This window comes from Lynx canadensis, chromosome C1 (genome assembly GCF_007474595.2).
Source record: "Lynx canadensis isolate LIC74 chromosome C1, mLynCan4.pri.v2, whole genome shotgun sequence".
NCBI classification, from domain to species: domain Eukaryota; kingdom Metazoa; phylum Chordata; class Mammalia; order Carnivora; family Felidae; genus Lynx; species Lynx canadensis.
In genome coordinates this window covers 8,192,613-8,263,319 of record NC_044310.1, presented here as the reverse complement: position 1 = coordinate 8,263,319, position 70,707 = coordinate 8,192,613, and the positions used below count along the sequence as shown (strand labels likewise).

The window sequence follows — 70,707 nt, the reverse complement described above, 5'->3', positions numbered from 1 at the left end:
GTGTGTGTGTGTGTGTGTGTACGTGTGTGTCTCACCCCCAACTCGGCCCCCCCAATACACGATCCTGCCACCCTGATGATGAAGCAGCCAGTGAATTGTCTCCACCCCCACCAGGCACCGAGGCCCTGACGTCTCTCAGCCGTCCCTGTGGACCCTCAGGCTGTTGTCCCAGGAGACCAGGGTTTCCTTTCTGCTCGAATTGGCACCCCCAGATTTGTTGCCATCCTGCCTTTGTCTGGGCAGCAAACTGACAGACGAGGAAAATGCTCGCGAAGACGTCACGAGGCCTCCTTGTGAGCAGGCCCCGTGCCGCATCCTGAGTGTGGATCTGCTCACTGGATTTTCACAAGACACCTGAACGTTAAGTTCGGGGAGGGCACGGTTCCTGTCATCTCGCACGCAGGGAGCACTCCGTTAATAATTGTTGAATGAAAATGCAGGGCCCTGTGAAGCGGATACTCTTGTTATACCGTTCGATAGATAGATGAGAAAAACGGGCTCAGAGATAATGTGCCCGGGGTTGCACAGGTCAGACAAGGCAGAGGTGAGGCCTCTGAAGTACGACCCTGGCCGGACCTGCTGCTCCCTGGGGAAGAGGCCTAGAGTGAGGAGGGGCTGAACCTCGGCCCTCCTGCCCTGCCCCCCGTGGGGGGCAGCAGGGTGCTGAAGTCGGGGCCTCTGGGGACGTGTCTGGTCCAGTCTGTGTCTGACTGGATGGCTGAGCTGCCTGCCAAGCCACACTGGCCTCCCGCATCCATTCTCCCAGGCACTGTGTTTTGGGTCACGGGCGCCAAAAACTAGGTGTGCTGAGGAAGCGAGTCCGCGAGGACCTTCCTTTAGAGAGGAGTTCCTGCTGCCCACGTCTGGAACATTCTCCTACCCTCCCCTTGCTCACCCTGCCAATCAGCTGATTCCCACTCCCTCCAACCAGATTCCCCAGAACACCCCCGTATCCCTGCTGACATCTGATAGGCAGTTATCCTCACCAAAGCACAGGTCTAAGAACATGAAGTGCCAGCAGTGTCTCTTAGATTTGCACAGTGCACAGCCCGCACAGCTGTACGTGCTGAACTCAGTGCACCATATATTTGTTAATGGACCCGTGGTTGTAAATAAAATGTGCTTCAAATGCTCACATATGTAAACTAACTAATTTAAATAACAAACTGAGTGTCTGCTTAGGGCTGAAGAGACTCCAACCTTTGCAACACAGGGAAGAAAAGTGGGTCGGTGATGAATAGATAACCATGAAGGGGCTGTTTAGAAAGGCAAGGCCCAGAAGTGGGTCAGGGCTGGATCCTGTGCAAATTAGCAACTGTTTATTTAGCGACTTTCCCCCATTGTGTGTTGCTGCAGGGCTGGAGATTTAACTTATTTGGGGGATTTTGTTTCACGGTAGAATAACAAAATTCTCTTAAAAAATACCTTTCATTCTTAAAGTGAAACATTTTCCGCTGAGCTGAGGCTGGGGCTCAGCATAATTGGCACGCTGGTGTGGTGTGGGCAAGAAGGAGGACAGCAGAAACCTTTGTCTTGACTCGCTAATGACTTGGAGTTGCTTTTAAATGGGGCCCAGCACCCCGGGCACCTTCATCTGTTGGGGGGGGGAGGGGGTGGAGCTCTGGTGCCCCAGTGTGGAGGGCAGGCTGTGGCAGTCAAGGGTGTGTGTGCAGGGGTGAAGGTGGAGAGAGGCGGGAGAAGAAAGGGAGAGACTCTACCGAGCCTGGCTATGTTCGGGGCCTGAGTGCAGATGCTCTCGTTTCAGCCGCCCCCAGAGCGAGCATCGTTGCTGCTGTCATTGAACAGACCAGAATTCTCAGTCTCGGGTCGGCAAAGCTTTTCTGCAAAAAAGCCAGATGGCAAATGGTTTAGGCTTTGAGGGCACACAGTCTCCACCAAACCTGCCTTTGTAGCATGAAAGCAGCCGTGGGCGGCGTGTAAAGAAGTGGGTGTGACCGTGTTCTAGTAAAACTTTATTCACAACAATAAGATGACGCGTGAGGGCTCAGCACGACTAACCTGCCGCCTTGAGGTCTAACAAAGGGAACCATACGGTGGATCAGAACAAGGCCGGTGGTGGGGCGCCTGGGTGGCGCAGTCGGTTAAGCGTCCGACTTCAGCCAGGTCACGATCTCGCGGTCCGTGAGTTCGAGCCCCGCGTCGGGCTCTGGGCTGATGGCTCAGAGCCTGGAGCCTGCTTCCGATTCTGTGTCTCCCTCTCTCTCTGCCCCTCGCCCGTTCATGCTCTGTCTCTCTCTGTCCCAAAAATAAATAAACGTTGAAAAAAAAAAAATTTAACAAAAAAAAAAAAAGAACAAGGCCGGTGGCGCTTGGATTTGAATCCCATCTTCTCCACTCATCTGCTGACCTTGGCAAATTTCATGACCTCTTTGTGCCTCAGTTTTGTCATCCGTAGAATGGGGACGGTACCCATACAGAGCTACCACGCACGTAGCCGGTGCTCTCCAAGAGTGGATTCGAGCCCAGGGCAGTCCGACCATGAAGCCAGGGCATTTTCTCATGTAGGATCCCTCCCTCTCCACTGCCCTCCCCCCCCTCCCCCCCGCCCCGTGAAGAGACCCCTGGCTGCTCCTGGGGAGACCTCTCGGCCACTGGCTCCTGAAAGAAGCAGGAGGCAGGGGGGACCACAGCGGGAGACTCACCCCCAGCTTCCAGATCGCCCCCCTCCGCCTCCTCTCCCTCCTCCCCTAGGGACCTGCTCTCAGCAACTCCACGCACTTTCTCCAAAACCCTCCAGCTCAGCCCATTTCTCCTGGTGAGGATGGGGCATGAGAGTGGGGGCGGGTTTGTAATGAGAAGAATCTGGGGCCTTGCTCCCATGCCAGGGTTCTTTTCCCCCCACACCCGCTCCAGGTGACCCGCTCGGGAGGACCTCACGGGCTTTTTGAGAGGTGGGGTCGGCGCGAGGGGCAGCCCCCCCCCCCCCGTCCCCCGACCCCGTTGCCGCTGTGTCGATGCATCGTCGCGCCATTGGCAGATGGCTGTGCTCGGGGCAACTGTGAGCCAAGGATTTATGGGGTGAAGCGAGAGGGAGCCGTGCTGGCGGATTAGCTCCGCGCAGCGCTGTTCAGCATGGGGAGGAGAAAGAAACATAACGAATGAGATGCCGTCCCGGAGAGTCAGCTATCACAGCCCATATATTTCTGCCTAAAAGAGTTTTTATACAGCTCGGCACTTGCTCAGCAGGGCCGCTGTGTGTTTACAGACAGGGTTTTTAAAGGAATGTCTACTACCGGTCTATAAAGTCACAATTAGCCGAACCCTAATTTACGAGCATAATTTGCTGCTGCCATTAGAGCTGGTGCTGCCCTGGCTTGCTCGAAGCTGTGTCTGGGGTATGCTAACGGAGGGAGGTTGCACTCATGCTGGCCGTGGGGGGGGGGTGAGTGGGGGGATCCCTGAGAGCAGACAGGGTGCAGAGGGTATCCCCAACACGGGGAGGTTATCCAGTGCAAAGCTCCCTACTAGTTTTCAAATCCTAAAACGGCCCTGGGGGTAGTTCCTCATAGTCTATCCAACTTGCAAATGAGGAAACTGAAGCTCAGAGACATTCAGTAACTTGTGTGGGGTCACACAGCCTATACATGATAGAGCTAAAGCCTGAGTCTAGAGCTGGGGATCTGGACCGTTAGGGACTCAGGAGGACGGCAGCCTTCCTGCTCGGTGCTGTGTAACCTTAGGACAGTTGCGTAACCCCTCTGAGCCTCATTTTCCCTACCTGTCAGATGCGGAGGACGGAGGAGCTTATGTCATTAGACAAACGGTGGGTGTAAGGGGCTTCGCCATGTCTTACTTTCCCCAGGTTGCCCACACACATGACCACTAACTGGGAGGATTAAACAGTAGAAATTTCCTGTCTCGTAGTTCTGGAAGCCAGAAGTCCGAAATCAAGGTGTCGGCAGGCTGGTTGCTTCTGGAGGCTGGGCTTCTGAGGGTTGCCCACCGTCCATGGCGTCCCTCAGCTTGTAGACGCGTTACTTGGAACTCTGCCTCGGTCTCCACATCACCTTCATCTCTGTGTGTCTGTGTGTCTGTCTTCTGTTGTCATAGGGAACGGTGTCATTGGATGTAGGTCCCACCCAGTTAATCCAGGATAATCTCATCTCTAGATTATATATATATATATATAAACATTTATATATATATAAACATTTATTTAACATTATTATATATATATATAAACATTTATTAAAAAAATTTTTTTAACATTTATTTATTTTTGAGACAGAGAGAGACAGAGTACGAACGGGGGAGGGTCAGAGAGAGGGAGACACAGAATCTGAAACAGGCTCCAGGCTCTGAGCTGTCAGCACAGAGCCCGATGCGGGGCTCGAACCCACGGACTGTGAGATCATGACCTGAGCTGAAGTCGGCCGCCTAACCGACTGAGCCACCCAGGCACCCCTATTTTAACATTTATTTATTATTGAGAGAGAGAGAGAGAGAGAGAGAGAGAGAGCATGAGAGGGGCAGAGAGGGAGGGAGACACAGAATCCAAAGCAGGCTCCAGGCTCTGAGCTGTCAGCACAGAGCCCGACGCGGGGCTCAAACTCACGGACCGCGAGATCATGACCTGAGCCGAAGTCAGACGCTTAACTGACTGAGCGACCCAGGTGCCCCTCATCTCCAGATTCTTAAGTTAATTACACCCACAGAGACACCTTTTCCAAATAAACCCACATCCATATGTTACAGGTGGATGTATCTTGCGGGGGGCGGGCACCATTCAACCCACTTCGGCCTGTGAAAATGGCTCAGTAACGTTGCTTGTTATTATCATGACCAAGGGCTTCCTGAGAACATCTACAGTAACTTCTGGAACTGCCCCCCTACCCCTCACCCCCCACTTCCCCTGATGAAAACTCTTGAGTTCTGTTTCTTTTGTCTTTCCGTCTCTGGGTCTCAGGGGCTCAAGAGGCACAGATGTTCTGCTACCTTCAATTAGCCGCTGCAAATTACTCCAGCGGTGAGCGAGGGGTGTGGGCAGCTTGTCCCTGGGTGTGAGGGGCTGCCCAACTCACAGGAAGCCCCCTCCCTTGACCACAAAATGTGGCAGTGGGGACAGTTACCTGGGCATCTGCCTTGGGCTTCCAGGGAGAGTAACGGGCTCAGGGAAGCAGCTCAAGTCAGGAAACAAGGGTCTGGGCCCTAAGGAGGCTGGGCTTCGGGCCGGGAAAGCGGGGGTCTGTCCTCGCTCTGGGGACGTCAGGATCGGAACAAGTGCAGGTGGTGAGTTAAGTCTTTGCATTTCAAAAATAAAGAGCAATCGTGCTCAGTATGGAAAATGAGGGAAAGGCAGAATAGAAGGAAGTAGAGAAGGGGATCCCTCAGCATCCGGGGACCACATCCTCACCTTTTGGAGTATTTCCTTCCAGTTTTTTTTTCCCCTCTATGCACAATTTCAGTTCACAGGGTCGATGCTGTTCATACTGTTTTGCATCTTGATTTTCCTTGACTTAGTCTTTTTTTTTTTAAGTTTCTTTATTTTTGAGAGAGAGAGAGAGACAGAGAATCCGAAGCAGGCTCCGCGTCATCAGCACAGAGCTTGACGCGGGGCTTGGGCTCACAAACCATGAGATCATGCCCTGAGCTGAAGTCGGATGTTTAACTGATCCGCCCAGGTGTCCCTTCCCTCACTTCCTCTTACAGCCCCAAAGTAGTCTCCCATGTAGGGACGAGTTCCTTGCAAATACAATTTTTCACGGCCAGATAGTACGCCGTGGAGGGGCTGCGGCATCATTTCCCCAACCGACCCCCGCTTGCCAGGCATCGCGGCTGTTTCCGGGCTGTGAGTAGCCAAGGAAGCCAGCGGACTGGGCGGCGGGCAGGCTGGGAACCCCAGGTGTGAGGTCTCAGGTCAGCGGAGCTGTGCTCACCGGCCACCTGAAAGGCCAGGCGCCCGGCCCGAGATGCTGTCCTATTGTCAGACCGGTTCATCTGTGAGCAGCTTTATCTTCATTTCTGACGGATCTGCGCCGGGCCTGGGCCCTGACACTTCCTCTTTATGTCTCTCGCTCTTGGAGCCTCTCTGTCAAGTAGCTAATGAACTGTAAACAGACACTCCGGTGCTCTGGGAGGTGGGGGGGCCCTCGGAGGAGCTCACGGCTCGCAGCTGTACAACGAAGAAGGCTTCGGGGAGGCAGGTAAGGCCCAGCCCTGGACGGGCTCCTCTCGGGGGCTGGACGGCGAGTGTCTCCGCCTGTGCTCTCCCTGCGGCTGGGCCGTGGAGGTGCTCCCCCCCCCCCGCCCCGCCCCGGACAGCCTGGGCCCTCAGCTCCTCTCCCTGTTGCTCTGGAAGCCTCAGAGGGTCCCTGCCCCAACCCCTTCCTCTCCTTCCCCTCCAGCTCAGCCATTTGGGAATCGGGTTCGTGACTAGTCTTGCTTGCCAGGAGAGCTTTTGGAAACCGCCGATCGCCAGGCTCTCCAGGATGGGGACTCAGCGGGTCACGTGGAGCCCCGCTTGACTAGATTATCATGTCCCGTTGTGGGGGCGCCTGGGTGGCTCAGTCGGTTGGGCGTCCGACTTCGGCTCAGGTCATGATCTCGCAGTCCGTGGGTTCGAGCCCCACATCGGGCTCTGTGCTCAGAGCCTGGAGCCTGTTTCAGATCTGTGTCTCCCTCTCTCTCTGACCCTCCCCCATTCATGCTCTGTCTCTCTCTGTCTCAAAAATAAATAAACGTAAAAAAAAAAAAAAGATTATCATGTCCTGTTGGGAACTGCTGGGTTAGGCTGGGGACACCCCCAAAGCACTGCTCGGCACGGCCTCTCAGGTTGAGCTTGGTATCGTTCGTGCGAGCAAGGAGTCCAGAGGTCACTCCGCTCGGGGAGGGATGTGTCCTATAAGCTCTGTTTTTAAAATCACTGACCTGATGCAGTTCCTTCACTTTATATCTGAATGGGCTAATGGCAGGGGTGAGAAGGGACTCATTCTAGGTCACTATGGCAGGGCTGAACTAGAGCAAAGCTCGCCCATTCCCTGATTCATGGCCCTGCAGCCCCGGAGTCTCCTGGCCCTACTCTTCTTCCTCAGTTCTCTAGCCCTCGTTTGGCTGTGTTTAAGGATGAGGACAGAGTGGTCCCCCCTGCTCCTGCCTGCCTCTCGTAGTGTTTAGCTGACTCCTCGGGTCTCCTGCCCATCCCTGGCCAAGCTACTGCCATCCTGCAGTTTCCAAAGGTCGTTGGGTCCTGCTGGGTCCTCTGGCTGCTTCAGTTTCTAGTTGGTTCCACTAGGTGGTCCCACAAGGAGGGGGAAAAAGGCAAATGCCAAATCACCCTGCTGGTGGAGGGAGAAAATGAATAGCAGCTCCCTTATCTCTGAGGTCCTTTTCATGCTTGAAAATCCCCGATCTTGTCCTAGACCCGCCTTCAGGGACTCAAGACGTGCTCCCCCACCCCGTGCTGGTTTGCCGACACATCAGGTTTGTGGCAAGCACCAGGTCCCTTGGGGGAGGTGGGGGCACCGGGGTGGGGGCATGAGGGAGCAGGAGTGCCTTCCCTGGCAAGGGGGGGAATAGCTCTTCTTTTGGCCCATGGGAAGTGCTGGAAGGTGGGGGCTGGGCTCAGAAAGGGGCCCGAGTGCATCATAGAATGTAGGTGCTGTGGGGGATGGGGTGGACTTGGGGCAAATGGGCTGTCAGCTCAGGCCCTGCATGTCCCCTTTGGTCCGGGGCCTCCTCTGAGGCAGGGAGGCGTGAAACGGGCCAACTGAAGGAATGGACGGCAGCTGAGAATGCTGAATGCCTGAAATGAAATATGGATGAGCCTTTTCATCCCAGTAAATTGGTGGCCGGGGCTGTGGGCGGTGCTGGCTGGAGGCCATGGGGTTTGTCTAATCTGATAATGGCCATTTTCAGTGACACTCACTCCCTCACCTCTGGTCTCTCGTTTTGTGAATTTCCAGGGGGGAGGAGGGTGGGTAGGGATGGGTGCCTGGAGAGAACTGGTTCTCTGGAGCAGAGGCCCAAGGGGTTGAATAACTTTGGCTCTGAGACAGGGCCGGGTGGGGAGGGCCCTCATGTCAAACCCAGGAAGCTCATTCCGTCCCCATGAGGATGGGGACGGTTCCTGCCCTGATCGCCTGTATTTCAGTGCCTAGCACAGTGCCTGCGTATAGGCTCCACCAGTATTTCCCAAGTGGATGAATGAATAACCTCTGTACACAGTCCCTTCAAGAACTTACTCTCTTTACTCTCTGCCAGGTGTCGGTAACATGATTTAATGTAATCAATGCTGTCTTTTTATTTTTATTTATTTTTATTTAAAAAAATTTTTTTTCAACGTTTTTATTTATTTTTGGGACAGAGAGAGACAGAGCATGAACGGGGGAGGGGCAGAGAGAGAGGGAGACACAGAACCGGAAACAGGCTCCAGGCTCCGAGCCATCAGCCCAGAGCCTGACGCGGGGCTCGAACTCACGGACCACGAGATCGTGACCTGGCTGAAGTCGGACGCTTAACCGACTGCGCCACCCAGGCGCCCCTATTTTTATTTTTTAAAAACTTTTTTAAAATGGTTATTCATTTTTAAAAATTTTTTTTAACGTTTATTTATTTTTGAGAGAGAGAGAAACAGAGCATGAACTGGGGAGGGTCAGAGAGAGAGGGAGGCACAGAATCTGAAACAGGCTCCAGGCTCTGAGCAGTCAGCACAGAGCCTGACGCGGGGCTCGAACTCACGGACCGCAAGATCGTGACCTGAGCCAAAGTTGGACGCTTAACCAACTGAGCCACCCAGGTGCCCCTGGTTATTCATTTTTGAAAGACAGAGACAGAGCACAAGCAGGCGTGGGGCGGAGAGAGAGTGGGGGACACAGAATCTGAAGCAGGTTCCAGGCTCCGAGCTGTCAGCACAGAGCCCGATGCTGGGCTCAAACTCACGAACTGCGAGATCATAACCTGAGCCGAAGTTGGACCCTCAACCGACTGAGCCACCCAGGCGCTCTGATGCTCTTTTCTTAAAATTAAAGTTTATTTATTTTCAGAGAGAGAGAGAGAGAGAGAGCGCAAGCGAGAGAGATCAGGGGAGGGGCATAGAGAGAGGGAGAGAGGGAATCCCAAGTAGGCTCCACGCTATCAGTGCGGTGCCCCGTGTGGGGCTTGAACCCACAAACCGTGAGATCATGACCTGAGCCGAGATCAAGAGTCGGATGCTTAGCCGACCGAGCCACCCAGGAGCCCCTTAACCTATGCTCTTATATCAGCAGACACTCTTTTATTCATTCAATCCATATTTATTGAGCACCTACTACGTGTGAGACAAAGTGCCTGTGGTCGAGAAGCTCACACCCCAGTGCCAAAGGGTCCCTGCTTTCAGGGAATGTTTCAGAGGCAATTTCTTAAACTGAAGAATTAAGCTGAATGGTGGGTATGTCGGAAGCTGTGGTAGGTGGGTGGCAAGGAGATCTCTTGTTGAGGAAAGGGGAAGGGGGACTTCCAAAGTGCTACCTTGTTTGAGCCTCCCAGCAATCTGGGCCAGGCAGGGCAGGCAGGTGAGGCCCCAGTGGCTCATTCCAATTTACACTGGGATTTGGTAGCAGGGCCAGCATTCTGGCGGCGGATTGGGATTCGAAGCATCACCAGGCTGTTTCCCAATGTGCTGTGATTAGTTGGGGCTGAGAGAAGCAAAACTTTCTCCCCACGGCAGCAGCCCCAACTCTGTGATTTGCTGCAGTCCCTGGTGAACCAGAGTTGGAGAGATGTATTATAAATGTTAAGTAGGGAATACTGATGTTCCTGGGACGAAGAGAGATACTAGTCACGGAGGGTCCTTGTCACGCTTGCGGGAGTGTGGGAGGACAGAAAGGATTGACCTGGGGTGGTCCCAGCCTGTCCCTACCCCACACGATAAAGGGGGTTCTGGCATTGTCTACTGGTTCCTTCCACCCTGTGAGTCCCCCTCCCCACTCCAGGGAAGGCCCTCGTGTTATCAGACCAGCTCTTTGGCTTTTGGGATATGGGATCAGGGAGAATAGGACGGAACAGCTGGAAAATCTGTAGCTCAGGAGGTGGAGTCAGGACCGGGGTATTTGGCAGAAAGGAGTCACCAGGGGAGCCAAATACTGTATGGACATAGGTGACAGGAATAAGCAAATTGGGAAGTTTCTCCGACCACGTGTCCCCTTCAAAAGGTCTGAGTTATGCAGCTGAAGAATTGAAATGATTTTTTTTAATTTTTTTTGACGTTTATTTATTTTTGAGACAGAGAGAGACAGAGCATGAACGGGGGAGGGGCAGAGAGAGAGGGAGACACAGAATCGGAAACAGGCTCCAGGCTCTGAGCCATCAGCCCAGAGCCCGACGCGGGGCTCGAACTCACGGAGTGCGAGATCGTGACCTGAGCTGAAGTCAGATGCTCAACCGACTGAGCCACCCAGGCGCCCCTTGAAATGATTTTAAATAACTTTTTGATTGCTGGACTATGTGCCATCATGGCACTGACCATTTGCATTGTGGTTTTAGTAGGGTTACACGTCAGTAAGAACAAGGACAAAAATACTACCTACCATGTACTGAAGGTTATTATCCAATATGCCCACATTTCACTTAACAACACTATTCTGCTTTTTTCTCTTTTATATTTTGAGTTTTGACCCCCTCAAGACTGCTTTTTTTCCCCCTTCTGTGCTGACTAATAGAATTCCAATATTGGATCTTGAAACTGTAAGTCCTTATAGCTGCTGGCGAAAGAGATCTCAGCAAGATAAGATGTAAAAAAAAAAAAAGTCCCCACTTTCCCTGCAGCTACAGGAAAGCAGATTCTAGTCTGCATGAGAAATCCATCCTTGCAAATGTTATTTCTAACAAAAGAGCTTTATACGGGCACCCTGACTTCAGAGGTGGTTGCAGTCCTCCCTGGTAAACAGTTTTCACTCTTAAAGAAAACCCCCCATAATTCCAATTGATTGTCTTACTTAAAAATTTATCACCCTGGTGATAATATGTAAGTGGATATTTCTGTGTTCTGGAAGGTATTAAATACTTGTGAGCTGTCTTTGTGAAGCCAGAGGAGGGTGATGGGCACTGTCTCTTCTGCATGAATGAGCGTGAACAAACCTGGCCCTGTTGGAATTTGTATTTAAACAAGGAGTTGGAGAGGCCTTGTGTCATTTCAATTAATAGGAGCAAGGTGCAGTGTCCTCTACCTGGGTTGTCTTGTTTAATCCTCCCAGCAACCCCACAAGATGGGAGCTTCTGTCATCTCTCTTTTACAGACAAGACAATGAGACACAGTGAGGCTGACTAATGTGCTGGGGGACACACAGCGGGCAGGCAGCAGAGCCAGGAGTTAGAGCCAGGCTGGCTTGGAGATCACACTCTCAGCCTGGATGCTGTGTACCTGAGGGAAGGGGGTTTCATTTCTTCCTGTGGGTTGATGACTCTGGCAAGTAGTGGATGACGAAACTGGGACTGGTTGAGAATCCACGTGTTCAGAAAAGAGGAGAGTAGAACCTCAGAATCAGGGCAGCTTCACAGCACCTGGAAGGAATAAACACAGAAAAGAAAGAAAAGGAGGAGAATTGAGAGATTGTTCCAGAGTCAGAATCCAGGAGGCTGTAGTGAGAGCAGGGGGGTGGGAAGAGCCCAGGAATGGGCTGGAGGGGCTTGGAGAATGACTGGCCTGGGTTTGGCGGGTAAAAGGGACAGGGACCTCAAGGTCTATGTCACTGACATAATACAACTTGGGGCAGGGCACCATTTATAAGGAAAAAGAGGTGAGTGGTAAACCCTGGAATTGAACAACTGAGAGACCCCGCCTGGGGACACTTTGCTTAGAGGAGCTGCCAGCTCACCGCAAAGAAGAGGAGGGAATACACAGAAGAGCTTACTATGTGCTTTAACACTCTGCCCAAGCTCACTGGGCACTGTGAAGCCCAACACGGGAACAGACCCACGTGTACATTGTCTTTATCCTACAATCATTCCTGCCAGCGGTGAGAGTTGGTACGTTCAGAAGTGGTGGGCCCCATAGGCAATTCTTCAGGGGTTAGATATAGTGCCTGTTTGTCTCATGTGCTTATCTGTCTGCCTTCTAATTCCTATGGGAAACAATCTCTCTAACACCACACACACACACACACACACACACACACGCACAAAGTTCCAGTTATCTTTTGTCGCATAACCTATTACACCTAGACTTTGTGGCTTAAAACAACCATTTTATTATGATCACAGATTCTGTGGGTTAGGAATTGGGAAAGGACATAGCAGGGATGCATTGTCTTTGTTTAGAGGGTGTCTGGGGGCTTTACCAAGGAGGACTCGCTATTGGGGAGGAATCATCCTGATGCGATGTCACTCACATGTCTGGTAGTGATGTTGGTTGTCCACTTTAACCTCCACTGGGGCTGTTCTAACTGAACACCCATGCTTGGCCTTTCTACATGCCCTGGGCTTCCCACAACTTGGTGGCCTTGAACTTCTTAAATGGGGGCCCAGAGCTTCAGAGGTGAGTGTCTCAAGAGACAAAAAAAATAGAAGCTGCCAGTTTCCTTTCTCTTTTTATTTTTTTAAATGTTCATTTATTTTTGAGGGAGAGAGAGAGAGAGACAGCATGAGCGGGGAGGAACAGAGTGAGAGAGAGAGAGAGAGAGAGAGAGAGAGAGAGAGAGAGAGAATCTAAAGTGGCTCCAGGCTCTGAGCTGTCAGCACAGAGCCCGATGCAGGGCTTGAACTCATGGACTGTGGGATCATGACCTGAGCCGAAGTCAGACGTTTAACCGACTGAGCCACCCAGGCACCCCAAAGTTGCCAGTTTCTAAGGGCTAGACCTGGAAAAAGAGAAAGAATTACTTTTACCATATTCTAGTGCTCTAAGCAGCCACAAAGTCTACCCAGATTCAAGGGGAAGGGACCAACGTGACCATGAGATGAAAGGAGTGTCAGTGTTACGTTGTAAAAGAACATGGGAGATACTGGGGGGGGCCACGAATGGAAAAATACAATATACATATACTTAGTCTTGGTGTGTTCGTCAATAATGGTGTTATTCTTGTCTGGGAGTATGAAATCTCGGGCCCGTGATGACCCTTTTGGCTAACTGGTTGGGGCAGGCCCACCTGCAGAATGACTCCAAGCAGGCATAGGCAGAGCTGAGAGTTGGAAAGAGACAGAGTTCTAACAAATTGCTTAAGCCTCTGGGTAGAGCCATGCCCCCAGCCAGCTCTTGTCCAGGATTTTCATGTTTCTGGCACAACTGAAAGAATTCTTAACAATAAAGCGAGGGAGAGAGGGATGGTTGCACCACAAAAGTAGTAAAAGGGCCAAGATTTTGAGCCCCAAGTCTCATTCTGTGGGGGAGAAACTTCTTCTAGACGGAGGCAGAACATCTCCCAGGGGAGAGATAGTGGGAGACTGCTTTGGGGAGGTTCCACCTCTCACGGAGTATTATCACCTCCATTCCTTCCTGTCCTCTCACCATGGCCCTAAAGAACCCAAGAATCACGGAGATGATCTAGAAGTTGGGGAATTAAAGGTAGCTGCTTTCCATTCCTGTGATATTGAGCAAGTCACTTAAATCTCTCTTAGCTTCAGTCTTCTCATCTAAAATGTGGAGATTATGGGGTAATGTGAGGATTAAATGAGATGATACTCAGGAAATCCTGAGCACAGTGCTGGGTACACTGTAAGCTCCTGATGACTAGAAACTATTACATGAGCTCTTTGGGTAGTCAAGATTCTTCTGATGTTAACACAAAGATGGAGGTCTTCGCATCTCTGAAATAGCCTCAGGTCTGCCCAGCCTTCTCTCAGTGCAGCCTGTGGAACTATTAGAAATGACAGGAGGCTCTCTTGCAGATTTATATGTATGGGTGAGTGGTAATTTCCATAACAAACACAACCACACACAGGCGGGGCACAGATACCTCCAAGGCCCAGGAGCTGCAAAGGGAACACCTACTAAATCAGGACTGGTGAATAAAGCCCAGGGTGTCTTCCTCCCCTTCCCCATGCTAATGAGCTTGTATATTCCAAATTATGAGCCCAGTGGAAGGGCCTGGCCATGGTGGGATTTGCCAGTAGCCTTGAAACTGAAATAGTCATACATACCCACCAGAGGCTGCATGGAGTACAGGCATCTTCGTAGTACCAGCATACCTCCTGATGATGACCAGAGAGGTTGCAGAAGAGCCAGAGCCCAGCAGGGGCTTGAAGGAGCTGGGAGAAGGGGAAGGGGATGTCTGGAGTGAGGTGAGGAAGGCTGTGCAGAAGGCACTGCTCTGAGTTCCTTCTGGAAGAGTTAGGATTTACCTGAGTGAGTTGTAATTGCATCTATGTCCTCTCTCATTCAGTTGGTAGATATGTGAATGGTCCTTGTGATCTTGAGGCCTCGGTTTTCCCATCCTGAAAAATGGGCACAATGATACATACTTTCCATACTTTTGGGGGGAGGGATTTGGGGAGTACAAGAGGAGATACAAAAGAATGTGGGAAATTGAGGTCCTAGGGCCATTGCAGATTTAGAGACTTCTTGAGCTAGAAAATCATGAGGTTCAAATAAATCCCTTCATTTTGCATTTGAGAAAAACAAGGCCCAGGGAAAGGAAAGGATTCACCTGACATCTTCAAGTGAATTAGTGAATGAGATGAGACCAAGTGTCAGAGACCCTGATACTAAGCCATGTGATCTTTGTTTTTCCTCTCCTTGCTCAGTTTGCTCCCTTCCTGGTGGTCATATTGGATTCCAGTTCCCATATTGGATACTTATGGCTGGTGAACCTAGTTGTATAGAGCATGGACTCACATATTATGCATTTGTGGTCTCCCTAGGTCCTGTGGCTGGTCTGGGAAGTGATATCACTGTTACATTAATGCTTTAAATATCATATACATTCATGCTTTTGTTCACTGCATGATAGATAGTGTATAGTCTCCTCCATTGACATCCCATCAGCATGAGCCTACAATTCCCACTGACTTGGTAAAGCTTATTTCTCAGATGGTGAGCCATGAGGAGTGGATTCAGTGCTCTGCACATCCTTTCTCCCCAAGCAGCAACCCATGAATTGAGAGAGTGAGAAAAACTGGTGTAAAAGAGGTAATAGATTCTATTTCTAGATGAGACAGGTGGCTCTGAAGCCACCACTTATTCATTATTTCAGTTGAATGAGCCATAATATGTGACCATGTGCATGTTCTCTCATAATATCTCACAATAACCAGTGTGTGGCACTGATTATAAGAGGGACTGGAGAACGGGAACATGGATGACTCAGACAAGTGCATCCTTAATTTTGGAGACAAAATTGCAAACGGTGGGAGGTGAGAAGGGTTATCATAACCATTGTCTCTCAGTGGACCTTTGCAACAGTCCAACTTGGTCTGCTAGCTTCCTCTCCCACTTCCCCAGTCCACTCTCCCCATCGGGGCTAAAAAGCAGGTTGTTTTAAACATAAATCGGATCACTCCCATGCTTAGGATCCAAATGTCTTCTATGACCCACAAGACCCACGTGGACCAGTTCCTTCCTATTTCTCCAACCTTATTCCTCCAGGTCTTCCCCTCGTGCACTACACTCCATCCACATTGGGCTCCTTTCCACACTCTGAACATGCCACATTTGTTTCCACCTGAGCACCATTGCAGTTGTGGCACCCTTTTCTTGGATTGCATTTCTGCTAGCTCTTCATAAGTCTGACTCCTTTTCATTGTTCAAAACTCAACTCATTCATCATCTCTTCAGAGCAGCCTTCCTTGACTATCCTAGCCAGAGTAATTCTCACCCTGTCACCATAGCCCATTTCTCTGCTTATTTTCTTCATAGAACTTACAACGAACTGAAATTATCCTAGTTACTGATATATTTATGTAATTTTTGTCTTTTCCTCCCACTAGCCTGTACACCCCGTAAGAGCAGAGAATTTCTTTGGCTCATCACTATATGTCCAGTGCTTAGCACAAAGCCTGGCACACAGCAGGCTTTCAATAGTCAAGGAAAGATTTCTAAATAATAACCTCACTTTTCACTCTCTCAGAGAGGAGGTATTCTTGCATGTAGGTTTCAGAGGGAAAATAAGTTTGGTCCCAGGGGTTCTGCTCTTCTACCCATGTACTCCACTGACAACTTTAAAATATGAGAAACTCCATTTACCTGGGCATTCCCTGAAGTGCAGGTCCCTTGGGAAACACGTGGATTGGAGGAAGGAGGTGGAGGTGGAAGGGAGGTAAATGTTGGGTGTTTTCCAAACCAATCTTCTCATCACACATACATTTTTAATGCTGTCAGAATTTAATTTGTTATACAAAGCTGGAAGCAGTCGCGTTGTGTGTAAATAGCAAACTGTGGGAAGATTGCTCTCTGCAAATACGTTTTGCCAGCCCAGTCTATTTCCATACCCATTAAATGCACGAGCCACTGTCCCTGGTGCTGAAATAAGAGAACCAGCTGGGCACCAGGGCTTAGCGAGGGTCCTTCCCCTGTCCAAGGTGCTGAAACAACCTCTGGGAGCTACCCCTGGCGCATGGTCACCAAGCATAGCTGGATCACTGCAATGACAGCTGTTGGAAATCACAAGGCTGGACTATAATTCAATTCTAATTTAGTATGTCTTGAAATTAATCCAGGAGCTGCTGCGACAGCCATCCTATTCTGCTCTAGGGAGAGTGGCAGGGCTATGGGATGATGAGACCTTTTGGCAGCTCCAAGGGGCATGTCCAGCCTCAGGCGTTGTGCACCACATCAATAATGCCATGAGGAAGGACAGAGGTGTCACAGATTGTGGTTTACAGTCTCCACTCGCCATGACACCTGTCAGTCCAGCCTTACACTACGTGGTCTGTAGTGATGTCTCTGCTGGAAGATCCCATAGCTCATTATCCTCATCTGCACAATGAACAACTATGTTTCCATTTCCCTCAAGATGGAAAATAAAGAACAAAGGTTTGTAATTTTATAGCCCTTGAGAAGTGAATGACAGGTGATAATTTAAATTTTGGACTGAGGGAGTGGAGTGACCATTTGAAAACATTTATTAATCATTTTGAGGAATAACTTGTATAAAGTACACAAATCTTAAGTACACAGCTTAAAAGTGTGCATGTGTGTATAACCACTATCCAGATAAAATGCATAACATTTTCAGCACCACTGTCTTGTGATGCCTCCCACCAAGGGTAACTCCTTTTCTGACATCTGTCACCAAAGATTAGTTTTTCTTGTCCTTGAACTTCATATAAATGTATTCACTCTTCTATATCTGACTTCTTTCATTCAACATCATGTTTTGAGATTCATCCATGTCATTGCATATCAGTAGTTCATTCTTTTTTTATTTCTGTATAATACTCTTTTGTGTGAATAAACCACAGTCTATTGATCCATTCTACCATTGAGGGACATTTGAGTTGTTTCCAATTTGAGGCTGTTATGAATAAATCTGTGAACATTCTTGTGCATGCCTTTTGATGGACAAAGCACTCATTTATGTTGGGTACATACCCAGGAGTGAAATTGCTGATTATATGTATATTTGCATCAATTTACAGTCATTTTTTAAAAAAAGATGAATTTCTCCTTTGTGATTTTGCCTATCTTCATTCTTTTGGTCAACAGAGAAGATGTTCTAGGAAAAACTCTGTTTAAATAATGTGGCTTTAGATTTTTCTGGGACATTTTATTGATTAATATTGATTAGTCAACTATTCCCTACTAATCTTTTCCTAGAAACCAGAGACATTCTTCCCTGAGACTTTTCTTCTCTTTGGTTATCACCATGACTGACCCCTGTAATGGAATGTGAATGAGATGATGCAGAGCTTATAATGAATAATCTTCTCCTTCCTCTGCATCAAGGTACAACATGTCTGAGAGAAGAATCTGGCCAAGAAGAGCTAGGAGCATCATATTTACCTCCCCCCACCTCCCCGCCAGTGCAATGAAAGAATTTTGGGAGCTCCACACACTCAAAGGTCAATTAAAAATCTGCAAGGAGTTTTATGCTCCAAGAACGGAATGGGGATGGGTAGCAGGGAAAATAACAAGGTCCTTCTCCTTTGTTCTTCTCCATTCTTGTCTTTTGTCCAGATTTTATGAGATTTGGGAGCATTATATTCACTGCTAGTATACAATGTTTAGATAATTTTAGGGTTCAAATTTGGACTATATTATAGACAGCTCAACAATCTCAAGGGCACACATGGAGTATTTTACAGATTTTCCTAAACATTGATCCATTCATTAGGAGACCAAATGCCCAGTCTGCCTCACCTCCCTGGCTGTTCTCCCTGGCCTTGAGGTCACAAGATTTTCCATTACACATTTACTCCTCTGTAAAATTTCTCTCTCTCTGTTGCTCTATGCTCTTTTTTAAAAAAAAAAAAAAAAACACTAGGTCTGTCATTCTCCTCACTTCTTTCCTCTGGACTTCTCATTTTCCCTCTCTGCTTCCCTTCCCACTTCCTTCTGTCAGGCATACCCTTTGGACAAAAGATCTCTGGGCTCAGAGCAGCCAAAATGACTGACGAAGAATAAAATGAGACCCTGATGTTCTCTTGAGATGGAGATAAAGTTCTTACAGCCCCTTTGGAGGTAGCAGTAGAGACGGATAATGGCTTGTGCTTTATGAAATGGAAGCAATCAGAACTATGTCAACAAGAACCAAAGACCTTCCATCCTGCCTTTCTGAGTTGGGGTTAGAGAAGCTCTTGTCTGAGCTGAGGGTTAAAGGACTTGAAACTTAGGATAAGGAAGGAAAGTAGAACACACTTGTGGTATACCTTGGCTTGGATCCCTTTGGCCTAGGGAGTTGGGGGTCAGGAAGTCATGGTGGGACAAGAGAGGGTGCAGTGTTCACCCTGGGGCCCTGGGAATCTTGGAGGGTCACACATATCTTTGACATGCCTTTAGGGAGTCCCTGTAGGACTGGAATTAAGGGCTCTGCCTGCCTCAAGGTTATTTAACTTCCTCATCAGCCATCAAGGCTACCTGCAGGTCATACAAAAAGTGATCTCCAAATCTGCCATAGCTTCAGGATTCTCCCCTGGCCCACCCCACCTCTCTGGCCTGAAGGTGGTCACTGTCAGCACTTTCCCTCTCTATGTAGATCAATAGGGCCCTTGGATATGACCTCAAGTTCAATTATGGCTTCAATTATGGAATAAAGAGGCCGTTATTGCACACCTACCTCTTATTAAAAACACTGCACTGGGGGGCTGGCAGATACTGGACCTGGGGGGAGTCATTAGCCCACTAATTTGAAATCAATTTAAAGTGTATTTGCTTAATGGTATAAGCATAGTGAATTATCTATAAATTGTTAATTTAGTGGAATGTCACACCAGATTTTCGTTTTATAAATTGCGTTTTGGGGTTGGCAAGTGTATATGTCCTTTCTCTCCCCTCCACCCTTGCTTTCTCTCTTTTTTCTAAAACAAAGCTTGATAATCTGTCTTCTGGGATTCAACCCATAACAGGAGGGTTGAACACAATTCAGGCCATAATAGGAGGTCTTGTGCACTCCTGCTCATTCTTCAGGAACCATGATGCTGCCTTGTGAACAAGCCTGGTGAGTGACATACGGCCCTGTGACCCTTGTTCCCCCAGCTTGACAGCTAGCCAAGCCCCCAAAGCAAAACCACTCAGTTAACCCACAGCTGACTGCAGACGCATGAGAGAGTCTCTAGCATCAGAAGAACCACCCAGATTATCCCAGCGTAATATAATCATGAATCATGAGCTAAATAAGTGGCTATTGTTTTAAGCCACCAGTTTTTGAAGCAGTTTGTGAGGTGGCAATGGATAATTGGTATATTGAGACTCAGAGAGATCATGTGGCTTTCACAAGGTTGCACAGCTATAGGTGGAACCCATGCAGCCTGATGGTCTGATTATCACACGATGGGGAAAGGACCTGCCCCAAGGTATCAGATGTCCCAAAGTCCCCCTGGGTCAAGGGCCCCAGAGTCCCTTAGTGGCACCTCTGGAGCTCAGTGATTCAGGTGACAAAGATGGGAGGAGTCTTGCCTCAGCTCCGCCATTTGCTGTGAGATCTTGAGAGAAATCACTTCATCTTCCTGAGCCTCAATTTTCTCCTCTGTAAAGTGGGGTGCTAATAGGCCTGCTTTGCAAAGTTGTGTGAAACTGGCGAGACAGCCTCTTGTGGGTTGCATAGTGTTATACGCACTTTAGGGTGTCTCTATTTTTATTATAATAATGTCTTCTATGCTCTCTGTTCCCTTTGGTGCTACCTGCACCACTGAGCCACACCAAGTCACTGCTCAGGGTGGAGGCAGTTGCATGCAGTAGAAACTGACCTTGTAGTCAGCCAGCCTGGGTTAGAATCCCACCACTAGGTGAAGATAGGTGACTCACTTTCTTCTCTGAAAAATGGGGATACAATCTTCCTTTCAGGGAGGGTAGTAGGAATGACATGATTTCGAGGCATGTATAAGGGACTCAGTTATATCTCAGCTTCCCTCCACCCCTCCCTGTAGAATTCTGCTGTTCTCACCAAGGGAAGGCAGATCTGCCCTGAAGGCACTCTGGCAGGCAGAGTGGAGTGACTGTTGCGGCAGAGTCTGGTCAGAAGCCCTTCTCCTCTCCCCACACAAGCCAGATAAGTACAAGCAGCATCTCTGTCAGGTAGGCTTGTGCAGAACAAAGGCTCCACTGATCTGCCAAGAAACCCGTCCTTCACCTCGAGTCCCTTTGACAAGAGGTGGGGGAGGAGGCTGAAGGCAAGGAAGGATGCAGGGTTTCTGGAGAGTAGAAGGCACCTGTTAATTCATCCCCCTGTAGAGAAGCAAAGCAAGGGCATTCTTCTGCCCCAGTTCTGATGAAATAGTTCCCATTTTACAAGTAGGCAGATGGAGGCTTGAAAGGGGCAGGAAATTCATTCAGTCAGCAAATATGTATAATGAATATACTCTATGCCAGGAACTGGGGATATTCAGTCTTTTGCCTTCATGGAATATGCCCTCGTGGGGAGAGAGAGACAAGTAGAAGGTCACTAAAAATACGGGGCACAAGAAATACAAAGGGCTGTGGGGTCACATCCCAGTACAGCCAACTCAGACATGGGGCAGTAGTGAAGGCTTCCTGGAGGAAGCTGAGTCCCAAAGGGTAGGAAAGAGCTATCAAAGTGCAGTAGGGAGAGGAGTGTTCCAGGCAGGGAGAACACCCCACAGTGGAGGCTGGAGGCGAGTCAGAGCACTACATGCATCAGGACTGAAATAAATTTGGTTCAACTGAGGCCCAAGGCACAAAGTGGAGTCAGTAGTGTGAGATAAAAATGGGGAAGTTGTCAATGAGACCCTAAAAGAATTCGAAGACTACATGAAGGACCTTCAACTTTATTCTGGAAGTAATGGCCAATGCTTCAGTCAGCTATTGCTGCAATAATGCTGCAAAACAAATCTCCCCAAACCCAGTGGCATAAAACAACAATCACTTACAGTGTCAGCTGAGAGTCAGGTGATCTATGCTAGGACTAGCTTTGCTTGACTCTAGACTACAGCTTGGATCCAGTCTGTTCCACATATCTCTCAGCCTCCTAGAACAGGTGGGCTCCCTGGGACACATCTTTCTCTTGGAGAAGCAGAAGCTCAGAGGGCAAGTCCCCTCAGACAGACATATTTCAAGCCTTTGCTTGCTTCACGCCTGCCAGCATCCCAGTAGACAATGCAAAGTCATATGGCCAGACCCAGCATCAATGGGACAGGAAAAAACATTCCACTCACAGTTGGAGAAAAACTAATTGGGAAGCAAATAGTCCCTATTTATTGAACAGCTTTGCAACTTTAAGCACATAAATGCTACCCTGAGTTGGGAGAAATCTGTTATACAACAATGACGATGGTAGTGATGATGGTTTAGCAGATATCACTATGGCCAAGTCCTTGGCATTATAGTATCTCATTTAAAATACAACAAGCATGCACCATGGACTATTCTATTTAATGGATGAGCAAACAGGTTAAGATAGAGCAAGTAACTTGCTCAAATTCACACAGCTAATGGAGGCAGAATGAGGACACAAAACCCGATTTCTAGGACTGCACACCAGCCCAGACACATAGCCTGGCCCCGGCCTTTTTCTATCACCCTGTGCCCCTACCAAGCATCCCCTCTGCCTTCCCAACTACAAGGGGGAGATGAAGAGACATCAGGCAATGCCACACTCCTGGTCACTCCAAAGCCTCTGATTAAATTCTTTGGCTCCAGAGCAGGTGGTTGTCCCATGTTTCTGCTTAGAGAAGGAGGCAGGGAGGCTGCCATTGGCCCCACCAGCTCCTGGCAGTGCCTGGGTTCAGAGCACTTCAGCTGATGTTTGTAGATGCTTTTTCTGGGTGGAGGGTGCTCCCCTCCCTCCTTCCTCACTGTTCACCCTGCCTCACTACACCCTCCTCCAGTCTACCCTCTGCCCTGCAGCCAGAGAGAGCTCTCTAAGGAGTAGATGAAAGCCACATTTCTCCTCTGATTAAAAAAACAATCATCCAGGTACTACATTCCTGCAGTCAAAAAAAAAACCCAAGAATGTGAAAAGATTTATTAAAAAAGTCTTCCTCCAGTGATTGTCTGCCATCTGCCTGGTACCCTCCCCCCCCCACCATGCCCACAGGTAACCAGTGTTTTAGCTTTTCTTGTTTCCTTCAGCATTTCTTTATGCATATACAAGTGAAAATGAGTATATATCCTCTCACCTACCTATTTTTTTAAACACATAAGTTAGCACATTTTACACACTGTTTTGCCACGTTGCCCGATTTGATGTAGCTTGGTGATGTTTCGCCTGTTGGCACTTAGCTTCCTTGTTCTTTCTTTACAGCTATAGAGTATTCTATTGTCTGAAGGGACTAATTTATTTCATTGGTCCCTGTGTTGATAGACATTTAGGAGCCCCCAGTCCTTTGCTATACCAGACAAGGCTTCAGTGATTAACGTCTACACTTGACCAGTGTATGTTTATCTGCAGGCTAAATTCTCAGAAGTGGGTTCGCTTAGTCAAAAGGATCATGCAGTTGTGATTTTGAGTGTTACTGCCAAATTACCCTCCATTTTGAGTTGTTTCTACTCTTACCAACAATGCATAAGACAGCCTGTTTCCCCAAACCTTGCCAACAGAGTGTGTTATCACACATTAAGATTTTTACCAATTGGACAAGCCTATAATGGTCTCCTGCTTTAAAGAACCCTTCATTATATCCCCATTGCCCTGGGATAGAGTCCAGCTTCCTTGGGCAGTCGTAGGAGTGGGCACAGCTTTTCCCTTTTTAAGAGTACTTTGTCAGCCAGGAAGGTAGATGTGGACATGACTCATGGTGACATGGAACATGGTGTTCCAACAAAGAGCCATGCAAGAGAAGTGGAAGCCTTCATGGAGAAGATGGCATCTGAGCTGAGCCTTGAGGGACAGGCCAGAGTTTGACAGGTGTTAATGGGGGAAAAGTGAGGGGGACATGTACGTATAGTCCAGAATGGAGATGGGGAATGTCTGGGGCAGATGAAGAGTCTAGGATGGCTGGAGGACCTTGAAGGAGGTGAGCTTGAAGGGAGGCTTAAGGCCAGGTCATTATGGGCCTTGAATGTTATATGCAAGAGTTGGGGTTTAAGCCTGTAAATAATAGAAACTCTTGAAGCCTTTGGTGCGGGGTTATTTAGTTAGGACTCTTGATTTAAAGTGAAAGAGAACCTTACTCAAAGTGGCTTAAGGAAAAGGGGATTTATTGGCTTAAGAAAGAAATCTAGGCATGTCTAGCTTCAGGCATGGCTGGATCCAGAGGCTTAAGTAATGTGATCAGAAATTTGACTTTTACCCTTAGCTCTGCTTTCCTCTGATCTGGCCTCATTTCGAGGCAGGCTCTGGGCTCCTCCCACAACCTGGGAATATCAGTCAAAAGACAGTACATCTTTCCCATGATTCCAGCAAGTCCCCAGGAAGACACTCAATGGACCGGCTTGGGTCAAGTGCCCATCCCTCCACCAATCACTTTGGTCAGGAGATGGAATGTGCTTATTGTCCGGGCCTGGGTTACATACCCACTCACCTGGTGGAGGGGTGGGGGTGGTGTAAGGGGGTAATTGGGGGAGCGTGTGTGTATGGGGGAGGGTGGCCTCAGCCTCGCCTGCACCACATGTCCAGGATGCGGGAAGATCCTCAAAGAAAAATCAAGGTGCAGTGACCAGAGAGGGAAGAATGGGCTTGTATGGGAGACAGATTACAGGTGGGGAAGCCAAGAAGGAGACAGTAAAGTTTAGGAAGAGGGTGGGGGAAAGGAAGAGGCTCCCTTTGAGCCCCCTGTTGGGGGTGTGGTGGTGGGGGGGGCATGAGCACCTCTTTGTGGCTGGGAAGCACACTCTGCCATCTGCTGCAACCTGGTCTCGGGATGCAGACCTAGTCTCTAAGGCAAATCCAGGCAGCCTTGGAGGGCGGGGCTGGTCAAAGACATCAAGCCCCATGCCAGCCTGAGCCCCTCAGGCACAGTGATGTGTGGAAGAGGGAGGCTGGGCTCGTATTATTTCACATCTGCTGGGAGTGGCTGGCATTTCACAGGACTCCGCAGAGCCTTGAATGCCAAAGGCAATGGTATTTAGCCTGCTGGAGTGCATGTGACCACCGCTCCGAACTCCTCTAGAGGCAAAGGAGACTTGGTTCTTCCTGAGCAACTTTCTGCAGGAACCGAGGCTGGCCTGCAAGGCCTGTGCAGAGGGCCACTCCGCGTGCTTCGCTCAGCTCCCTTTGATTCACCTGGTGGGTTGTGCGTGTCACTCTGAGCCAGATGTTCTCTCCTGGGCCAGCGTGTTACCTCTTTCCATGTCTGCTGCCCCCAAAGCCTCCAGCCTTGCCCCCTCGAAGATCCAATGAATCCCTTCTTTTATGCCTAACATCAGCCTGCAGTAGGCTGTCCTTTGGCTCAAGAAGGCCTGTGTCTGGTGGGATCAACTCCCCAGAGGCAAGAAAACCGGTCCTCAGTCCCTGTCCCAGTCCCAGTCCCAGAAAGGGCCCTTTCTCCTCACTCTTCTTCCTCACTGCTGTCTGTGGTTATGTGTTTGAGGTTTTTTTTTTTTTTAATGTTTTATTTATCATTTGAGAGAGCGTAAGTGAAGGAGGGGCAGAGAGAGGGGGGGGGGGACAGAGGATCTGAAGTGGGCTCTGTGCTAACAAGCTGACAGCAGTGAGCCCAACGTGGGGCTGGAACTCACAAACTGTAAGATCGCGACCTGAGCCGAACTCGGACACTCAACTGACTGAGCCACCTAGGCACCCCGAGGGGTTCTTTTGTTAATTTTCCCCACCTCCACAGTAAGGTCCAGGAGGTCAGGGTCTGGGTCCGTGTTTGCGTTACCTTGTATCACTGAGGCCTGGAATGGTGCCTGGCACACAGTAGGTGCTCGGCAAGGAAGTTGTTGGACAAATGAACACACAGCTTCAATGGGTATTCTTCTGCCTGTCAGATGTGAACAATGATGGGAACAAGAGAGACTTGGGATGGCCACCGATGGTGGACAAAGAGGACAGCTGGACTTCCGGAGACTCAAATTCTGCTAGCATAGCAGTGGAGGGATTCGGAGCTCTGGACATCGTTTTGTCCCCTGCCCCATTTCCCAAGGGATTATATCAATGTTCAGTGGTTTGTTCAAGATCACCCAGGCAGGGCTGGAACTAAGACTTGGACACTGGACTCTCAACTCTAGACCTGGTGTTCCTTTTTCTGAGAGTAGCATGCAGGCGGGGGACAGCAACTGAGGGACATTTGTCAGCTGGCCCTCGGGTCAAAGGTGGTGCATGCTGAGAGGCTGAAGGGGACAGAGAACATATAGTCAGGAGCCAACAGCCCTGGGTGGGAAGCCCAGCTCTGTCTCTCACAAGCTGTGTGATCTCAGCCCAGTTACTTTTTGTCTCTGAGCTTCAATTTCCTTCAGCAGTGAAACAGAACAAAAACATTCCCTTCTGAAGCTGTGAGAATTCCCAAGAATGCATGGATAGGACCCGGGATGCAGTCGGCACTCCAAAAAAAGCTGGCTCTCATTAATAAGTATCTCCTGGCCTCCAAAGGAAGGAGGGAGAGAAGCTGGGGCTCAGGGAACTTTTGCAGGTGACAAGGGTCTCTCTCTGCCGGGCTCCCCTGGTGTCCCGTGGCCCTCCTTGGCCTGCTGAATGCCTGCACATCTTCACAGACCCCAGAATAACTGCTGTGCCCGAGCTAATGAAGGGCATCTCATTAATGCTCAGCAAAAGCTCATTAAAACCGTGAGCTGTGCATCAGTAGCAAAGGAAGGTCAAGGTTCTTTTCATGGGAGTTAGTGCCTCTGGGACTCTGCGTGCAAATATTCACAAACAAGTTAAAGGGCGATTTACTTGTAGACAAGTAGACAGTCAGGTGCGTGGGCCCAAATAGTCACCCACATCCTTCCCTCAGCCTTGCCTCGGCCTCCGCCCCGGGTGAGGAGAGCATTCCTGGCCGGGAGCTGGACAGAGCGGTCACCACACAGGGCCTGAGGGACCAGGACAGGTCAGCTTTGATGAGGAAATAAAGATCCGAAGTTGAGAATGCCACCCACAGAGGGGGAGCCTGGCAGGGAGGTGGGGTGGGGGTGGGGGTGGCGGGAGAAGCCTGGTGCTACCGGAAACTGCCCTCCCCTCTGCATCCCAGGTGTTCATCTGTGAGACGGGAGCCGAGCTCACTGGAGAACTAGAGGGGTCCCCAGAGTAGTGCCCAGGCAGGGCAGCCCTAGTCAACTGCGGGGAGGTGACAGCGACACCAAGGCCTGGCTGCCTGCTCAACACCCCCACAACACTGAAGAAAACAGAGGCCAAGGGGAAGGAGGAGGAGCTGTTTCTGAAAAGGAAATAGGCTAAGAGAGGGTTTCTTTACAAATGGGCATTATTTGGACTGCATGCAAATGATATGCAAATGACTTTGCCTCCGCTTTAAAACTACGTTATTGGAGAGGCTATTAGACAGACGGGCAGTCCTTTCTCAGAGCACCTTCCGGGCTGTCTTGTTGACTTGCCTCCCGGTCACCCCCCTCCCGCCTGGGCTTCACCCAGAAGCTTGCCTGCTCCTCCCACAGTGCTGATCACTGGAAGGGGCACAACCCCGGAAGGGTCCTCTACGCTGCAGAGCCCTGGGTTCACCGGCCTGGCCTGAATCCCTGAGCAGCCCCTTCAGGGCTGTGTGGTCCCAAGCATGACCTGCCCCTGAGAGACAGTGCTCTTTGCTGGCCCTCCAAGGGCTCAGGTTTCACATAAGGCTGATGAGAGAGTGCTTAAGTGTGAAGTATGGTACACATTCAACGGTTTCCATCTCAGATTTTCTAACCACAGGCCTCTCGCTCGATGTGACCACCAACCTTGAATGTCCCCATCATCGGGCTTTGTTATAATTCTCCCACAGGCAGTATGCCCTTACTGGCCGAGCATACATCCTGGGAAAAGCTGGCTGGGGGTAAAGTCTGCCTCCACCTTAACTAGCTATGTGACCTAGCCAAGTCCATCTCTTAGAGCCTTGGTTTCCCCGTGTGCAAAATGGGTATGCTAGCACCCACTCTGTAAGGTTAATGAAGGATCTATGCAGGCTGAGCCCTGTTCTGGGTTGAAATGTCCCCCCGAAAGACGCACTGAAATTCTACCCCTGGCACCTACACATGTGAGCTTACTTGGAAATAGGGTCCTCGCAGATGATAAAGTCGAGTCATTAAGACAGACCCTCATCCGATACCACTGGCGTCCTTAGAAAGGGAAAATGACGTCAACATCACAGAGAAAAGACGAGCACGAGAAGGTGAAGGCAGAGATTGGAGTGATGTGTCCAGAAGCTGAGGACCACCAAGGACTGCCAGCAACCAACAGGAGGCAGCAGAAAGGCCCAGAACAAATTCTCCCTTGGACCCTCCAGGAGGAACCACCCTGCCGACACCTTGGTTTTGGACTTCCAGCCTCCAGAACCGTGAGAGAATAAGCTTCTGTTGTCTAAGCGCCGCCCCCGCCCCCCGCCCCGGTTGGTGGCATTTTGTTATGGCAGCCCCAGCAGATTAACACAAATCCCCAGAAGGACGTCCGGCACGGTAACTGGTACCATTAACTGCTCGGTGTCTGTCTTCACCATAGATGGGGGGGTGGGGGGGGGTGGGAGGGCAGCAGTCCAAAAGTCTGCTGTTCCTGGCACAAATACCGAGTCCCTGCTTGGTTCCAGGCGGGCACTAAGTGGGAACATGGTGCTGTGCTGCTGTTGTGCATCCCTGGACCCCAGTTAATATTTACAGATGGCCAGGTGAGCCAGCCCGGAGACCACCCTTGACGCCTTTCTCACCCTCAGGGCTCAGTTCCCGCTCAGTCTGTGTGCAGCTCGCCAAAGCCCAGGGGGCAGCGTCTGCCCCGAGGAAGGAGGCCAGTACCTGGTGCAGCACGTGGCACGCCAGACGTGCTCAAAAACGCCCCAGCCGAGGAGCCAGAGGAACCCCTTAAAAGAAGGCACATCTACTGAGCCCCACTCCCACAGAGCTACCCAAAGCCCCCAACCTCGCCCCTGCACGCAGAGCACTCTGGGACCTTGGTCCCTGGGGGGCCCAGGCCCTCCCTCTCGCCTGCGAATACTTAGTTATCACGATTTGAAGAATATGGGGGAGCCAGCGATGTTACGATGCTCATGTTAATGGCGGCAGTTTCCTGTCACTGGGATTGGAACCATCTGCTGTGAGATGCCGGCAGGCACAATCAGCCCCCATCTCCCAGGGGCTGCCTCCCCCACTTCCGGCCCCAGAGTCGAGTGGGGGAGCTGGGGACTTGGATCAGTGAGGAAGGCTGTGTTGGGGCCCTGCAGCCCCCGGGGAGAAGGAGCCTGTTGAGGCTGGGGCCAGGGTCGGGCATGCAGAACCCCAGGCCAGTCTCTGTACTCTCTGGCCAGGACCAAAAGGCCTGGGAGGGACCACAGGACCACCCAGCACTGGCCACCATAAAGCTGGGGGAAGGGGAAAATAGGATAGGGGGTGCAAGGCCCCTGCCCTTGAACCCACTGTGCTCTTCCTGCAAATTCCCCGAGGGAAGCATGGGACTCAGGAGGCAGCTGGGCTCTGTCACCGACCCAGCTACAGGTCAGTCAATTTGCCTCCTGGTGCCTCAGTTTTCACATCTGCAGAACGGGGGCCCTGTAACACCCGCATGCGAAAGTTGTCAGCACTGAGGCAGTGTGAGAGAGACACCCCCGTGGTGACCCGGCATGGAGGGGGGCTGGACTCTTCTATCAGGGGATGTCTGGCACGGTGGTAGCCAGCTTCCCATCCAACTCTGGCTGGGCGCCGTGATGAAGGCAGTGCGGGCCACACAGGTGGGCATCGGCTCCCACACTGAGCGACTTGGCGCCTTTCCAGCTCAGGCCTGGGAACAGAACGAGTTAGAGCCGAGCCGGGAAACATGTCTCTGGGATCAGAGAGCAAGGGCCTCGTCCCACACCCGCTGGACAAAAGGTGCGTTAAGTCAGGACCCAGTGCCAGCGCTATAGGGAGGTCCCAGTGGGCAGGGGGATCTTATAGCCACTCCGGAGGAGCATGAGGCAGGCGGCCAGCCCCAGGGCCCCCGCCAGGAGCACAGCGCCCAGGGCTTTGAGGAAGGAAGTCCTGGTCCGGGTGAAGGAGCCGGGGGCCATGATGCCAAGCAGGGCCGTGCTGACCGTGAGCGTGTAGAGGATGGAGACACCTGTGTTGAGCGCGACGATCTTGCCGAACTTGGCAAACGGGGCGATGATGCAGAAGAAGAGGGGCACCGTGGCGATGACCGTGGTGAGGGCGCTGGAGACGATGGCCACTCCCACGTGCCGCACGGCCTCCAGTGTCCTCCATTGGCGCTGTGAGTGGGCGTCCTGGTGTGGGGTGAGGGCAAGAGCTGGGGCCAGGGACGGACATGCCAGTGGGATCCCTCCCCGCCTGGGGCCAGCCCGCTCCTGGAGGCCCCCAATTCTGCCTCCATAAATGGGGCCAGTAACAGCACCTGCTCCCCAGGGTGGGTGTGAAGATGAACCAACTCCCTGAAGAGGGGGCACAGGCAGGCGCTTAAAGGTTGCTATGACGACCAGGCTAAGGCTGATTTGCACAGTAGGTCCTCACAAATGGCCCTGATTGGAACGGACCTCTTTCTTTTGACCAAAAGCACCTAAACACATAGCTGATTCACGTATTTATGAGCGTTTTCACACCACCACAACTCCAGGTTAGGAAACAACGAAAACTTTACGAGACCCGAGGCTGGTGTGGGCACAGAGTATGTGAGTACATTCTCACTAAGCCGAGAGGTCCGGACGGGTGGTTGGTGGCCTCAGAGTCATGACTGGAACAGCCCGCCCTGCTCCCCAGGCTGGAGAATGAGACTCGGACACAGGAAGCAGGAAGGGCCCTTGGGCATCAACGGGTCCAACCCCTTATGCTCATTAGAGAAACAGGCTGGGGGATGGACCCGCCCAAGGCCTGGAGCGCTGCTCGGTGGAAATGCCTTAGGACCCGAGTCCCCTGGGCGAGGAGACTGGCTGTGGAAACCTCAGCCCCTGGAACGCAGTCTGGTTGGGAGCTGGGCACCAGGGATGTCCAGCTGTCCTGGAGGGTCCCTCCGCTGCACCGGGGACGGGAGATGCGTTGGGGTAGGACTGGCAGGTCGCTCACCTCAGCCTGGTGCGGGGGCAGGTTCTCTCCGGCCAGCAGGTAGCCCTCAACCAGATGGACGCAGTAATCCACGGAGGAGCCGACGAGGATGGACAGGGAGATGGCCTCCACGGCACCCATCTCCCAGCCGCTCCAGTACATAATGGTCACCACAAGGCAGACGATGCCTGCAGGGGGCCGGGGGGAGGCAGCTTGGACCCAGCCTCACCCACACAGTCCTTGAGGGGTCCTGGGCGAACTCGGAGGGCCCCTGGGGAATGGGGCCAAGCCTAGAGTGGAGCCCCCACTTCTAGACACAGGAGGGACAAGGAGGGCCAGGGCCAGAGAGAAGCGGACGCTCCAAGGGGGGGGGGACAGGTGCGGCAAGGGGTCACTGGGCCAGGAGCTACTACCCGGCGACACGCGGCTCCCTTGCGGGAGCACACATGCCTGTGGGGCACCGTCCTATGCACGCCTGTGGCTGAGGGTCTTTCTGCCTGGGAGGGAGGTGGGGGTGGTTGGGAAACCTTCACCGAGGAGATGTGACAGTTAAGGGTGGAGAGAAACCTGCCGACCGGAGGCCACTAGCAAGGCCCCTGCCCACTCCTGGCCCCACAGCCTGATGCCTGTCACCCCTCTGCCACATACCCAAGATGCTCAGGAGCACAGGCAGCAGGAGGAGCACGTGGGTGGTGAACACGGCCACGGCGGCCACACAGATGAGCAAGGACAGGGCCAGGCCGTACAGGGCGCTCTGCACCCCTGGAAGGCAAGAGCAGACGGTCCTCAGCTGGGCTTCGTGGGTGCGGCGCCTACAGGCCCCCCTCCCCTCCGTGGTTCCGAGGTTACTGGGGTTCCACGGGTGGACACGGTCACCACTAGCTGTGTCACTCTGGGCAAGCCATGACCTCCCTGAGCCTCACCCGTAAAAGAGGGCAATCACAGCCCCTACCCCACAGGCCTTGTTGGGAGTTTAGAGAGAACGTGGGTCAGGCCCTCGGCACGGGGCGTGGCACCGGGAAGGCCCAGCGTGACAGAGACCTGCCATGTGGTGATCACTGTTACTTTCTAGGCGGCCAGATTCAAGATCAGAGAACGTGGCTAGGTACCCCAGAGCAGGAGACCCCAATTCTGGCCTCCGATGGGTACTCCTGGCCACCATGCCGTTCTGGTTGCTGCAGGGCTCTTGGCCAGGACTGAGGACACGACAAGCTGTAGCTCAGACAGGCCCTGCCCTGCCCCCCCCACCCCAGGTCACCTCCCTGTCCCTTCCCCCCTCCCCCACCCGCTGCCACCGGCCCGGCCCCGGCGTGGGGGGCAGGGCTGCCACTTGCCTATGATCTCCATGAAGATCTGTTTCCAGTGCTCGCAAGTCTGGAAGCCTCGGCGCAGGGCTGAGCCCTCAGGGAACGTCTGCAGCTGCTGCTGTAGGAAGCTCTCCCAGCGCAGGTAGTCGGAGTATGTCTGGAAGGAGGACTTGCCCTTGTACGTGGTCTGTGGGGCACATGAGTCAGTGAGACGGGCAGGGGGCGGTGCCCACTCACCCTTCCCAGGTGACAGCTGGTCTGCTCTGTGGCAGATGCAGCCGGCCCTCGGCCACCTGCACACAGAGGATGCTGTGTGTGGGGGCGGAGGGTGCCACAGTCCAGGATTACCTCCCACCAGCCTCTGCGTGCACGTGTGATCCTTACAAGGGCAGCAGGTTCTGATGTAACCACAGTCCCCGTCCCTTTCTAGCAGAGCCCGCTGCAGCTCCCAGAGCCTCCGCGCTCTCACGCCGCGCCCTCTGCACACGCTGTTCCCTCTGCCTGCACAGCCAGCTCCCACTTGGCCTTCAAGGCTCTCACTAGGGTTCTGTCTCTTCCAGGAGCCCTTCTTTGATTAACCAAGACAGGCCTCTGCTGGGCTCTGCAAGGCCTCGGTGCTTCCCCATCACAGCTGTTGTCACTGCCCAGCAGGCTGCCCGTCTCCTGGCTGCAGCGTGAGTCTGCTTCACAGCCCCCAGCTCTGAGGAGCCGTTCGGGGGAAGAGGCAGGCACTCACCCTGCTCTGGGACCTTCACGTGTATCCTCACTGACCCCGTTCTGCAGAGGAGGAACCTGAGGCCGGCGGGGATACGTGATTTGTTCAAGGACACAGAGCACACCATTCTGAGGTGGAGCTGGACCCTGGGTCTCGGCACACGGACAGCAGGGGCGGGCTTGGGAAGCCTCGTGGAGTGAAGTGCCAGGGCCCTGAGGTCCGCAGATGCCCAAGTCAGGGCTCTCGTGTGCTCACGTGTGCGTGCGTGTGCGTGTGCGTGCGTGCGTGTGCACGTGGGAGTCCAGGGAGTGTCAGGATGAGAGAGGAAGTAGTGATGTGCGTGGATGGCTGGTCCTTTGGCTTCCAAGCTCTTCCGGGGCAGGCCCAGCACCTGGCTCTGCGACCCACAACCAGGCCCCCCAAAGGGGCCCTCAGAGGGGAGCATCCTAGACTCTCACCAGCCCCCAACCTCATCTGCTCCCCAGCCCAGAGGCTGCAAAACGACACACACCCTGGGCTGGTGGGAACCGGCAGACAGCTGACATCAGAGAAAGGGCAGCGCCCTGTGGTCAGGTGGCCCTGGTTTAATACCCAATGCTGACACTCATAACCACGTGACCCGAGCAGCCCCTCTGGTCTGGGCCGGGGGCGGGGAATCGGGGGACACACGTGAGGCGAGCCCTCGGCACTGTGCCCGGCTGGCCACGGGAGCTCACCGACTCAAAGGCCATGGAGATCCACTGCACTCGGCCTTCCTTGACGCCCACCGCCCCGTGGGACAGCTGCCCCGGGAGCAGGTTGGGCTCCGGCAGCTCCTTGCACTCAGGGTGCAGCATCTGCAGGACGGAGGAGGTGCTGTAGCCTGCGGGGAGAAGGGGAGAGAGGTGGTCGGGGAGGGGACCCCGGGAGAGCACCCCTGCCCCACCCCATCCCCCCCCCACATCGGACGTGTGTCCTCACCCACCGGGTGAGAGTGTGGGAAGGGTGCACGCCCTTCCCCCAGCCCCCCAGCTTTCAAACGTGTCTGTAACCAGTGGCAGTGCCATTAGGCAACTTACAACAGTCACTTGCCATCGGGGTGGAAAAGGACATCTTGTGCCCCCTTGAGCAGAGCCCTGGCAGGGCCTCATCTGTGTCAGCCCCGGCCCTGGCTCCCAGTTCTGGAAAAGCTACTCCTGCAGGTGCCCCCACACATGTGCACGTCTGCACCTGTTCATGTTCACGCATGAGCCCACTCAGCAAGAGTCACGCACCCCTCACCCCAGCGCGGATGCAAATTCAGGCACAGATGCATGTCTGCAGGACACGCGCCAGGCACACGTGTGCTCACGGCTGTCCACCCGTGGAGCCTCCCCAGCCTGTCCTCCCCCCGCGCACCTGAGGGAAGGCACTGGGCCCCGCCTGGCTTCACCAGCTCCGAGTTCCCCGCGATGGCCTTGCAGAGGCGACACAGGTGCCCAATTTCTTTGAAGAGATCAAAGCTGCTGTCATAGATGACACTGCCCTTTCCCAAGGAGACACAAGCGGGCACAGGCTGCTCAGTGAGTCAGGAACTCGGCCCTGGGCCCTGCCCCGGGGCCAGAACCTCCGGAGCTCCCACCACCATCACAGACACTGTGCTGGAGCCCCGGGCACAGTCGCCTGAGGTCCCTGCCTGAGTCCACTCTGTAGGGCTCCCACCACTGTCCACCCTGCACGGTGAGCCCCCTGGGCTCACCCCTGCTTTTACCCACAGGCTCTCACGGGGGCTTCCTGCTCCCTCCCTTCCCTCTGCACATCCAAACCCCTCACCCACTTCCCCAGTGTGCTTTGTCCCCTCCTCACCTCCCCACCCTCCTCTAAACACCTCGGGATCCTCGGTCTAGACTGATCACACAGATCTCAGACGGTTCTGGCTCCCGAATCACTTTGGGAAAGATTCCTGTATACTCAGCTGGACTGGCTTCTCAAGGCAGGAGCTATGACGGTACCACATCCACAGCCCTGCCTACCGCGTGCTCAGCCCCCACTCTGTGCCAGGCGGACCCAGCCATGGCTCCGTCCGTGTCTCTCCCTTTCAGACACCCGAGAGCCCAGCACAGGGCACAAGCGTGTACAAGGGAGGAGACAGAGCGGAGGGCCCCTCGGTCAGGCACGCAGCAAGGGCTGTGGGCGCAGGGAGGGCCTCCTGCAGAAGGAGGGCGTTTATACACCTGCATTCTCCCTCAGCTCCGTTCCAGCCCCTCATGGTGAGGGGGCAACCAGCTCAGGCCCAAAATGTACCCAGATTCCTGGGTGATTCTAAGAGCTCAACCCTGATCACTCCTCAAGAGAAGCAGTGCCCTCAAGAGCCCATGGTGGTCCCGTCTGAGCTCGGTGAGCAAAGGAGCCAGGAGGGGGTGTGGGGAGCAGGGCTAGTGGCCGCCCAAGCCTGGTTTGTGAACCTGGTGCAGTCGGGTCCTCCGGCATCTGCTCAAAGTGGGCCCACGTACCGGGTCTCCGATGACATGGTTGTCCACCTGCCGCGTGCGGTTGATGCCAATAATGCCAAAGACCACGAAGACCATGGCCCCGGTGTCCACCAGCGGCCGCACGGCTGGCTTCCCGCAGCCGGTGTTCACGCAGGGGTTGAAGCCGAAGGTGGCCGAGAGGCGGGCCTTGGGCACTGCAGAGGGAGTCACGTCTGTACAGGAGGGTGGGGCCCGGCCTCCCCAGGCCCCAAGGCAGCCTCCCCGTGCACGTACCTTTCTCACTGGGCACATAGAAGAAGCCTTTGGTGGGGCCGTCGGGGCTGGAGCTGAGCAAGCAGCCCGGAGGCGCGGCGCACACACGCCCGTGGAAAGGGGGCTTGTGGGACTGAGCAAAGTACACTTTCCTGTGGAGGCAAAGGAGCCGGGCTGAGGCTGGGAAGGCCGGGAGGAGCCTGGGAGGTGAGGCAAGCACAGCCATGTGTGGCTGCGAGCAGGGGCTAGAAGAGTGCGGGGGACGGACTCGGGTCCCCCAGCACAAGGATGTGGTCTCGGGTTGGGGGCTGGGCTCTGGAGGCCACTTCTAGTCTGGCCACTGCCAAGGCGCTCCCCAGGGCTGCCTCACAGCCTTCCCTTCTGCGTGTCTCCCCACCTGCTGCATGAGGGGTGAAGACCAGGTTTCCAAACCACCCTACAGGGGGTGCAAGAGTTCACAGAGGGGCCCCCCGGGCCAGCCTCAGGGTTCCTGCTCAGAGGCACCCTCACCTTAACCTGAACAGTCACTGAGCCTCAAGATTCTGTGTGAAGCAAGGGTTCCGTGGTTAGCTTGTTCACCACTGGACCTGATGGAGCTCAAGGTTCTTTCTAGAATGTTCTAAGCTCGTCCAGGCAGCCTGATCCCAATTGCCGTTGTGTCCTTGCAGAGCAAGCCCAGCCCTGGCCTCAGGGGAGAGCGGGCAGAGGGACCCCCACTGCCCGTGCCAGGGTACCCGAGGCTGGAAGGACCCAGGGAACCCGTCTCAGTCACCTCCCCACTCCCCCCCACCTCTGCACCACTGCCCTCTGCCTCAAGTGGAGTCCAGCCTTTGTGGGTGCCTGGTGCCCTGAGGCCAGGCTGTCAGAGACCGTAGCCCCGTGTGTCACCAGCACAGGGACCGCACTGCTGCTCTCTGGGCACATATCATCATTTGTAACGACATCGCGGCTGACTCGTTAGCTGCTGTCTCCCGCTGGCTGGCCTAAGGGCAGGACACACGTCTGTCCTGTTTACCACCGTATCCCCAGGACTAGCACGGTGCTGGCACACAGTTGGTGCCCCGTGTTTGTTACGTGAATGAACGATAAAATACAGCCTCAATGGAGAAATGAATGTGGGGTCAGAACACAGGAATAAAACCTGGGAAAGAGGTGCCCCCAGCTGCTCAGAGACCCGCCCCCCCCCCCCTCCAGTGCACAGGCACAGAATCCCAACACTCATTAAGTATTTTGGGGCACTTATGTTATACCGGGCACTAGGCAGGGCCTGGGGATACGACAGGTAAGTATAATAGACACAGTCCCTCTCCTGTCTCCTTACGGTTGGTGGGGGGGGGGGAGGGCGGTGTTTTCTGAATTGATTATATTGGGAGAGAATGTGAAGAGTGCCTTCGAGAGGATGTACGGAGCGCACACGTCCATTCATTCGGCAAGTGTTAGCCGAGCGCCCCCTGTGTGCAAGACACCGTGCCAGGTGCGAGGGACGGAGCAGGGGAAGCAGTCAGGGCGCCCGTGGAAGGATGCCCGCGTGCTCCTGACGCAACACAGCTTATAAACCAGCCGGTCAGTGTGTTTCCAGGTGGTGATGGGGCCAGACTGGGAGCAGGGGGTCCCTCGCAGGGAGAGAGAGCGGGTGTGGCTCTTCTGGATGGAGGGGGGGGGGGGGGGAGCCTCTCCCCAGGGGGGCATCTGAGTAGACCCCTGAACCCTGGAAAGAGGCCAGCACATGAGGCTCGCGAAGGAGCTGTGGAGCCAGCACGAGGCAGAGCGGCAGAGCAGGTCACGGGCCGTCCTCTGCGCCCGAGTTCCCCGCTCCCCGGTCCCGGGCACAGAACCACCTGAACGCGTGTGTGCACGCGGACAGGGGCTTCCTAAAGGCGTCTGCTGACATCCCTGGGGAGAAGGGGGCCGGGCTGGCGGACACCGGCTTATCCGCGATGCTCTGTTACCGGGTGTGCTGCTGCTCTTTGGCGGCCGCGTAGAAGCTGAAGTCAAACTTCCAGCCCCGCTTGGCGTCACAGGCCAAGGTTGTCACCATCCACTTGCGGGAGGGGCTCGCCGCCTGGAGCAGCCCTACTGTAGACATACAAGCGGTCAGCTTCTTGGTGAAGTTACCCAAAGGCGCTCTATACACCTAGGCAGTGGAGCGACAGAGACAAGACACGTGACTCCGGGGGGCTGCCTCGGCCTGGGCCCGGCCTCAGGCTCCGCGCCCTCCCCCCGAGGCTGGTCCCACCCCGTCCCCGCGCCCACAGCTGGGGACAGAGGCTCAGGAGGCCCGGGTTCGAGTCTGCACATTGGGCAAATCCTTCCCTCCCTGTCTGAGCCTCAGCCCTTTCCTGCAGCTGAGCACCTACTGTGTGCCAGGCCCTGAACACACAGTAGTCAGCAACATGGGCTTGGTCCCTGCCCCCCGGGGGGCTGCTGATTGCAGGGGCTGTGAATTAAAGAGTCAGGATGATAAGACACGGGATAAACGGGCAGGGGAGGAGGAGGGCGAACCGAGAAGTGCGCCGGCACAGGGCCCTGTGAGGAGGTGACAGTTACGCTGAGGCGTCAGTGAGGGGCCTGCCATGCATTAGGCTGGAAGGAAAGCTTTCTGGGCAGTGGGAACAGCAGTGCAAAGGCTCAGGGTCAGGAAACGCCACAGGCATCTTTCAGATGGAAATATAAAGCCTGAACACAGGAACTGACGTAGGTAACTACGTCACCCAGAGGGTGTAACATGTCAGAGAAACACAGGTGACCCCTGACAGGGCCTGGGTTGGCCCTCAGAGGCTCTTTTCTGGGGTGCGGGAGTGGCTGCCAAGAACCACATGTAACTTGCTGAGCAGCACTTGCTGTGTCTTACGCGCTACATGCCATGCAGGCCTCACTTCATGGACCTCCGACCCTGGCTGTGCTTTACACACCCCGTTTCACAGATGAAGAAACTGAGGCTCAGAGAGATTAAGTAAGCTGCCCGAAGACACCCAGATTACAGATGGCAGAGCCAGCACTCGAACCCAGGTCTGGCTGACTTGGGAGCCCATGCTGTCCCCGCTCTGTAGGTGCTGCAGACCTGGCTGGGAGAGGGTCCTCATCTCCTGTAGCAGCTCCATCCTCGCAGACCCCGCCTCCCCCTCCCTACATGGCCAGTGCCCGCCAGTGCGGCGTCGAGGGCCACCTTCCTCGGTAGCAGCGGTTCAAGTCCCGGCAGCCCGGACTCACCTGAAAGGAGGGCACCTCCCCGTCCCCGGGGGACACGATCTGCCAAGGGGCAGGCAGGCTGGCGTTGAGGGAGAACCTGTACACGGCCGGGTGACCCTTACTCTTCACCTTGGAGACATACACGGTGCCTGGGGAGTCTGGGAGACAAACGAAGGATGGAGGAGGGGTGGACAGTCACCCTGACCGGCTTCCCTGACCCCGGAGCAGCCCGCTCTCTGTTCCGCATCAGGGCTCAGCTCTGAATGCTGGCTCTGCGCCTCTCTATTGGACCGAGCCCACGGCAAGCTGGGGGTGCTGGTGGTGGACGCGGGGATGGGTTGGTAGCACAGATGAAAGGGAGATGGCAGTGGTCACCAGGATGGGGTGGCGGCATAGGTGGAGGGAGTGACGGCGATGGTACGGATCGTGGTGACGAGGTGCAAGCAATGTGGGCAGTGCCACCCAGGGCGGGGCGCGGGCTGAGCGGTGGGGCCGGAGCTGGGAGTGACAGTGGTAGGCACAGAGGGGTGACGACAGCCAGGGGATGATAAGGACACACAAAACTGCCCCAGGGTGGGGGCTGATTCCTACACGTGTCCCAGCACCCCATCTGTGACAGAGACCCGGGCAGGGATGAGCCACCCTCCAGGGCCCAGGACACCCCTGCCCTCCCCCAGACACTCAGGGTGGATCTGGTGCACGGCGGGTTCCTAGGGCACCAGAGCCTGGCTGTGGTGCTGGCAGGAGGGGCCCTGAGGTCACCCCTCCACACAACCCAACCCCTCCTCAGTGACCCCAAGAACACAGACTGTTGTTCTCCCAGGAGACCCAGGGAATGAATGTCATCTATCTCCACAGGACCTCCACACCCCAGCATCAGGCAGGATCCCCCAGAGCCCCCACCCCAGCCAGAACACATGCCCCACTTACCCTGTGGGGTGGCCTCAGGCCGGCTGGCCCAGGAGACCCCTGAGCCCCGCTTCTTCTTCTCCAGGGACGTCCGGATGTTGTTCTGCAGGCTGTGGGGCTTCTCCTGGAACAGACCTGCCCCCCCCCCCCCACACGTCATTAGGGACACAGGGCCTCCCTGGCTGAGCCTGGAAGGGGAGGGCAGAGACTGGGACGGATAACAGCCCCAGGGACTTGGGCCTCAGGGCTCTCAGCTTAGGGGGAGGGGTGTCAGGGGTCTGAAAGAAACAGGATGGAACTGAAAAAGTGCCAAATATCGAATTTGCAGGAATCTTTATTTAAAATTTTTTTTATTTTTTTTGAGAGAGAAAGACAGAGACACAGAGTTCCAGCAGGGGAGGGGCAGAGAGAAAGAGGGAGACACAGAATCCGAAGCAGGCTCCAGGCTCCAAGCTGTCAGTGCAGAGCCCGACGTAGGGGCTCGGGCTCCTGAACTGCGAGATCGTGACCTGAGCCAAAGTCGGATGCTTAACCGACTCAGCCACTCAGGCACCCCTGATTTCGCAGGAATCTTAAGGCGAAAGAAAGGCACCTGTCAGCTCCACCCAGAGAAAGACATGCGGACGCATTCCCTCGTCCTCCTCGCCACGCCTCACGTCCCTGCTCTGGCAAACGGGGTGACCCCGAATCTCCAGAGGGTGGTGGAAGGACCAGACGGGGTGCTGCATCTCGTGCACTTGGCTACATGTCTGGTTCATGATAAATGCTCAATTAGTGGGAACAATTAGAAAAGGAACATCATCAACTAGCACAGATGACAGGGGACTGTCTCGTTTTGCCTCAACCACTGCGGATGAATTTTCTGTTTTCTTTGTCGTTTTCTAATGAGAGAAATTTGACACCTTCAAAGATGCAATCTTCACAATAATTCTAGAAGGTCGCTATCATTAACCCCGCTTGACAAAGGAGAAAGCAGAGGTTCAGGGAGGTGCCGTGACCCGCAAAGGAAGTGAGAGGCAGAGCCTCATTCAGATCCAGTCTCATTGGCCCTGCAAGCCCTTTTTGGGACAACATGAACAGGTCCCTCTGAGAGGCAGTTCAGAATGCTGAGAGCTACAAGGGGGTGGGGGCTGGACTTGGGCCGGCATCCTGGCCCTTCTCCAGATGATTCCAGGAGTTTCGGCACTATCCTGGGTTTTGTCCATCTGTGAAATGGTAGTGGATGTGGCTTTTTGACTCCGGGCCCTGAGGGATGGCAGGTGGCCTCATAGCGGCAGTAGTAATGGAGTTTGATGCATGTGCCCGGGCGGGCAGGACAGGAGCCGGGGATGTGGCGGGAGTGGGGGGGGCGGGGGATGGCTCCAATTTAGGAGGGGCTCTTCAGACACCTCCCTGAGCCACACTCGATTATCATGCATTTGGCTAATACCAATACCAAGGGGAAGGCCAGGTTAATACGGACACCGCCCTAACTAAACGAAGGCAATTAGAGCGGTCAGCGGATCTTCTCCTAGGAGCAGGAAGCACTTGCCCAAGCATCTTCTCCTTTGGTTCTAACCGACTGGCCAACTTCCCCTGCCCCCAACCCTGACCTCAGGCTCTCCTCTGGACCAGACTACCTCTAAGGCAAGGAGACATCTTTAACTCACCTCTTTGCTCATCCCTGATACCAACTCCATCCCCAAATCCTATGGCTTTCACCTCCTAAAAACCTCGTGGCTCCGCTGCCCCCATAAGCACGCTGGCCTCAGGCCCACCATCTCAAGTTCAGATGAGGGCACCGGCCTCCTACCTGGTCTCCCAGCCAGCTTGCACCCTGGCCCTACCGTCCACCTCCACACAGCGCCCTCCATCACAGCCCTATTCTGCTCAAAACCCTCCACTAGCTCCCCCTGCCAATTAGAATAAAATGCAGACTCCTCGCTCTAGCCCTCCAGACCCTGGCCCCACCTACCTGGTTGGCCTTAGCTCCTGGGGCTGCCTCTCTCAGACTTGGCCCTGGTCTTGCCCACCTCTCTTCTCTTCTCTCTCGAGCTCCCCAGGTGCCCTGTTCTTCCTCCATCACAGCTCAGATCCACTATTACAACGCCGGCCCCTGGCAGGCGAATGAACTCCCTGAGTTCAGGAAGCCTGTCCTGCCCACTGCGGTCTCCCCAGCACCCAGTAAATACCTGTTTCAGGAAACGCAGAAACACTCAGGCTCAGCGATTTGCTGAGGTTGCACGGTGACAGAAAGCCTGGACACGTCACATCTCTCAGGCTCACAGTCTTGGAGACCCGAAACTCCAAAGAGAGCAGGGAGCCACAGGGGACACCCCGACGGAACTCTCACCTGAACAGGTGATGCACGATATGCCCTCAGCGCTCAGGTTGTACTTGAGATCCAGCAGCACCTGGATGTTGGTATCGGGCCGGAAGAGCAGGGGGGCCCGGCTGGCGGGGCGGAGCCGGCTGGCAAACACCAGGGACAGGATGAGGACGGAGACAAAGAGCCCTGCCAGGAGAGGACGCCGCGCTAGGTGGGGCCAGGGCGCAGGAGGCACCCACAGCCCCAGGTGAGAGCTGTTCCCTTTGTGGGGTGGCAGGGTGGGGCGGGGGCCCAAGGGAGCTGGCAGAGGTATGGTGTGCCGGCCTGGGGGTGAAGCCTTGTCAGGGACTGGTCCTTGGTGGGGGGGGGGGGGTTGGGGGGGGATGGATGTTATTTGTGTCATTTGGAGATCAGGCTATAAGCTGCAATCTCAGACTCCTGGATAAGAATCAGCCACTACCTTAGGGCACTTAACAGTTGATAAAGAGCTGGCACACGCGCTTGGTTATACACAACCTTAAATACTGTCAATCGTTATCATAACAGCAGCACTCAATGTTTCTTGACCACTTACTGCACCCCACACACCCGGCTGAGTTCCCTACTTGCCCCACGACTGCCTTATTAGATACACACTGTTCTTTTTTTTAAGTTTGTTTATTTATTTTTGAGACAGAGAGAGAGAGACAGAGAGAGACAGAGACAGAGAGAGAGAGAGAGAGAGAGAGAGAGAGAGAGACTCCCAAGCAGGCTCCACGCTGTCAGTGCAGAGCCCGACGTGCTGCTCCATCCAACTCAGGAACCGTGAGATCACGACCTGAGCTGAGATCAAGAGTCAGATGCTTAACCAATTGGGCCCCCCAGGCGCCCCTAGATAGATGCTATTCTCCTCCTCAGAAACAGGATAGGAAAGTGAGGCTCAGACTGACTCACAGCTCAGCCTTACTGGCTGGTCACCCAGTTGGTGACTGACTGGTCTGACCGGGTGGTCCGACTCTGGAGCCCAAGCATTGAGGGCTCTGCTCTCCCGCCCAGCATGATGACTGGCGCGTAGTAGGTGCTCAATAAACAACAGCTGTTGTGGGACCGGCTCCATTCTACACAGGAAGGGGGGAGGCCCAGAGAGTGAGACACTAACCCAGGTTCGTTTGCAGGCGGGGGCTGGGATCCCACCGCAAGACACAGGGGAAGGAGGGTGGAAAGCTACTTACCCACGATCACCCAGCGGCTCTTGACGGCTGACCACAGAGCCCAGTGGTACAGCAACTCCTGCAGCTGGGCAATGAGCTGGCCCCGGCTGCCCCTGTCGGGTGCTGGCTGTAGGCTCTCCGGGGGCACAGACACCAGGGACACGTCTCCCAGCTCCAGCGACACTGCCAGGCAGAACAGCGGCCCATCAGAGGCCTGGCCCAGACACCCATCAAAGCCCACCCGTGTCCCCGCCCTCCCTAGGGAAGCCCAAATGCTCGAGGGGGATCCCCAAGGGCCATCAGGATCCGCCTGTCCTCAAATCACTTCGTCGAAAGTGACCTCCCTGGCAGACACAGCCCCGGGTCCCGCCAGGGTCAGCAGGGCAGGCCTGTGCCGGAACTCACCTGGCTCCTCCTCCACATTCAGCAAGGGGATGTCATCATCGAGGTAGGGCATGGGGCCCTGGGTGGGGCTGCCCCCAGCCCGCTCGGGGGCGGCAAACACGTCCCCGGGGAGGTGCAGGGAGCTCTTGCGGCCACACTTCTGGTGGCAGCTACGGACAGAGTCGGGGAGAGGGGTGAGCCCCGAGGGCCCCGGGTGTGCCAGGAGGGTGGGGCAAGCCCCCCCTCACCACCCCCCACCCGCCCACCACGTGAGCCCGGGCCTCAGGCTGCTGCAGACATCTCCCGAAGACACGCGTCACAGACTCCCAGGAGCCTGTTGCCTGGTTCCTTCCCGGTGCCATCTGCCCCCCCAGACCCTCGGTGCCCCCCTTCCTCTGGACAAAGGGTGACAGCAGCCATGACCCAGGGAGAGGGACCCCCGCCCTGGCATGCCCTGCCCCAAGCCCAGAGCCCCTGTCATTCCCGGCACCCAAGCCCAGCCAGCCACCCAGGCCAGACCCCATGTGGCCTCCCCCGCTCTCCCTCCTTGCCCCACCACTCGGGCCGTGAGACCCCAACCCCCCAACTTCTGGCAGCAACCGTGGCCCTGACCCGTTCACGTCTGCACACAGCTCACTGTGTCTAAATATGTTTCTCCACCAAGAGGAGAAGCCTGGGGACATTTAGTATGGCACCTGGGCATGGGGTCTGGTCAGATTACGAGGTTTTAATCTCAGCTCTGCTGCCTACTGAATGGGTGAGCTTGAGAATGTCACCCACCCTCTCTCAGCCCTTGTTTCCTCATTGGTAAGACCGGCAAAACAAGGGAACCCAGATCCGAGGGTCCCGGGGACGGGGAGGCGGTGGGAATAAGGTCTTATGCAAAAGCGCTCTGTCCACTTCCCGGCACGGAGCAGGTAATCACAAATGGCGACTATCAGGGAGGGTTCTCTTCTTCCTTGGTCCCCCAGTAGCACCCAGCATAGAACTGGGCATACAGAAGGTGCTCAATAAAGGATCACAGAGCTTGTAGAAGAGAAGGTGGTATGCTGAGTGGCCCCAGAGGACACGCCCCCTCCCCCTCGGCCCCCCCCCCCCCCCCCGCGCCTCTGCCCACCTGCTCACCTGGTCTGGCAGGCACTCTCCAGCGGTGCCATGTAAAGGCTCCAGATGCCCAGGGCAGCAGGCATGGTGAACAGCACAGCCAGCCAGCAGCAGGACACGATGAGAGACATGAACAGGCCAAAGTCATGGACGGCCGGGATCTGGCAATGGAGAGGCAAGGGTGGGATGTGAGGCTGGTCAGGCCTGGAGCCCAGGGAGTCTGAGACCCTGCAGCTGGACCACCTCCAGAACGAGACGGGATGAGGAGGCTCAGGCTGCCAGGCTGCCAGCCACGGGAACTAGGAGGACGTCAAAAGGCAAGGGCTGGTGTCAGGGGACCCAGCAGGGGAGGGACACTCCCAGCTCTGGGTCGGAGGCTGGTGTCCATGCTGCAGCCCACTGGCCACAGCGGTGCCTGACTTGGAGCAGGTGCTCGATAGCAGTCATTCCCGGAGCGACTGACGATCAGAGGAAGACAGCCCGTTAGACACCAGGCCGTGTGTTAATGAGGGTAAGGAAGAGAATGTTCACATATGCTCCTGGGGCTGAGGAACAACAGGTGTGCTCCAGGGTGTCCCAGGGACCCTCACAGGGATGTGGCGCTCAGAAGGAAACTGTAACCAACAGCAGACAAGCCTTCACTGTTTGTGACAAACTTGGGACAATCATCTCCTTTTAGTCTCTGAATAAGCTACACAGGAGGGAAGTGAGGCTTAGAGAGGTCTGGAGGTCACGTGGCCCATCACAAAGGTGGAACTAGAGCCCAGCTCTGCCTGTGTTCTGGATGCAGTTCTCTAGCACGGCCTGGATAATCCCAAAGCATCTAGTGGTTTCTCGATGGGACACCCGGCCCAGGTCATTAAATGTTTTGAAGGCTCAGGTGGGCTCACTGCCTTTCAGGTTCTGTCGGCACCAAGGCCCTGGCCCCAACTCAGACTCTTCTCCTGGGCCCAACTCAGAGGCCTGAAGGAGCATGGGGCCAGGGGAGAGGGACGTCAGCGAGAGGGGTGACAATGCAGTGTGAAGCCGGTGGTTGGAAAGAGCTCTGGACGGAGGGTCAGGGGACTTGATAGGCCACCACTTACCAGTTGTGTGACCTTGGGGAAGTTGCTCTACCTCTCTGGGCCTCAGTTTCTGTATTTGGAAAATAAAGATGTAATTGTACCTTCGTCCTATGTCTTGAAAACTAAATGTGGAAGAGCTTTGGAAATTGCCACATACCCTTCAGGGCAGAGGTTGGATGACTACCATTTGTTAAGTTCTGGTAATGGTGACTAGTAGCCAGAATGGTGTCTAGGGACATGGCCAGTGCCTTGAGGCAAAAGCTATGTGGGGCATGTGGGAGGAGCAGAGTCCGGGGCTCCTGGGGCGGGGGAAGGAGGAGGCGGGGCCAGGGACAAAGGCAGTCTCGCACCTGGGAGAAGACATTAGCTGCGTAGGCAGCGGCCGTGGTCAGGGAGGTGAAGAAGGTGGCCTTGCCTGCTGTCTGGATGGTGTGGATCATCCGCAGCTGTGGGTCTTCCAGGTGGGTGGCCTGGCGGTAGGTGTTGATGAATACAAAGACATCGTCCACACCTACGGGAGGGAGTCCCAGGCCAGCAGGGGCAGGCTCAGAATCAGGCCCAAGCTGGGCCTAGCTCAATCCTGAGTCTGCCCCAAGAGGTCAGGCTTCAGGGGAGTCCTGCTTCTCAGTCTGGAGTTTGGAAAGACCCATCCAACTTTGGCTCTACCCACTCGAAATCCAAGCCCTGCCCTCCATTCTCCCTGCCCTCCCCAGCCCCCGTCTCCAGAACGAGGCCCCTGTTTCCAAATCTTGGCCTCCTTTCCACCTTTCCCACCATGCCACAGAAGCAACTCACCAATGCCCACTATCACAAAAGCAGCCACCCCGTTGAGGATGCCCAGGTACTGGATTCCAAAGACCACATGGTACAGGAAGAGAGCCACCAAGCAGCTGAGGCCGATGCTGGCAATCCCGAAAAAGGACAGGAACACTGGGCAGGGCAAGAGGGGATACAGTGGGAGGATCCAGCAGGACACACACCCTTCAGGGACACAGCTGGGTCCTGTGGCAGCCCTGCACTACCCTGGGTGTGCCCTGCACAGTTCTCACGCCCAGAAAGAAGGGGCCAGGCAGGAGCCCGAGTGGCAGAGGAAGCCATCTGAGTAGGTGGTTCATAGGCCCTCATCTTTGCAGAACCTACCTCAATCACTAGTAGGGAATTATTATATGTTTAACATCTGTCACCCCAGTAGACTAGAGGTTCCGTGGGGGTAGGAAATGTGTTTGTGATGTTCACCACTGTATCCCTGGCATCTCAGAGCATCTGACACATAGTTGGTGTCCAATTAATATTTGTTACATGGACGAATGAGTGTCTTTTCCATTTGTGAAGGTATTACTAATCTGTTGTTCACCTGGGCAATAGAGAGTACCCACTGTATATGCAGTGAGAGGCAGCCAGGGTACATGGAAAGATGATGCTATTAAAGTGACCTTGGGGACAGAAGGGCAGCTGCGCTGGGACTGTAAAACAGGCTACAGAACAATCCATAAAGAAGGGCCCAGTACGCCAGACTCCCCAAAACCAAATTTTTAGCAAGAGAACGATGGTCAAAGGGCAAAAGGTTAACCACGTGAGGTCCCAGGGGCAGGGGCCCTCAGGTATGGCCCAAACTGCCTCTGGACCTCAGTCCACCTGCCTGGGGTTGGAAGGTGATTTCTGAGCACCCTTCCCCAGAATCCTTTGACACAATGGATTTGAGATGATTTCTAGAATTCTGGAGAAGGCAGGCTTTGGCCGGACAGGAGCACACAGGAAGGAGAGAAAGGGGCTGGCTCCTGCTGGGCCTTCCAAGGAGGCCTACCTGAGCAGGAGGTGAGAATGTAGACGAGGGCAGCGATACAACTGCTGCTGATGAAGGCCAGGAGCATGTCATTGTTGAAGGTTCTGCGCACCTCGTAATCAAAGAGGTCTGTCCCCCCATACAGAACCTGGACTTTGCTGGAAGGGGAGAGGAAAGACAGAAGTGGGTTGTACTGTTGATACTTGGAAGAGGAGCAGGAGCTACCCACCTCCACAGGGCTCTTTACCTTGGCTCCATGTTAAATCACCTGGGGGCTTCCAAAACTCCTGATGCCCAGGCCGTACTCTAGACAAATTAAACCAGAATTTCTGGGGTGCGGCTGAGTCATCAGTATTTAAAAATCTCCCAGGTGATTCAAACGTACAGTCAAGGTTGAGACCCTGCTCAACACAGATAATAATCAATTATAGTCAAATACTACATCATCTCCCAATTCTCAATTATTCACTGCAAAATTCTAAATTCAAACCAGCTTCCACTTATGCAGTTTTACACTGCTATTCAGTGTGCAGTTAACACAAGCTATTCTTCATAATAACAAAAATGTTAACTGGGCTGGTCAAGTAGAGTTTTAAAATACAAACAGGAGTGATATCTGCTTCTGGACACGATGCAGTGATAAGATGAAATCTAGATTTACCCTCCCCATAAAACTAACAAAAAAATAAGAGAAACTATATAAAACAAGAATCTGGACATGAGACAACACAGGATGATGATTCTTGAGAGATGAGAGGCAAAATGGGCCCTATGGTTATCCTGACTAACGGCCTTGAGAGTTGCTGGGTCTCAGTGTAACCTTATACATGGGTTATGGGGCTCCCCAAAGAAGGCTGAAATTTTTCCAAACTTGATGGAAAACTATAAACCCACTGATTTAAGAAGCTCGAGCAACAAACTCCAAGTACAAAAAAAAAAAAAAAATGAAATGAAATGACAACAATGCACATCATAAACAAATTTTTTCAAAACCAGTGACCAAAAGAAAGTCTTAAAAGCAGCCCGAGGAAAAAGGTGCATCACATACAGAAGGACAAAAATAAGAGCGACTTCTCATCAGAAACAAGTGCTAGTGAGACAATAATGGAGCAGCATCTTTTACCTATTGGGAAAAACATTGACCCAGAATTCTATACCCAGCAAAAATATACTTCAAAAGCAAAGGCAAAATAAAGACTTTTTCATTTTTTATTTTATTTTAATTTTAAAGTTTATTTATCTTGAGAGAGACAGAGACAGCATGAGCAGAAGAGGGGCAGAAAGAGTGAGGAAGAATCCCAAGCCTGATGTGGGGCTTGAACTCATGAAACCATGAGACCATGACCTAAGCTGAAACCAAGAGTTGGCCACTTAACCAACTGAGCCACCCAGGCGCCCCAGTAATACATGAAAGCAGAAGGAATTAATCTCCAGGATCCCTGTACTATAAGAGATGTTAAAGTAAATCCTTCAGGTACAAAGAGAATAACAGATGGAAATATGGATCTATACAAAGGAATAAAATGGATTAAAAATGGTAATGACATGAACAAATATAAAATATTCTCTTATTGCTTATTTAAGTTTCTTTATAAGATAATTGACCACTTGAGCAAAAATAATAATGTAGTGTGGTGTTGATAACACACATGAAAATAAAATACATGAGAACAATACATAGAGGCTGGGAGGAAAGAAATGGTAGCATACTACTGGAAGTGTCTTACACTATACACAAAGTGGTAAAACATCATCTGAAGGTAGCCTGTGATAATCTAAGATTATATACTATAAACCCTAAGCAACCATTAAAATAAATAAAAAGTTATAGCTAAAAGACTAACAAATGAGGGGCACCTGGGTGGCTCAGTCAGTTAAGTGTCCTACTTCGACTCAGGTCATGATCTCGTGGTTCATGAGTTTGAGCCCTGCATCAGGCTCTGTGCTGACAGCTCAGAGCTTTGAGCCTGCTTCAGATTCTGTGTCTTCCTACCTCTTTGCCCTTCCTCTGCTTGCTCTCTGTCTCTCAAAAATAATTAAATGTTAAAAAAACTTTAAAAAAAGACTAACAAAGGAAATAAAACATAATAATAAAAAAACATGGAATCAGTCCAGAAGAAGGCAAAAGAAAAGGGGAACAAAGATAGACTTAAGTCTAGCCATATTAATAACTGCATTACCTATAAATGGTCTAAACACCCCAATTAAAAGGCAGAGACAGACTAGATTTAAAAAAAAGCAAGACCTAGAAGCTTATAAGAAACCCACTTTAAGTATAGAAACAAATAGGTTAAAATATTTAAAAAAGAAAAATATATGACATGCTAACTGAAATCAAAAGGAAGCTGGAATGGTTATATTAATAACAAATGAAATAAATTTCAGAGCGAAGAATATTACTAGGGATAAAGAAGACAATTTCAAAATGATAAAGCGTTTGATTCATCAAGACAACACAATCAACCAACTTGACCTGACAGGTATTTATTAAACACCCCACTCATCAACAGCAGAATATGTATTCTTTTTAAGTGCACAAGGGAACATTTAGTAAGACAGACCACAATCTGGACCATAAAACAAGACTCACTAAATTTAAAAGGACTGAAGTCATACAAAGTATGTTCTCTGACCACAAATGAATTAAATTAAAATTCAGCCACAAAATGGTATCTGGAAAATTCCCAAATATTTGGAAACTAAATAACATACTTTTAAATAACACACAGGTCAAAAAAGAGATCAAAGGGGAAATAGAAAGTATTTTGAATTGAATGAAAATGAAAACACAACATGTGAAAATCTGTGGGATATGCTAAAACAGTACCAAAAGGGAATTTATAGCAATAAATGCCTGTATTGGAGAAGAAGAAACATTTCAAGTTAATGGCCTCAGCTTCTACTTCAAAAAAGTAGAACAAGATAAAAATTACATGTAAAGTAGGCAGACAAAAGGAAATAACAAAGATCAGAGAAGCTAATGAAATACAAAACAAAACCAATAGAAAAAAAAAATCAGAGAAATCTAAAGCTAGTTCTTTGAGAAGATTAAAAAAAATTTGATAAACCTCTAGTCAGAATGATCATGAAAAAAGAGAAAATACACAAGAAAGATGTGACATCACTAGTTTTATAGATATTTAAAAGATAGTAAAGGAATATTATGAACCACTTCCTACCAACAAATTTGACAACTTAAATGAAATGGACAGATTTAATGTTAGACTCAAAACTACCAAAGCTCATGCAGGAAGCAATAGATAACTTTAATAGCCCTTTCTATGTATATTAAAAAATTCTTCCCATAAAGAAAATTTCAGGCCCAGACAGTTTTATTGATGAATCCTATCACATATTTAAGGAAGAAAGAATACTAGTTCTATGCAAACTCTCCAGAAAACTAAAGAGAAGAGAATACTTTCCAACTCATTCTATAATAGCAGAATTACCCTGATACCAAAATAGGACAAATACATTACAAAGAAACTACAGCCCAATATCTATGTTGAACATATTGTGCCCATGAACACAAAATACAAACAGAATACAAAATACAAAATAGAATCTAACACTATATAAAAAAGAAACTATATCATGACCAAGAGCTGGGGGGGGGGGGGCTTGGGTTGCCCCAGGAATGTAAGGTTGGCTTAACATTAAAAACTCAATCAATGTTATTCACTACATTAAACTAAAAAAGAAAAATTGTATGATCTCTCTTTAGACACAGAAAAAACATTTGAAAAAATTCAACATTCATTATTGATTAAAAAAAAAAAAGCTACCAGCAAATTAGGGATAGAGGGAGCCTTTTTAACCTGATTAAGGATATCTACAAAAACCCTACATACTTTTGATTAGGAATAAGACAAGAATGTCCTCTCTCATTACTTTTATTCAACCTTATACTGGAGGTTCTAGCTAGTGCAATCAGCCAAGAAAGAAAAATAAAAGGCATCTAACTTGGAAAGGAAGAAGTAAAACTGTTTTTATTAGCAGAAGATATAATTAACTATGTAAAAAATCTAATGTAATTTACCAAAAAACTTCTAGAACTACTAAGGGAGATTAGCAAGGTTACAGGATACAAAATCAATTATGTTACTATATACTAGTAATGAGCAATTGAAAATTAAAATTAAGAAAATAATACCATTTACAACAGCATAAAAACATGAAATAGGGATACATCTGACAAAAGATGTATATACTACATTCATGGGTAAGAAGACTCCATATTGTTAAGATGTCAGTTCTCAAGTTGATTTATGGATTCAGCACAACCATAATCAAGATCCCAGCAGACGTTTCTTTTTCCTGGAGAAACAGACAAGTGAATTCTAAAATTCAAATAGAAATGCAAAGGACCTAAAATAACTAAAATAACTGTAAAAAAGAATAAAGTTGGGAGGCTTAACAGATATAGTATAAAGACAAGATATGGTATAAAGCTACCATAATTAAGGCAGTGTGGTACTCATGTGCAAATAAAGAAACAGATTGATGGAACAGAACAGAGTCCAGAAATTAACTTATATATCTATGAACAATAGATTTTTGTCCTAGGTGCAAAGGCAATCTTTGTTGAAGGAATAATCCTTTTGACAGGTGATGTTTGAACAATTGGATATCTGTATAAAAATATGTGGCATCTTGGGGTGCCTGAGTGGCTCAGTTGGTTAAGCAACTGACTTCAGCTCAGGTCATGATTTCACGGTTTGTGAGTTCGAGCCCCGTGTTGGGCTCTGTGCTGACAGCTCAGAGCGTGGAGCTCACTTCGGATTCTGTGTCTCCCTCTGTCTGCCCCTCCCTTTCTTGTGCTCTGTCTCTCACTCTGTCTCAAAAATAAATAAATGTTTAAAAAAATTTAAAAAATGTGGCATCTCCATACCCTGGGTTACTGCTCAGCATCTAAAAATAATAAACTATCAATGCCTGCAATAACATGGATAGAACTTAACGTAATTAGGCTGAAAGGGGTCAACCAAAAGAGTGTATACTATATGATGCCATGGATATAAAATTCTAGAAAATGAAAACCAGTATGTAGTAATAGAAAACAGAAAGTGGTGCCTGGGGTAGGGGTGGAGAGGCAAGAAGAGGCAGGATGGACTCATTAGCCAGGGGACATGAGGAAACTTTTGGGGGTGATGGATATGTTCACTATCTTGATTATGGTGAAGGTTTCATGGTATATACATGTGTCAAAACTAATCAAACTGTAAACTTTAAGTATGTGCAGTTGGTTGTATGTCAATTACATCTCAATAAAGCTGTTTTTAAAAACAAACAGAACACTTAAAAGTAAAATAGAAAAGATCTCTGAATTATCTACTTTTTAAGTTATATAGATCAATTGATCTTTCATTAGAGTAGACAACTGAAAATTCAAGCAATTTTTTTAATGTTTATTTGTTTTTGAGAGAGAGAGAGAGAGAGAGAGAGCACAACTGGAAGAGGGGCAGATAGAGAGGGAGACAGAGGGTCTGCAGCAGATCTGTGCTGACAGCAGAGTGCCTGATGCAGGGCTTGAACTCATGAACCATGAGATCATGACCTGACTCCAAGTTGGACTCTTAACCGACTGAGCTACTCAGGAGCCCCAAGCAATTGTTATTCATTCACTCATTCATTCGTACAGCATTTATAGAGTGCCTTCTAAGTTCCAGGTCCTATTTTAGTTGCTGGCTATAAAAAGACACAGGCCCCAATTTTCACTCTCAGGTATAAAGGAATAGTTCATGGAAGACAAGTATTCCTGCCAAGAACTACTAAAAAGATAAAATTCAGAAATCATCTGTTTGATGACAGTAGAAGGTTCCTGAAGTAATGAGAAGTAGAGGGACTCCAGAAAGATTCCATAAAGGGAAGAACCTAGGAAAGGTAAGCTGTTCTTCTACAGCTATTTTCACCCTGGAGGCATCTGCTGATTCTGAACACAGGCAGAAAGATATGAAAATCGAGGCTAGGAGTCAGATGAACTAGCAGAGTTTCCCCTCAGCACTTTGGTTAAATACTGGAGCTGCATGAAGCATTAGGCTAGAAACCTAAGCAGAAAGCTTCTTTAAAAATGTGGCATGGAGTTTCTGTTGGTTTTTTTTTGTGTGTGTGTGTTTGTAGTTTTGAGAAACAAAGATTAGAGTTTGGAACTTGTTAGGGGAAAGAGTTCTGCAGAATACACCAGACTCCCAGTAGAAAGTCCTAGAGAACCAAGGGCAAACAAGGGGCAGACTGAGACTTTCCAGGGCTGCAAAACAGCCTTGACTCAACAAAATGGTTGGTTAAGGTGATCAGTCACAACTCTGTCTGCCTAGTGGAAGGAATGATAGACTTTCTGTGCAGGAAATAATATCACCTGGACCTCTTTGTTTTTTTATACATAATGTTTATCACTCAATAAAAGTTACCAGGCATACTCATAGGCACGACCGCATGACCAAAAACCAAGTGAAAGAACAGACTACAGAAACAAATCCACAGCTTATCCCTATGTTGAAAGTCAGCTGATAAGGACTTTAAAATAATGATAATTTAAAAAATAATAATAATATGTTTAAGGACAGAGAGGATACTATGGACAAAATAAATAAAATGATGAATTTCACCAGGGATTTAGATAAATAACAAAGAATCAAATGGAAATTCTCCACAGAAAAACATACCATTAAAATGTCAACAGACATTAAGTGGCAGATTAAATATAACAAAAGACTGGATCAGTGAACTAGAACATCTAAAACACAGAAAGAAACGAAACATAGAAAGTAACAAAAACCAAAACATAGAAATAAAAAATAAAAAACCTAGAAAATATCCCTGAAAACACATGGGACTCAGTGAAAAAAAATCTAACATTTGTGTAATCAGAATCTTAAAAGGAAAAGAAACATAGAATGAGGTAGAAGCAATATTTGAAGCAGTAATAGCCAGGAAAACTACCCAAACTGATGAAAGTTATCAATCTACAGATTCAAGAAGTTCTGTGCACCCCAAGCAGAACAAATTCAAGGAAAACTACACCTACATAACTCATGGTAAGACTGGTGAAGCCAAGGAGAAAAATCTAAATGCAGCCAGAGAAAAAAAAGACAATTTTTCCAAGGAACAACAAAAATATTTACAGCTGACTTTTCCACAGGAATGATGGAAGTCAGAACACAATGGATTGACAGCTCTAAAGTACTAAAAGAAAATAACTACCAACTTATAATTCTATACCAGCAGAAATATACTTCAAAAATGAAAGTAAAATAAAGATGTTTTCTAGGCAAAAACACAGAATTTATCCTCAGCAAATATGCACTTAAAAAACTATTAAGAAGAGGTCTACAGACACAAGGAAAATGATTCTAGGGGGAAACATGAAATTGTAGAAAGTAATGAAGAGCAACAGGAAAAGTAAATATGTGAATAAATATAAATGAGTACTGACTTAGTAAAATAATAATGTGATATCATACGGGGCTTCAATGTATATAGAATTAAAATGCATGCAACAAAATGCAAAAGGCTAAAGGGTATAAAAGCAGTGAACATGTTCTAAGATTCTAATATTATCAGAGATGTAGTGAAAGTGATCATTTGTATTATTCTGTAGTTAAGTCAAGGTGCATGTTGCCATCTCTTGGGTAACCAGTCATAAAGTAGTAAAAAGATCCAATTATTCCAAAAGAAGATACTAAAGTCTATAGGGACTCTGCTTTTCATTGCTCCTATGAAGCTCTAGGGTGATGGGAAGGGGAAGAGAGGCTTTTTTACCCAGGCAGAGGTTTTGTCTTAACAGCTGAACATATTACGCAGTGGTAGTTTTTGGTATTTGAACCCTAAAGATCCTCCTGCAGGCAGCCCCTCCCAGTTTCCCACCCTAGCCAAGTACCTTTCTCTGGAACACCTCTATTTGTTCATCCACCCCCACCCACCCACTCATTCATGCCCAAGATAAATTCCTACTGAGGGGTTCCTGGCACTGTCCTAGGGACTAGGCCTATAGAAAGAAGCCAGGAACAATCCCAGCCCGCAACAAACTCACACTCTCTTGAAACATAATGAAACTAGACCTTCCTCAAACTTTAACATGCAGACAAGTCATCTATGATCCTGTAGGTCCAAGAAAGGCCTGGAGATTCTGCATTTATAACAACCCCCCAGGTGAAACAGATGCTGCTGATCTGAGGAATGCACTTTGAGTGACAAGGAATTAAACAGCTAAAATACAGACTGACAACTGCCATGATGAATTTTTGCTCAGAGAGGTGAAAGAGCTCATGGAAACTCCCAAGTGGACTAAGTCACTGGTATGTGACCTTAGACATATCTAACTCCAAAGCTCACGTATGCTCTTTCGTTCCTCCTCTAGTGAGAAGGAAGGGCATGGTGGAAGGGGGGTGGAGTGGGCTTTCAATCCAGCTTCAGGGAAAAACTGCCCAGGCTGGATCTTAGTGGATGAGCAGGGGTTTGTTTAGCAAAGAAGCAGGGCCAGGAGAAGGTTCCTAGTGCAGCGACTGGCATAAAAACAAAAGGGGTAAGGGCTCTGGATTGGAAAGGTTGGCTTTTAGTGCCAATCCCACCACTTATAGGCTTTATAATTTGGACAACTCACTTAATAGGGCTGTGCCTCGATTTCCTCAACCATAAGATGGAGATGATCATAATAGCACCTGCCTCATTGGGTCGGTGTTGAGAATTAAATGAGATGGTGTGTATAAGGGGCTTATACCAGCACTGTCCCACATAAATGTTGGTTCTGATTATCATAGTTGTTGCTCAATGCAATGGATGAGTAATGGAAGGAACAAGGGTATTTCAGGCAGAATGATTCATTTGCCTGGAGCTGGCCTGTCAGGGCAGGGGACTGAGAGGCATCACAGTTATTGCCCATCAGGACTGATAGATGAACTATTTAATGCCCTTTCTGGGTGAGGAAGGGCCTACGTGTATTTTTAGACACATAGCCCAAGGTTTGGAGGACAACCAAAGCACCCACTACCTGAGAGCACCTTCACATCTCTTGGCTCACCTCCTCCTAATGCCTCCAGAAGGTATCGGGACTCATCATCCCCATTCTACAAGTAGGGAAACTGAGGCCCAGAGAAGTAGAGGCATATTTGCCAACTCTCTCTCTGGGTGGAGGAGGCAGACAGGCCAATACTCCCTGGTCAGTACTCTTTCCAGAAAGCCCTGTAGGCACCATCTCAGGAGAAAAATCAATATCCAAGACTTCTTAGGCAAAAGCCCTGGGATTTCCTACCTCCTCCAAAGCTTTCATGTTCACTAACCATCAGCACTGATCAAGAAAAGGGGCTTTTTGAGCTGTCAGAGTGACAGTGAGGATGTATCTGGCTCTGCCCCTGATTCAGGAAGAAAGACTTCCTAGGGAGAAGGTTCAGGGGAGGTGATCTGGGGTTTATGAGAAAGAAGCACTCGAAAGACAATTTCCTACCCTAACACAGCCCTTTCCTGATATACACAAGGACAAACAGACACCGCGTGCAGCTGGACCTCCTACCTACCTAGTAGACTGCTTGGCCAGCATGGCCACGTAGGTGACCACAAAGCTCTGAAACTTGGCCCGCTGCTCCTCCCAACGATCGTCCACTGAGTAGTAGTTGGGCAGGGGTGCTCCAAAGAGGATCTCGCTGCGCAGTAGGGAGCTCTTGAGGTTTTCTGCGGAGAGGCCCTCGTCCACATACCAGTAGAACTCGGGGTGAGTCATGGCCAGCTCTAGGGAGCCTGCAGGGGCAGGGGTGGTGGCCCAAGGAGCTCAGAGGGCAGCTCCCCACAGCCCTCCATCAACATCATCCTGTCCTCCTTGCTAATCTCACTCCTTTCTAAGGAGGTGGCACTCCCCCTCAGGCTGCCTCCAGCTGTCTCAAATGGAACAGAGCAACGGTTTAAAGAACTCACTGCCCAAGAGCAGCAGTCCCCCAGACCTGCTCAGGCAGCCCCCAATAAATTCACATTTTATTTGCATGTGAACCTCACCTAATTCCAAGGCTCAGTCTTTGCAGCCCTCGAGTTCCATCTTTCCATTACAGTCCCCATTCATCTGCCTGGAATCCTGCCCGTGTGCCCCTTAGAAGGCACACCCAAGCACCCAAGCCCCACCCCACGACCATTCTCTAGCCCACCCCACCTTTCAAGTCTCATCCCTAAATTACTACAAACTAACCCCACCTTGGTCTCCCTTCAACTTGTCTCTCTCCCCTATCTTCCTCTGATTAGATGCCCGGTCCTCTAACCACACCTGGGTTTCCCTCTAACCAACCTCATGCCCAAGCCCTACCCCACCCATTCTTTAACTGGCCAGTTTCCCACAATTCAGGTCTGCACCCAAACCCTCCTTGCCTCTCTCAGATCCCATCTCACATCCTACCCTGCTGCCAGCCCTTCGCTGTATCACCTTCAGGTCACGCCCAGCAGGCAGCTCGAGCCTGAGTCTGCCCACAGCAGAGTCCCACCCCATTCTCCTTCAGGTGTGAGTCCATGGCCAAATTTCCCATGGGTCTCGAAAGTACCTTCTCTCAATCTCATGAAGACCCGCCCTCAGCCTCACTGAGGCCCCGCCCCTTACAAGCCCCACCCACCCAAGGGCTCCACCCCTTACAAGGCCCTCCCCAGCAGGCTGTGTCCCCAGCCACACACAAGTCTGCTCACCCCGGATGTCGGCCAGGTCCTGGCCCATGCCATCATAGTAGATCTTGCCGCCTCTCTCAGTGGGGAAGAAATAGGTCATGAGCGAGCTGGGTGGGGAGCAGTAGGAGTAGGACCCTAGTGGAAGGTCCTTGAGCACCTCATGGGGTTTCCAGCAGAACTCCCGGAAGCCCGGGTGGTCCATGATCTTGCGCTCAATCTCGTGGATTGTGACCAGCCGCTCACTGGTGAAAATGTTGCGCTCTGCGTCGCCACGGGCCAGGAAAATGAGCTCAATGCGCCAGTGCGCATGCGTCTGGGTGTTGGCGCTCACATAAGAACGGGAGTAGTCCCAGCGCGAGGCACCCCTGCGGGCTCGGCTCTGATTGGCCGCAGCCACAGCACGGGGCGGGGTGCTGGGTTGGCACCGTCCATTCTTCTGCATCCCCTGGTTCGTGGGGCCTTCACTCTGGTTGGCTGCCAGATCCACCAGGGTTGGGGCCTCCCGCCGAAGACGCCCACTCCGATTGGCTGCTGGTTTCTGGTCTGCGGAAGTGTCAGGGGATATGCCTGGGCCACGCCTTGGGGCCGCAAAGACTGCCCGTGGGGGCCTGGTGACTGGTCGAGAGCGGTTGCCCAGATGCAGCTGCTGCAGCTGCTCTGAGATAAGACGCTGGAGTGTCTCAGAAGTGAAGTCAGCCAAGTCGCGCCGGTTGCGCCCCCAGGACCCAAACTGGGACTTAAGCGCCAGCGCGAGGGCATCAAAACGCTGGGAGGCCTCATGGTTGCGGATCTCAAAGGCGTTGTAGGAGATGTCAATGTCCAGCGGCGGGTAGTAGAGGAACATGAAGGCCGACAGGGCCATGGGGATGCTGCAGCCCAGGAAGAGCACCAGCCCTGCACAGCAGGGATTTGTGAAAGCCCAGCCCAGGGTGCTCCAGAAGCCCGAGGCGGGCGGCCGGGAAGGCAAGGTCCAACGCCTCCAGCAACACTGCCCTCCTTTCCCAGCTCGGGGCCCTGGCTTCTGGGCCCTCCTAAAGGCCTCACCGGTTGCTTCCTCCTCTTCCTGCTCCTCCTCTAGCCACACGTCTTGCAGCAAGGGGTCATCCTCCGAGTCCATAGCCTACAGGAGAGGGAGAGGGTCAGCAGGCTAGAGAGAGGGAGAAGACGGTGCCCTGTGGCTGCAGTCGCCCAGCCCTGGGTATTAGACCCGTCCACAAATACTGCGATGGAATTGCATCGCGTGGGCATGTAACTCAACTGAACTTCATCACTTGTACACGAAACAAAGAAAAATATGTTACTGGTCCATCACCTCCCCTAACTAGATCTTGGCTTTCGAGGCCACAGGAAAGGGAGAATCACAGCCCGTTTGCAAACAGAAGAGACATTCCTCCCTGTGTAAGGGATACTGGGGCGGGGAGGGGGGGGTGGACTCTGACTACACACGATTTCTCAACTTCCTCTTCATGCTTTGATTCTAGAACTCATGGCCAACAGGAGGCGTTACTCCACTGCCATCACTTCTACTTATAGTTAGCAACTCTAAAGTAGATCTCCCCTATGACCCAGCAATAGCACTGCTAGGAATTTACCCAAGGGATACAGGAGTGCTGATGCATAGGGGCACTTGTACCCCAATGTTTATAGCAGCACTTTCAACAGTGGCCAAATTACGGAAAGAGCTTAAATGTCCATCAACTGACGAACGGATAAAGAAATTGTGGTTTATATACACAATGGAATACTACGTGGCAATGAGAAAGAATGAAATCTGGCCTTTTGTAGCAACGTGGATGGAACTGGAGAGTGTGATGCTAAGTGAAATATGTCATACAGAGAAAGACAGATACCATATGTTTTCACTCTTATGTGGATCTTAAGAAACTTAACAGAAGACCATGGGGGAGGGGAGGGGAAGGGGGAAAAAGTTAGAGAGGGAGGGAGGCAAACCATAAGAGACTCTTAAAAACTGAGAATAAACAGGGTTGATGGGGGGTGGGAGGGAGGGGATAGTGGGTGATGGGCATTGAGGAGGGCACCTGTTGGGATGACCACTGGCTGTTGTATGGAAACCAATTTGACAATACATTTCATATGAAAAATAAATAAAGTACCTTCTGAAGTATCAGGGTAGGAAGAAAGAACGTGGTCTTTGGAATCGGAGTTTGGGTCCTGGTAAGGTGAACGTTGGCAAGGCAGTAAACCTCTCTGAACCTCAATTCGTCGTCTATAAAACAGAGGTGGCCACTTCTGCCTCACACAGTTGTGAGGAGGGCTGCAGTCTGGGTAGTATATTAGTTACTATCTGTCACATAAGCAGATTTCTTTGCTCCCCTCTGGGGGCTGTAATGTGCCTAGCGGTCGCCCATGGATGGGGCTGTGCCAGAGCTGTCATAGCTCTCCTCAAGAACTCTCAATAGCTCCCCACCCCCTCTTTGGGACACTGCAGCTGCAGCCACTGTTTGTCAGGCTCAGGCCACTTAACATGCAGCGCCAGCAACATCAAACCTTTGGGCACGAGCAGGGGCCAGGCATCTGTCTCCCCAAGACTTGGGCACAAGCAGCAGGAGGGCCTGGCAGGAGAGGGCAGCCCGGGCAGCCTGAGGACTCCTGCAGGGTGGCCCGAAGGCAGGAGGCCTTCCGGCATCCCCGGGCATGGCCTGTTCCCCTTGTCCCTCCTGTCCTCAGTTTGGACGGGGAGAGACTCATTATCCAGTTAGATGCCAGGCAGCGAGAAGAGGAAGCTAATTATACCAGAGCTGGCTAATTAATGCTGCCTTTCCTATTAACATTCTCTAGAGTGCTCCATTTCAATTAGACGGTCTGTCCGGGAAGAGAGGGGGCTGCCGTTAGCCCAGAGAAAGTGAGGAAGAGAGGGTGAGGGGAAGGAGGGAAACAGAGACAGAGAGGCAGGAAATGGGAGAGATGAGAGACAGAGACAGCTGGGAAAAGGAGAGAGAGAGGAGACGGGAATTGAGTGGGGGGTGGGCAGACAGAGATGCAAAAAGGGAAACAGAGAGGAGGGTGGGAGAAGAGGAGGGCAAAGCAGAAAACTTGAAAGGGAGAGAGGCCTGGAGGGGATGGGAACCGCTCCTGTAATATGCAAGAGTCCTATCCTATGATGAGATCATTAAACTTCCCATTTGCGATGCCCTAAAGCATTCTGGCCGAGGGGACGCCATATGCTCCCAGGACCAATTTGTGTTAGCAGGAACTCCTGAGTGTGAACCAGAGGCAGCTCAGACTCACCCCATGTCCAAGGGTAGAACTAAGTCTGCATGTGGAGGTGGGGGCAGGTGGGAGCTTCGCCCCCACTCCCAGCCTTGGAAGGAGGATGCTGATGGCAATATGGTGGAGAGAGAGGGACAAAGGCTACTTCTGCCTCTTTTTCTGGGGTCCATCCACCCTGTCCCCAGCCTCAGCCTGCCTTTCAAGATGTATAGTTTACGGTATGTTGATATGTGAGCGGGGGTCCAAGGCCAGGATTCTGGGTCACGGCAGCACTTCCTGAGTGATTTAGGGGATCCTGCTGTTGCACCGGCGATGCCATTCCCTTCCCCAGGAGTCTAATGCATCTTTCAAGGTCTTGCTCAAGTGTCACCTCTGACAAGAAGCCTTCCCAGATCTGAAGCCCCCAGCGACCCATCTAAACTTCTCACCACACTTAGGGGGTACAAATTACTCAGGGACAAGGAGGGAGAGGCAGTATAGTAGGACATTAAGAGTAAAGGCTTTGGAGGCAGACAGATCTGGATGTCAGTCCCAGCTATACAATTTAGAGCAGGCGATGTATCCTTTCTGGCCCTCAGTTTTCTCATCTATAAAGTGGGGCTACCAGTAGTCATCATCACAGAGGTGATCAGATGATGTACACAGCAGGCTGACCACAGTGCCTGGTACATGTGCGTGCTTGGGAAATGACTGCTTCTGTTCTTTTATACTCTGCTCCTCCGCCAAGGCTGTGAACTGGAAGACTCACATGGCTCATTGCATCTGCCAAAAATGATCACAGCAATATCTCTCATCTCATGTGCTTTTCTCATGGTATGACTGAGACTTCTCCCATCAAGAAGTAATGTCTGCATTCCTTCCCCTTGAATCCAGGAGTGTGGAGGCTGTGACTGCAGCAGAAGTGGCTCTGAGACTTCTGAGGCTTGGCAAATGGAGAGGCAAGCTTCCCCCCCTCCCCCTGGCTCTCTTGGGACGCTTTGTCCTTGGAGCCCAGCTGCCATGCGGAGAGGAGGCCCAAACTAGCACAGGCAGGGAGACCACATGCGGGAGCTCCTGCTGACAGCCGGCATCAACCATCAGATATGTGACTAAAGACACCACTGGCCAAGGAGTAACCCAAGCCTTCGTGTCTTCCTGGCTGAGACCCAAGTACCATGGAGTAGAGCTAAGCCACTGTCTCTTGTACCCTGTCCTGACCCACAGAATCCAGGAGCATAATACACGGGTTGTCATACATCACTAAGTTTGGGGGATGATTGATTACATACTAACAGTAACTGAACGATCATAATGGATCCTGTCCCCTATGTTTGACTCTGTGCCCTGCAGACAACATTTTCTGGATTGAAGCGCCCAGAAAATTGGGCACAGCCATTCTGCCTCCCAGTGAGAGCCCCATAGCCGGGTGGACATGAACTCCAAGAGAGCAGGGACTTGGCTGTCATGTTCCCTGCTGGGGTTCTGGGTTTCAGATAATTGTCGAATGAGGAAAGGTAAAGGAATCTCTGGAGAATCTGGGTTAGGTATTAGAACTTCCCCCAGGACAGAGGATGATCACCAAACAATATAAACATGCAGCCGAGAGTATGGTTTCTTCTGCCTGGGGTGGGGAGGATCTTGAAGAGGGTGAAACGAACAAACAAGAAGTGGACCTGATGAGTTCTTTGTCTCTCATGCCTCCCACCCCCACACTTGTCTTCTCTACCTCTGGAAAGAAAAGCTGCCACGTGGGAAATGACACCAGATTGGTGGTTGACCACCACGGCTGCAGGCCTGGCTCAGCCATCAACTTTCTGTGTGGCCCTGGACCTGTCCATCTGCTCCTGGGGCCCTGTCTCTCCCATCTGGCTTTGGGATGGTAAAGCCTCAGGTCCCTCTAGTGGCGACTCCCGCCGAGCTGCAGAGAAGCCCTGGTCTGCAGGCCAGCGAGGGCGGGTGGGGTCTCAGAGACCCTCAGCATGTGAGTAAAGGGAGGCCTCAGCTCGCAGGTGGGGTCTGACAGCAGCACCTCAGTGGACAACCACCTCCTCGGGTCTCTCCTACATACACACACACACACACACACACACACACACACACTCAGAGATGGTCAGAATTGAACTCTGAGCCTCTCAGGGGCCCAGGAGACAAGGTGGAGACATCCACAAAAAAAGGTCTCCCTTCTTTTGGGGGAATCAAGAGGGGCAGGTGCCTGAAAGGGAATGGTAGGTCCTGGGGGGCCCAGAGGGAGGAACCTGGCCCAGTGTTAAGGGCCAGGCATGGGGCAATCCAAAGCCACATTTGAAGCATAATCTCAATATTATAACAGAAAAAAAAAATTCCACATGCATTAAAAGAAAAAAAAAAACACTTACAATGGTTATCTCTACCTGGGAGGATTATGGGTAATTTTCATTTTCTCTTTTATACTTGTCTATTTCCAATTTTTCTGCAATGATCAGGTGTAGCCTCACTTTTAGAATGGGAAAAAAACTTATTTAAAAATAGAATGTGTGTGTATGTGTGTGGAAGGGATTTTGTGAACAGCCTCCAACTCTTTGAGGAGTTAGGATAATAGGGCCTGGGAGGAGGGTTCTGTCCCCAAAGGAGAGCAAATGCGGAGGGGGGGGTGGCTGAGTTGCAGCAGGAGAGACCCTGGTTAGAAAACAGAAGGTCCTGGAAGAGAGGCAGCTGGCAAAGGCCAATGAGTGAGCGAATGTGGAAATCTCCTGTTCTCCTGAGATAAAGAGAGGGGTCTTTTTTTTTTTTAAGCTTATTTATTTTGAGAGAGAGAGAGAACAAGCAGGGGAGGGGTAGAGAGAGAAGTAGAGACAGAATCCCATGCAGGCGCCACACTGTCAGCGAGGAGCCCCAAGCGGGGCTCAAACCCATGAACTGTGAGATCATGACCTGAGTCAAAATCAAGAGTTGGAGGCTTAACCGACAAGCCACCCAGGTGACCCGAAAGGGGTCTTTAAAATGAACAGGGAGGGGCACCTGGGTGGCTCAGTCGTGTCTGACTTCAGCTCAGGTCATGATCCCACGGTCCGTGAGTTCAAGCCGTGCATCGGGCTCTGTGCTGACAGCTCAGAGCCTGGAGCCTGCTTCAGACTCTGTGTCTCCTTCTCTCTCTGCCCCTCACCTACTCGTGCTCTCTCTCTCTCTCTCTCTCTCAAAAATAAGTAAACATTAAAATTTTTCTTTAATGAACAGGGAGTAGATCATGTCCCAGAAGGGGCATCAGAGCACAGGCAGTCCCATCCCTTTGTCTTCCAGATAGGGACACTGAGACCAGGCAAAGAGAAGGGACTCACCCAAGGTCTTATTTCAGTGTTAGAGCCAGGACTCCGGCTTGAAGGAGTGCTCAGTCTGCTCCATTGGCGGATTCTGGGGGGACTTCTTGGCAGTCCCTGGGAGCCACCAGGCCCGGAGAAGACGGCACGTGCTCCCAAAGAGCCAAATAGGGAAACGACTTTTAAGGTCTAGGGAAAGAGGCCTTCTTCAAGTCCCAAGCCAGATGGACCCGCCCCCCAGCCTGGACAGAATGGGGCTTTGGTGGGAGGCGATGTTGCCTCAAAGACCCCCTCGACCCAGTTCTTTCTCTCCTGCAGCATGGCTCCCAGGGGTATGGCCCCACGCCAGAGCCTGCCTGCAGCGCTGGTTACAACGTCCCTCCTTCCCGTGATGGGTGACAGAAACATTCCTTCTTCATTCCCTTATCCCAGCCAGACTACTAAAAGTCACATTAGACATGCAGATTCAACTTCAAATACATACATGTATATATAATTTAAAGGCAATTAGGAGCTAATCAGCTTTTTCTTCCTGTCTCGGGGTGTTTTGCCTCCCTGGTGCGGCGCTGGTCCTCAGAAACATCTTGGGGTGTTTGATTCTTCTACCCTTCGGCTGAGAGATGTGCGTGCAAGTTCAAAATGAGACAGTTGGAGTTGAATGGTCCCATTCTCCCCTGACACTGAAGTGGGGGACATCATGTCCTTCTCTGCTTCCTGGTTCTGGGTCGGCGCCTTTGGGTGAATTCAGCTCATCTGAGGTGGAGAAGGGCGGACAGGAGAAGGGAGAGACCTCCTGGGCAGCAGTGTCCTAATGCCCTATCTGCTGATGCCCCGTCTTCCCTCCAGATGCCCCAGCTATGTGCCTTCCATCCTGAATCCCCAGCCCTTCTCCAAGACCTGGGCACTCCATCTCAGGCCAGGAGGCTATAGGAGCAGTGGAGACATGGTGGTAAAATTGGGGCCAAATCACCCAGATGGGGTGAAGCTAAAAGCCCCACTAACTCACTGCAGAAACTCTGCCACCCATTAAGATAATCACAATCTAATAATTAGCTGTGTGTCTGCGAGGTCCAGGTACTCTCTCCACCCTCCCTCATACACCAGCCCTGCGAGGGAGGCAGTAGGAGCGTCCTCATTTAACAGAAGAATAAACAGAGAGGTTAAGTGACTCCCTTACGGTCACACAGCGAATAAAGGGTGAAACTAGAGTTTGAACCTCAGGTCTACGGATTCTGAAGCCCATGATCATTTCTGCATTCCAGGTGGCCCGTCAGTTTCTTGAGAGCTGAGATGGCAATACCCATTGAAAAAACCCACTGCTCTTTAGCAAGCCTGCACCAGCACTGCAAGACCTAAAAATCACTCTGCTTTCAGTACCTGTCAGCTCAAGGCATGACTTAAAGGAAGTCCCCATCAGTCTCGGAAGCCTAGCCTTCCCTCCAATGGGAACATGGGTGTGTTGGTTACCTTTGTGTGGCTGGGCCATGGGATGCCCAGACGTTGGACCAAACATGATCCTGGATATGGAGCCTGAGGAAAGCAGAGGACCACCCCCCCCCCCCCCCCACAATGTGGGCCTCATCCCATCAGTTGAAGACCTGACTAGAATAAAAGGGCCGGGTAAGACGGGGCTTCTGCTGACTGCTAGAGCTGAAGCATTAGTCTTTTCTAGCCTTCAGACTCAGTCTCAGACATCGGCTCTTCCTGGGTCTCAAGCCTGCTGGATTTCGGACAGGAACTTATATCATCTGCTTCCCTGGTTCTCAGGCCTTTGGGCTCAGATTGGAACTACCATCGGCTCTCTTGGGTCTCCAGCTTGCTGCCTGTGGACCTTGGGATTTCTTAGTCTCCAAAGTCATGTGAGCCAATTCATCTATCTATCTATCTATCTATCTATCTATCTATCATCTATCTATCCATCCATCAGCCTACATCCTATTGGTTCCATTTCTTTCTAATACAGTTTTCTCAGAGGGAAAGTGGGGGTGAGGCAGGAGCCCCATCCCAGCAGTTAGATCCTAGAGGTCTTCCTTCAAGAAGCCCCAAGTCCTACCCAGAATCTCAAATGAAAATGGCAAAAGAGCCAGGCAATGCCCTCCAAATCCGTAGAGGGAGGGGCATGGTTGGGAAGCTCTCAGGGCGTGTCTGAACCCTTCCCTCAGCAAGAAGGTCCCCCATCTACCCCCCCAACTGCCCCCTCCCCCAGCCCTGAGGAAACCTGGCTTTGCAGCTGTAGCTGAAGCTCGCACATGCCCCTACTCCCCTTCAGACCCCTGCCCCTCAAGAAACACCATATCCTCATTAGCTAAATGTGCCAGCAGAGGGCAGGAAGTTCAGAAGGACACATGTGACCACTTCTCACAAAGCAAATCTGGGCTTATTTATAGGGAGGCAGAAGGGGTGGGAGGGAGGGAGTCGGCAGGGGCTCTGTGGTGAGCCTGTCCAGGCCCCATGTTCCCCAGACCGGGGCCGGCTGCGGAGACACAGTACATGAAGGACAGCCGGCCTCCCGGGGTTGACAGCTGGTGAGGAAACTGGGCACTGACTCGCAAGCCCAACAGCTCAATATATATCAGGCAAACAAGCTTTGCTCTGGTCAATATATCACCCGGGGAATGTCCCAGCCAGCACCAGAGGAATCCAGTATTAATGGTCACCAGAGCATTGCCACCTTCCGCTGTTCTGTGTGTTCTCTCTAGTGGGCTCAGGGGAACAGAACCGGCCTCCCCCCAACGCTAAGAAGGATCTGGGGTACCAAGAGCATCAGGGCCTGATTTTGGCGGGGGGCAGTGGGGAGCTAAGCATGGATTTTGCAGTCAGATACACCTGGGGTCAGACCCTGGCTCTGCCGCTGGCTGGGCGCCTGGGGTTTCGGTTTCCCCATCTGTGAAATGGCGATGGTGACACCTGCTTACTGAGTCACACAGCTGCTGGTGCAATCAGTATGAGCTTCAGAGATGGGGAGAACCCTAAATCCGGCCCCGGCTCCTGTGCAGGGCGGTACGTTGGCCGGAGCCGCCTCTTCCATTCTCTACGACCTTGGCCCTCAGATGTTAACATGGGTCATTCACCAGGTGCACTTGTTCAAGTGCAAACTTCTGGGCCAGACACCAGATCCAGTCATTCAGACTCTCGGTGGGGGGAGGGGGGGCAAGGCCCAGGAATCTAGTGACACCACCTCCCCGGGTGATTCTGTTGCAGGCGGCCCGGGAGTATTCCTTCAAAGACTCTGCTGTCCTGGTCACCTTCCCCAGCTCCCCGTGGTTTCTTCTGGCAGGTGGTCTAGCCTTTGGTACTCCCTTTCCCGCGGCTCATGCTTGCCTCTCTGCAGGCTCACCACACCCCCGGGGGGCCCTGTGGATGGACTCAGGGCTCACTCCTCTAAGCGCCTCTTCCTCCAGCTGTGAGGAGGGAAGAGATGACGGCATCTGGGCCAGGAACAGGACTTTATGTCCAGAGAGAGGGACACAGGCCGCCCAGATCTGCCAACCAGCTCTTCAACCAGCAGTGAAAGAAAACAGCAGGCCAAGGGCTTACTCTCTGGCAGAAGCTGTGGGAGGGGCCTGGGCAGGGAGCTCCGCATCCACCAGGCACTGCCGTGTGCCCAGCACTGGGCACTTTACTTATGTCCTCTCTGGTCCAGCCTCAGCTCTATGAGGCAGTGTGCAGGGGTGGGGCGGGGATCCGGGCCTCTGCAGGCCCAATGTCAGAGCCCATCATTTTAGCCTCTGTGCTCTACTGCTAAGAGGGATTCCACCCAGACTGCCCCACTCTACACCTCTTGCCCCTCCCCCACACCTCTTGCCGCCTAGGAACTCAGACCTCATAGCCCAGACCCATCAGTCCGGACTCCTGGAGCCCTCCAGGCGACCTTGGCATCTCTGAAGAAGAGGCAATGAAAGCTTAATAAAACCAGCAATACTTACAGAGGCCGTAAAATACAGCCAGGCCCCTAGGCGTCCCTTGCTTGAAGGGTCAGAAGGTTCCTGAAAACCCTCACTACATGCTCTGGCCAACTTGTCTGCCTCCCACCACCTCTTCCCCACTCCCTGGTCCCAAGTCCTGGCTGCTGTCTGGACTTCAGTGTCCACAGGGCCCAGTAGCCAATCAGCTCCCCAGCCCCAGACCGCTAGGTTAATAAAAAATAAAAAGATTCCCACAAAACACGACCAATAACCATGGCCATAAAAGCCAAATTGGATTCCTTCGTGGATGATGAGCTTGGGGTCCTTCTCTGTCTCCGAGACCTGATTAACAAATATGTAAAACGATTCCCCTATCATCTCTGGCTCCAGCCAGCTCTCCCTGCAGCTCCAAGCTCAGGGACAAGGAACGAGGCAGAAGTGGGGGGATGTGTATCTAGGGCAGAAGAAGCAGCCCTCTGGGCCTCGGCACTGGCCTGTTGTGTGACTCAGAACAAGTCACTTAATACCTCTGGATGGCGGTCCCCCACCTGGGGAGAGACGCTCTCACACCCTCGCCCTTTGTGTTCTCGGCCTCTGCCCAAGAGGGGGACACAAAAGAAAGGCAGAGGGCTGCCCTTCACCCCATCCAGAAGCTGTTGTATGACTGGGGGAGGGGGAAATGCTGGGAGGGTCCTGCTCTGACACCAGCCAAGCAGTACGTCCTAGGTGCCATCAGCTTTGCTGGGACACAGCAGGTGGCCGGCCACCTGTCAGTAATCAGCTCTGGGGGAGGCTTTGGAGACTGTATCCCTTCCCACCCCACCCCCCCAGAGCCCCCAGACCACATCTGTGGGCCCAAGGACATTGCAAGACCCTTCTCAGCCCCACACCACGAAAGACAAGCATGGAGGTAAATTGGAACACAAAAGATAAAAAAGCACATAATACGAAGTGCTCAGACCACAGAGAGGCCACCACGACTGGCTTGGGATGGAGCTCCAGGGAGGCTGTACCCCAGCCTGACTGCCAGGAAAAAAACAGGGAGAGCCCTTAGGGTAAATGTCCCTTCTGAGCACTCCGAGCTTCCCCAGCCCCTGCTGCCGACGCTTACGGAGGGCCAAGGAGGCCAGCACCGGCCGAAAGCACAGGAAGGAGATGCTGGACGCTGCTCAGACCCTGCGTCCCCAAGACAGAGTCAGCCCTGCCCCTGCCCCTCACATCCTGGGGGATGCGTCTACGCAGCATCTTACAGCTTGTAGATCATTTTCACGTGGGGTTTCAAGTCCTAGGACTTATTTCCAATTTGCAAACAAGAACTGAGGCTAGAAGAAGTAAAGGCATTTCTTTGAACCGGATTTCTGATAAGCTCGGCACTCTCCTCACTATATCGGACTTTATTTGAGCCTTACATGTTTGAAACTCTCCGAGATCTGGAATCAGCCCTCCTGATCCCTGCTGGTGCGCACACAGGTGAGCGCCTTCTCCATCTCCCTCGGTCTTTCTCAGGGTCCGCACGCCCCGCCCCCCAGTCATCCTGGCCACAGCCTAGGCACAGCTCAGGCCCCAGGGAAGGGAGGAGATGAGCATCTGGGACTAGCAAGTGAGTTCATCGACTTGAGTGTCTAGGTAGAAATGCACCTTCAGTGCCCACACCGGTCAGTGGCTCCGGGGAAGGGCTTCCTGGCTACACTGATGATGACAACTCAGGTGCCTATAGTGGGGAGTGGCACAGAGGCCCCCGACAGGGTGGGGAGTCTGACACGGGCTCTCAGCCTCACCCCACACCCCGTGATGGTGCAGCTGTCTACAGAGACAGGAATTAAGGGTCCACGCTGAGCAGGCAGAGCAGAGGGCCCTGGGATAAAGAGCAGATCTCTAAGCATCCTTCCTCAACTCCACTGCCTTTCCCAGGAGATTCTGGGCCCCAGCAACTGGCTGTGGCTCCCAGCTGTGGGGACCACAAGAGACCCCAGTGAAGTTACCTGGACTCAAGAATCCCAGTCCCTTTCCGCCCCGCCCCACCCCTGCTCAGTGGTGCAGTAACACCCTAAGTCAGTGGGAATCCCCACCCCAAATCCTTCCACAGTAACGGGGCTCTGTCTCCTCCTTGCTTGTGATCTCAGGCTAGTCTTCCTTCCTGGGTCTCAGTTTGCCCTTTGTCAAGTTGGGAGGGCTGGACGCAATGAGCTTTTAGATAACTTCCAGTTCTGTCATTTGGAGACCCCAAAAGGCCAGGACACAGAAGTGTGACAAGTGCACATCAGCTGTGCAGCCTCTGGGTTTCAATCCCTGCCATGGCCAGGAGCCAGAGGACACCTGTGACTGGAGGGTCCTGCAGAATGGGATGGGGGTGGGGCATGCAGTGAGGGGCCAAGGTTCAAGGACTCAGACTATCTCTCCCTGATCCTGTGCTGAAGCGTGTTCCA

General features: G+C 51.9%; 1 protein-coding gene across 1 annotated transcript; it reads right to left on the bottom strand.

Annotated features, from left to right (window-relative positions):
- Positions 1-28,092: 28,092 nt before the first annotated feature.
- On the bottom strand, positions 28,093-58,990 carry DISP3 (dispatched RND transporter family member 3). Its single transcript, XM_032594194.1, has 20 exons — positions 57,895-58,990; positions 56,751-56,970; positions 47,263-47,399; positions 46,254-46,388; positions 45,809-45,969; positions 44,416-44,555; positions 43,312-43,460; positions 42,928-43,089; positions 41,741-41,902; positions 39,430-39,543; positions 38,521-38,657; positions 37,260-37,444; positions 35,332-35,462; positions 35,080-35,252; positions 33,986-34,112; positions 33,325-33,470; positions 31,921-32,080; positions 31,235-31,348; positions 30,608-30,774; positions 28,093-29,814 (listed from the first exon to the last, which is right to left on the bottom strand). The coding sequence occupies exons 1-20, from the start codon at positions 58,988-58,990 to the stop codon at positions 29,452-29,454; spliced, it is 4,179 nt and encodes a 1,392-aa protein (XP_032450085.1). The 3' UTR covers positions 28,093-29,451.
- Between the last annotated feature and the right edge of the window lie 11,717 nt (positions 58,991-70,707).

Bases quoted from the DNA above. Each gene is read 5' to 3' on its own strand.
- DISP3 (XM_032594194.1), bottom strand. From the start codon at position 58,990: ATGGACTCGGAGGATGACCCCTTGCTGCAAGACGTGTGGCTAGAGGAG. The intron at 47,400-56,750 runs GTAGGTAGGAGG...CTCCCCTTCCAG, and splicing joins CTGGCCAAGCAGTCTACTAG to CAAAGTCCAGGTTCTGTATG. The intron at 37,445-38,520 runs GTGAGTCCGGGC...TCCACTGCCTAG, and splicing joins GGGAGGTGCCCTCCTTTCAG to GTGTATAGAGCGCCTTTGGG.